The 69,414-nt window shown below is 41.7% G+C and overlaps 2 protein-coding genes across 2 annotated transcripts in view; both read left to right on the top strand.

Annotated features, from left to right (window-relative positions):
- The first annotated feature begins 10,971 nt into the window (after positions 1 to 10,971).
- LOC134283993 (CKLF-like MARVEL transmembrane domain-containing protein 4) lies at positions 10,972 to 63,674 on the top strand. The gene is made up of 4 exons (XM_062845173.1): positions 10,972 to 11,877; positions 49,509 to 49,676; positions 50,311 to 50,424; positions 62,706 to 63,674. Exons 1-4 carry the CDS (start codon positions 11,719 to 11,721, stop codon positions 62,784 to 62,786), a joined length of 522 nt encoding a protein of 173 aa, XP_062701157.1. The 5' UTR covers positions 10,972 to 11,718; the 3' UTR covers positions 62,787 to 63,674.
- Positions 63,675 to 67,006: 3,332 nt separating this feature from the next.
- LOC134285497 (uncharacterized) overlaps positions 67,007 to 69,414 on the top strand; it is a 3,350-nt gene continuing 942 nt past the window's right edge. The window contains exon 1 of the mRNA XM_062846335.1: positions 67,007 to 68,326. Within this exon, the coding sequence (XP_062702319.1) occupies positions 67,030 to 68,326 (1,297 nt within the window). The 5' untranslated portion in view covers positions 67,007 to 67,029. The remainder of the gene's footprint in view (positions 68,327 to 69,414) is intronic.

Here is a 69,414-nt window from a genome sequence, read left to right as displayed (position 1 = left end):
AATCCAATCCAAATCCAATCCAAATCCAATCCAATCCAAATCCAATCCAAATCCAATCCAAATCCAATCCAAATCCAATCCAAATCCAATCCAAATCCAATCCAAATCCAATCCAAATCCAATCCAAATCCAATCCATATCCAATCCAAATCCAATCCAAATCCAATCCAAATCCAATCCAAATCCAATCCAAATCCAATCCAAATCCAATCCAAATCCAATCCGAATCCAATCCAAATTCAATCCAAATCCAATCCAAATCCAATCCAAATCCAATCCAAATCCAATCCAAATCCAATCCAAATCCAATCCAAATCCAATCCAAATCCAATCCAAATCCAATCCAAATCAATCCAAATCCAATCCAAATCCAATCCAAATCCAATCCAAATCCAATCCAAATCCAATCCAAATCCAATCCAAATCCAATCCAAATCCAATCCAAATCCAATCCAAATCCAATCCAAATCCAATCCAAATCCAATCCAAATCCAATCCAAATCCAATCCAAATCCAATCCAAATCCAATCCAAATCCAATCCAAATCCAATCCAAATCCAATCCAAATCCAATCCAAATCCAATCCAAATCCAATCCAATCCAAATCCAGTCCAAATCCAATCCAAATCCAATCCAAATCCAATCCAAATCCAATCCAAATCCAATCCAAATCCAATCCAAATCCAATCCAAATCCAATCCAAATCCAATCCAAATCCAATCAAAATCCAATCCAAATCCAATCCAAATCCAATCCAAATCCAATCCAAATCCAATCCAAATCCAATCCAAATCCAATCCAAATCCAATCCAAATCCAATCCAAATCCAATCCAAATTCAATACAAATCCAATCCAAATCCAATCCAAATCCAATCCAAATCCAATCAAAATCCAATCCAAATCCAATCCAAATCCAATCCAAATCCAATCCAAATCCAATCCAAATCCAATCCAAATCCAATCCAAATCCAATCCAAATCCAATCTAAATCCAATCCAAATCCAATCCAAATCCAATCCAAATCCAATCCAAATCTAATCCAAATCCAATCCAAATCCAATCCAAATCCAAATCCAATCCAAATACAATCCAAATCCAATCCAAATCTGTCGGGAGGCAATGATTACGCCCTTTCCATTTGTACGACTAGACATCCGCACACATCTCGCTCAACTAGAGACAAAACACAATTATTATTACAACAAAGTTTGCCGCGTCTTGTAAACGTGTCCGCGCTACCGAATAAATCTTTCTTTGTTAAATCGTAGTTTTTCCTCGCGAGTTTCTAATTATTTATCCCAGATTCCGATTCCCTGCGTCCGCTGGGTTCTTGGCTAGTGTCCGCCGCGTGTCGTCGATACTCTGCTCGTCGTCGTGTTCCACCGGGAAGGACGTTCCGGAGTCAAAGACTCCAACAGGTTATGTGCCCCAGGGAGAAGCCCCAGCGTCGCGGGAAGATTTGAGGTTGTGTTATACCCTCTGCTGGAGAAAGAAGAAATCGTGGGAGAGTGCTCCGCTCGGTGTTAGAGCAACGGGAGCGAAGATTGATTAGTGTTAGTGACACTTCTCCGGGTGAAAAGGAGAACGAAAAAGCTACTGCTTGCTGCGAAGAGCGAGTGAAGAAACCGTTACGTTTTCCATGCTGTTCCGGGCAGTCGGCGCGACGCCCGAAGAAAAGTGAGTGAAGAAGAGCCGAGTCCCCCCGACTCGAAGTGTGTTTTGTTTACATTCGATCTCACATTGGAAACGTGAGCGGTTAGTGCTTGGGTAGTGCGCGAAAAGTGAACGATGGCTGACGCGAGATTTGCTGTGCCAAAGCTAAATGGACAAAACTGGCAGACGTGGAAAATACGTCTAGAAATGCTGCTCAGCCGTGAAGATCTTTGGCACATAGTGAATGATCCGGTCCCAACTGAAGAAGAAGACCGCGACGAAGATTGGTGTAGTGATGACAGGAAAGCAAAAGCGACAATCGTTTTGCTGCTGGAGGATAGCCAACTTCCGCTTGTTAAAAACAAGAGGTTCGCGCGTGACGTTGAGCACATAGTGGGTAAGGTGCGATGCAAAGAGATAAGAGATCGGATAAGCGTCGAAGCACACTCTGTGGAAACTATATGCAGAACGCACGAACCGTACATAGTGGATGAGTTGCGATGAGTGCGGAGATGCGATGGAGCTGCTTCGACGCATGTGAACGCAAGAGAACGCAAGAGAATGCTTGTCGGGTATGGATTTTATGATTGCGCTCATTGTGTATGTAAAGCAATGAGGATTTAATGTATTGGGAATGCTAGTAGGTAATATAAAATGCGTTAATATGTTGTTGTTTTTAAATATAACTCAATGCTTTTTCACATGACTTGCATTTTGATGAACCAGACGTAATAAAAATTTATCATACTGTCTATCGATCGCCATGTAAAATAACATATTTCATTGCATGTAAAATAGTATTCCATCAAATCGTTTAAGTTTTTTACAGCATATTTTTGTTATTATATGTGTATAAAAAAAAACATTTTATTTTCTATGTTCGGGATTTAAATGAAGTAATCAATGTTTGATATGGTCGTTTGTTCAGTGCATGCTATTCATGTGCAAGTTAGACAGTTTAAGGGTTTTATGGTATTCAACTCAATTGCTAAAAGGATTCTGATTGAAAGGTTCTGCTTTTTTCTTTGTCAGGCAAAACTAGAAAAGAGTGTGACATCGATTTCGATTGATACTCTTTTACCTAATATATGATGAATATTGTGTACTTGGGTGTCTACTCATAACTCAAAATAAAATTCCCTGAGTTTTCCAGGTTTTTCCAGATGAAATTTTGAAAGTTTATAATTTACTAAAAAAGGGCGACTTAGGATATCATCGCCAGGTTTTTTCTCTTCGTCATGAGGGATTTATGCCGGTCAAATTGCCGGAAACTTGATTATATTCAATTTGGTTGGGAAGGATTTGATGCCAACTCTGAGTTCAACAGGTTTCAAAAAACCCCCCATGGCGAAGAGAACAAAACTGCCGAAAATACGTAAGTTCCCCTACTGTTCAAAAATTCTTTCAATATTTCTGAGCATTATTCCTGGAATTTCTTCCAAAGTATCTTCCTGGCTTTCCGCAAGATTCTTTCACACGAGATATCTGTTTGAGTACGTCCCGATATTTCTTGGAAAGGTTTTCCGATATACTAGAGATTCTCGCAGGATTCTTCCTGAAGATCCATCCAAAACTATTCAAAGTTTCTTCAAGAATGTCGTAGCCATGCGGTTAGAGTCCGGGTGGATGAGGGTTCGATTCCCGCTCCGACCGATGAAAATTTTCACGAGAATAGCTTCTAATCCGTAGCCACTCCGTGTTAAGTTTCGTTCAATCGGTACAGCCGCCGGCTGAAGCCAGTGTCCATGCCTTTTTTAACGGTTTTCCGGGACAGCTATCCATAAACTATTGGATTTTTACCGATAGTTTTCCGATATTCCTCTTGTTTTCCTCGCGGAACTTCGTCCGCAGCTGCTTTCAAGATTCCATATGGTTTTCAGAATTCCTCCTTGGATGTCCTTAATATTTTTTCTCGGGATTACTATTATCTCGAACTTTTTTCGAGATGTCTCATTTTCTCTCAGGTTTTTCCTGAAGTTCCTGTCGAGATTTCTTCAATAACACTTTGCGGAGTTTCTCGCAAGATTTTATTTGAATTCCGAATATTTCTCCATGAATTTCCTATAAGGTATTTCGTAAGTTATCTCAGGAGACATTCTGAGGAAAACCCGTAGAAGAATCCCTGCAATTACTTTGGGAGAAATTCCTGAAGGAATATCCAGAATCTCGGGACAATTTCTGGTAAAGATTCCGGGAAGAATTTTGGGAATAATGCACAGAATATCTGTAAAAACTCTCAGGTGGATCACTATAAGAAATCCGGTACAACTACAAGAAACAGCCTGGCTCTGCAAGATATGCAAGAGAAGAATTCAATGAGAAATATCAGCAATAACTCCTGTAGAAATCCCAGAAGGCACTCTGGAAAAAAAATATTAGGGGAAAATCCAGGGTATTTTAATTAAGAAAAGCTCTGAGAGACATCTCATGACCAACATCGGAAGGAATCTTCTGAGAGAAGTTCCAGGAGATACTCCGAGAAAAATCTCAGGTAAAACTTCAAAATAAACATCGCAAAAACTTTTAACAAATTCCTGTAGGAGACCAGGAAGAACATCTCGAAGAAAGCCCAAAGCAATGGTTTGAAGATATCACAGGAAAAAATAAAAGAAATCTCTTGAGGAACTCTTGCACTAAATTCGTGAAAACTCTTTCAGAAATCCTTGGAGAAACTTTAGTAGGAACCCCAGGAATAACTTCTTTAGCAACTCTGAATAACGTTCTGTGAAGATCTTCTGGGGAAGTCCCAAGAGGAACACCGGAAGGAATCGGGTAAAATTTTCGTGAGGAGTGCCGAAAGAAATTCCACGATTTATCCCGAATTTTTGTTTCTTTTTGCCGAGATCAGCACAATAAAGTAATGTTTTAATGCCGAAAATCAGTATAACAGTCTCATATTGATTTAAATTGAAATCAACACTCAGATAGTTCAGTCCGGAAAGTAAAAATATGTGTATACATAAAGACATCCCTCACGCGGATATAATTACATTTTATACATTCTTTTATCAAATAATTAATTCAATAATCTCAATCTTGTACAGTTACACCAGATTTGTTTTTTGAACTGGTCGGTTTTTGCTATTGCAACAGGATCAAAACTGACTAAGTTATAGCAAAAAAAAACGGCCCGCGCAAAACAAAAAGCAGGTGCATTTTATCTTTCCGCTCTTACAGATGAAACGATCATTTCACTACCCACATCCAAAGAAGCGCTTCAACATACAAACGACTTCATCGATCAAATCACGCGAGTCGTTGATGCGCACGAAATAGGCGAAAAAGGATGTGAAAACAACATGCGCACCCTCATTGAAAACCTCATGCACTATGGCCTATCAAACTTCCCTCTTCTCATCTCATAACTTATCGCATCCGATCGCATCTCACCTTACCCACTATGGTCACAGCCTGATGTTTTCGAAGCGTTGAAGTGCTATCACGAGAAAACCAGTCGTTCGGTTCGGGTATCGCTATTGAAGCGATTGTGCGCGGTTAACTTAGGGGAAAACGGTGATCTAGAACAGCACCTCAGCGAAATGGAGGAGCTGTTTGACCGACTGGATGCCGCCGGCACGCGTTTGGATGCCGACACGAAAATTTGTATGCTTTTACGCAGCCTTCCCCCGTCATTCGATGGGATTGTTTCGGTGCTCGACAGCAGGGCGGACGACGAAATCTCGATGGACATCGTCAAAGCGCGTTTGATGGACGAGTTTCAGCGTCGCCGGGAGCGAGATGGACCTGCGTCTAAACCAGAAAAGGCGATGCGCTTCCAGATGAGTACCACGAAAAGCAAACAAGGTAAGGAATCCCGAACATGCCATTATTGTAAGCAGCCCGGCCACCTTCGGCGCAACTGCCGGAAGTACCTTGCATCCCAGAGGGCCGAAGCAACGAAGAAAGAGAACGTGAAAGCTAAATCGGCTCACACCGAGGCGAAAAGCGTCGCGTTCACCGCCGGTAGTGGATTTTCGTCGTGGATAATCGACAGCGGAGCCAGCGCTCATATGACCTCCAACGAGTCGTTCTTTTCCTCGTTGGAGAAGTACGAAGGTGGATGGATTACCCTCGCCGATGGAGACCGCACCCAGATATACGGCCATGGAAGTGGTGTGCTGTATGGTGTCGACGACGAGGAGAACGCCGTGAAGATAGAAATGAGCGACGTACAGTTCGTGCCGGGACTTGCATCGAGCTTGATTTCCGTGAGCCAACTGATACGGAAAGGCTTGAGTGTGACCTTTGGTGAGGATGATTGCAAGATATCCAACCGGAACGGAGATGTGGTGGCAACAGGTAAACGAAGCAGCGGATTGTACCATCTGCGCCAGGGAGCGACTTCGTTGGCCGCTACTGTTGGTCAGCATTCGGAGCATTGCCGACATCAGTGGCACCGTCGCCTAGGCCACCGTGATTGGACGGCAGTGGATCGCCTGGTGAAAGACGAAATGGCGACTGGAATCAAGGTAAGCAAATGTAACTTGCAAATCGTTTGTGAATCCTGTGCCGAGGGGAAGTCGGCCCGCTCTCCATTTCCGCCGGTTGAAGAGCGAAAGTCTGACCGAGTGCTCGATATCATTCACACCGACTTGTGTGGGCCTATGAAGGAAACGACTCCGAGCGGCAACCGGTATGTAATGCATCTGATTGATGATCACAGCCGGTTCGCTGTAACGTATTTGCTTAAGAGCAAATCAGAGGCTGCGGGAAATATCAAAGATTTTGTGCGGTGGGTGGAAAATAAATTCGGGCGCAAGCCCCGCGTAATCCGCTCTGACGGCGGAGGAGAGTTCGATAACTCTGAATTGCGAAGCTTTTACAAAAAGGAGGGGATCGTGCCGCAATACACCACACCATATTCGCCGCAATCTAACGGAGTCGCAGAGCGGAAAAACCGCTCAATTACCGAGATGGCAACTTGTATGTTGCTAGACGCCGGTCTGGAGAAGCGTTTTTGGGGTGAGGCCGTGCTGACGGCCACTTACCTCCAGAACCGTCTACCATCAAGATCCGTCCAGCGCACCTCGTACGAGCTGTGGTGGGGACGGAAGCCGGACCTCAGCCACGTGAGAGTGTTCGGAAGCGAAGCCTTCGTGCATGTGCCATCGGTAAAGCGGTCGAAAATGGAGAGCAAAGCCCGGAAGTTGACTCTGGTTGGGTACTCGATGGAGCACAAGGCGTACCGATTCGTCGATCGTGCTACCAACCAGATCACAGTGAGCCGAGATGCACGATTCATCGAGCTGGGAAACGGATCGTCGTCGGTGGAGTTCCCGGTAGTTCCTGAGGAGGAAGAACGTGCCGCTGTTGAAAAAGTGAAGATCCTGCCGTTGAAGAAGGATGGTGAAGAATCAGTGGGTGTGAATACACCGAAAAGTGCGCGGGAAGATCCGCTTAGTGATCAACAACATGAACATGAACTCAATGACGATGACAGTGACCGAAGTATGTATGAATCAATGAGTGATAATGAAGAGCCCAGGGCTCGTGAAGTGCGGCGACCTGTGAGGAAGAACCGGGGTGTTGTGCCTCAATATTTGAACGAATACGTGCTGGACATCGCAGCGGGAAGTGCGGAATGCGTGGAAGAAGAACCCAACAGTGTCGAAGAAGCCAAACAGAAGAAAGTGTGGCGGGATGCGATGGCCGATGAACTTGAGTCGCACCGCCGGAACAATACCTGGGAACTGGTACCCCAGCCGAAAGGCCGGAAAGTGATTGGTTCAAAATGGGTGTTTAAGGTGAAGAAGAACGAGTTGGGACAAGTGGTGAAGTGTAAAGCCCGCATAGTGGCGCAAGGCTTTGCGCAAAAGTACGGAGTTGACTTTGATCAAGTGTACGCCCCTGTAACACAACACGCGACATTCCGCACGTTCCTCGCTGTGGCCGCGAAGAAAGGACTCGCCGTTAAACATCTTGATGTTAAGACGGCCTATTTAAACGCCGAGCTGGAAGAAGAAGTGCTAATGAAGCAGCCACCGGGCTACACAGTTCCGGGTCAGGAGGAGCTTGTGTGTCGGCTGCGGCGCAGCATTTATGGCCTGCGACAGTCGGCAAGGTGTTGGAACTTGAAGCTGAAGGAAGTTCTTGGCCGGCTTGGTTTCCAACAGTCAACGGCAGACCAGTGTCTGTTCATCAGAAAGGTACGTGGTAAAACTGTTTTTCTATTATTGTGTATTCAGTTCAAAGATGGATTATCCCGACTGTTTGTGAAACTGTTCCGAACAGTCGTCGAATATCGAGGGGATGCTCGATGTATTCTACAGAAACAATTAATCAGCAAATTTGTTCAAGCACATCATTATTTCAAACGTATATGTCTTCAGAATACCAAACATTAGCAATTATCCTGGAAATAATATAAATTTCATTTATTAAACATCACTTTAAAACATTTAAAACATTTATTGCGAAAAAAATATTTTCATGAATTTGTTGAGCGATAAACATTGCATCTGAACACCCCCCGACTTCCGCGCCAAAAAGCTGGCGGATTGGCTGCCGGCAACAGCTGATCAGAGCGACCGGTTAGCTGTCCTTGTTCCACCAATTGAATGTTTTTGAAAACGCGTTTGCGCGCGAAATCTTTCTCGCTCATTTCTGCTGTCAAATCCGTCACCGACTGTTTCACCGACCGTTTGAAACGGCAACTGTTTCGAACGGTCGTGAACAGTTTGGAACTGGACGGTCAATAGTATATGTTGACGACATGCTCGTCGCTTCGGCTGATGAAGGAGAGATCAAGCGGGTGATTGATGCTCTCACCGGAGAGTTCCAGCTGACTTGCTTGGGAGACGTGAGTCACTTCCTAGGCATGGAGGTGAAGCGCGAAGAAGGAGCTTTCAAGCTTCGGTTGCTGGCTTACATTGATCAGCTGATCGACAGATTCGGGATGAGCCAGGCCAAAGCAGCGAAAAGTCCTATGGATCCAGAGTACGCCAAAACCGTGGATGCCAGCAATGAACTCGAGAATCCGACGCAGTATCGAAGCCTGGTGGGTGGCCTTCTCTATCTTTCGGTATGTGCTCGACCGGATGTCGCTGCCAGCGCAGCAATACTTGGTCGGAAATTCGCAAAGCCCACAGAACGTGACTGGATCGCTGCCAAACGTGTATTGCGGTATCTCCGCGGTACGAAAGATTACTACCTACACCTGAGAGCGGGTTCTGGTAGTGTATTGACGGGATACAGCGACTCAGACTGGGCTGACGATGTTGAAACCCGCCGATCAACGTCGGGATTTGTCTTCAAATACGGCGACGGAGCGATAGTTTGGGCTAGCAGACGTCAGACGTGCGTGACACTCAGCTCGATGGAGGCCGAGTATGTTGCGCTTTGCGAGGCCAGCCAAGACGTCATTTGGCTGAGACACCTCCTGAAGGATTTGGACGAGGAACAGCTGAAGCCGATGATTCTGAGAGAGGACAACCAGAGTTGTATTACGTTCGTGAAGACAGGTAGATCAAGTCGTAGGTTGAAACACATCGACACGAAGGAGCGATTCGTGGAGGAGCTCTGCAGGACTGGACAGTTATCCCTGGAGTACTGCCCGACCGACGTTATGGCTGCTGATGTCCTAACCAAGCCGTTGGGACCGATCAAACTCGAGCGATTCCGGGAAATGCTCGGGGTTACAATGTAAAGATGCTGCACATTGAGGAGGAGTGTCGGGAGGCAATGATTACGCCCTTTCCATTTGTACGACTAGACATCCGCACACCCCTCGCTCAACTAGAGACAAAACACAATTATTATTACAACAAAGTTTGCCGCGTCTTGTAAACGTGTCCGCGCTACCGAATAAATCTTTCCTTGTTAAATCGTAGTTTTTCCTCGCGAGTTTCTAATTATTTATCCCAGATTCCGATTCCCTGGGTCCGCTGGGTTCTTGGCTAGTGTCCGCCGCGTGTCGTCGATACTCTGCTCGTCGTCGTGTTCCACCGGGAAGGACGTTCCGGAGTCAAAGACTCCAACAAAATCCAATCCAAATCCAAATCCAAATCCAATCCAAATCCAAATCCAATCCAAATCCAAATACAAACCCAAATCCAATCCAAATCCAATCCAAATCCAATCCAAATCCAATCCAAATCCAATCCAAATCCAATCCAAATCCAATCCAAATCCAATCCAAATCCAATCCAAATCCAGTCCAAATCCAATCCAAATCCAATCCAAATCCAATCCAAATCCAATCCAAATCCAAATCCAAATCCAAATCCAATCCAAATCCAAATCCAAATCCAAATCCAAATCCAATCCAAATCCAAATCCAAACCCAAATCCAACCCAAATCCAATCCAAATCCAATCCAAATCCAATCCAAATCCAATCCAAATCCAATCCAAATCCAATCCAAATCCAATCCAAATCCAATCCAAATCCAATCCAAATCCAATCCAAATCCAATCCAAATCCAAATCCTATCCAAATACAATCCAAATCCAATCCAAATCCAATCCAAATCCAATCCAAATCCAATCCAAATCCAATCCAAATCCAATCCAAATCCAAATCCAAATCCAATCCAAATCCAATCCAAATCCATATCCAATCCAAATCCAAACCCAAATCCAATCCAAATCCAATCCAAATCCAATCAAAATCCAATCCAAATCCAATCCAAATCCAGTCCAAATCCAATCCAAATCCAATCCAAATCCAATCCAAATCCAATCTAAATCCAATCCAAATACAATCCAAATCCAATCCAAATCCAATCCAAATCCAATCCAATCCAAATCCAGTTTAAATCCAATCCAAATCCAACCCAAATTCAACCCGATTCCAATCCAAATCAAATCCTAATCTAATACAAATCCAATCCAAATCCAAACAGAATCTAAATCTCATCCAAATCCAAATCCAATCCCAATCCCAATCCAATCCAATCCAAATCCAATTCAAATCCAATCCCAATCCAATCCAAATCCAATCCATATCCAATCAAAATCCAATCCAAATCTAATCCCAATCCAATCCAAATCCAATCCAAAGCCAATTAAAAATTCAATCCAAATCCAACCACAATGACCGAATGGACGACGAAGTAAATAATTGCAACTTGTTCCGATTTGAACAGTCCCAGTTCAGGCATTCACAGACAACCAAAGCAAGATACAAGAACTACGCTTAATGAATCACAGGTCTTCCCTGCGTGGTGAATGAAAGAGCTTCAAATGAATGGCACACTCTCACAGAGAGAGAATCAACACTCTGAATGAACCCTACCTCAGAGATGGGCCCGGGTACGCAGAAACATGGATTGTGGGCCTCGTCAAACTGCGCGTGCGGTCACCAAGTCAGTATGGAGTGAACGGTCCCAGCGCACAGTCGTACAAGTCGCCGCCAGGTTGTACACGTGAGAGGACGGAACAAGCAGTTTCCAGAGGGAACACACTGCAACCAACGCGCGCCGCCACATCAGGAGAAAACGAAAGAACGAGACAGAAGATAAACAGGTCTTCTACGCTACAATCAAGTCACCGCCGCAGCAGTAGGGCAGGGCAGTGCAGTGTGCAACCACAACACACCTGTTTGTTATTTTGTGGAAGGTGGTGGTATTTTAGTGGAAGCAGAAAAGCGTGCCAGGTGAAAATGCATATTTAATCGAAGCAATTAAAAACCATCGAGTTCGCATTTTAATACGCAGTTAAAGGGGTCTGTGATAACGGAATTCTTGCAGTGAAGTACAAAGGGAGCGTGACAAAATTCTTCACGATAGCAGGGTGCGTACACACGGTTAAGAAAACTGCGCTTCAAAAATAGATCGCTCAGCAGGCTGGCGGAAGATCTCCGAAGAGTAGAGACGCGTACAAAACGGTATAGGTGTGCGCATTTGGGCAGTGTTTAGGTGGTGCACGGTGGAACAGGCAGCGAGAGAGATCGCAAGATTCCCGTTTTGTTTTGAGTGTGGTGTGCGGTGCAAAAGTGTCACACTCTAGGCACCGTAGGAGCGGCGAAGTGTATTTAGGTTTGAAGTCTCGGGAAGAGAAAGTTTCCAATAAGTGTATTGAAGCAGCCGCTGCCGCCACCGCAACCGCGTAGAATCGTAGCCAGCCATGATGACCGAAACGGTGGTAACGGTGGATCAGTCACAGGCAGCGCCGCCTAATGCGGCCCAGCACGGGCAAGCCAAACCGGATAACAGCCTGAACTGGATAAAGTTCAACTTTCAGTACTTCCAGTCCATCCCGGGGATTTTGAAACTGGTGCAGCTGGTGAGTTTCCTAATGTTTCACGTTCGATATCGTTATCTAATTTGGAATTTATCAGCTGACGAACAGAAAAAAAGAGCATCATCTCTGCAAACAACGGTACAAATTCAGACGCCCAGTAGATAAGATTAGCAGGCGGGTATCGCGCTATGATTGAAAGCAAGAGCCGATGACAAGCGCTGATTAATCGAAGCCGAAAGTTTTCATGGCAACCGGCAACCGTGCAGGTGACAAAAATCAACAAAAGTGACACTTTCGTCACAGACAAACAGACGTAACACCTTGAACGATTTTCATGGAAATACATCGCCCAGTTCACACTAGTGGAAAAGTTTCACATATCACTGTGTTGTGCAATATCGTCAACAGAAAGCGCTAGTGTGAAATGTCAAACGTATAGAAAAACGATGCGCGCGCCTCTGGTTGTGAAAGCCACAACTATGAAAATTTAAAATGATCGTTAAAAGCGTTGTCGATGGAAATTTCGCAAGTGTTACGTCTGTTTGTCTGTGCTTTCGTCGTCAGATCGCTCAATGGAGTCCCAAAGAGGCCGTTAGTTTTTGTGTTAGTTAAAAATGTTATCTTCGTTTTTCCAGTTAGGAAATATTTTGACGATGGATGACATCCTTCGACAACTACAAAATTCAAAATCAAGCAAGTAACGAAAAGTGGTAAGGTTTTGACAAGTAATAAGCTGACCATCAATATCAATGCTAATAAAAACAACTTTGATTTTAATACACAAGATATTGAAAAAATGATAAATGCCACCTTTGACTGCATAGAAAGCAATTCAAATGTTATATCGTTTGAGTTTAAACATCTACAAAAACGTGTCTTGCCGAGTGGAATGAGTACGTACACATATGTATATTCAAAGCTGCATCATGCCTGTCAGTGATCGGCTTGCTAAGATCGATTGCCGAGTGCAACAATTTATCTCGGCGGGGTTTACCAAAGGTGTGAAACAACATTAGAATAACCAGCCACAGAAATCCAATGTCGCGACTGTTCGTGTGACTAACATCTAGTTTGCCTCGCCCTTACAGAGTCAGTAGCGGTACTATAAGTGTCAAATAAATTTTGTTTACCAAAACAAAAGGTCCTCTACAAGATGGGCACTTAAACATAATCAATTATTACAACTAAAGTTATTAAAATAATTAAATAGGAAAACTGAGTACAGCGCCATTGGCGTTCTAGTGTATTTCTATTGAAACAACGAACCACGCATATATTTACAACAGCCATTATTGCTGCATACACCGCACCGCCGGTTTGTCACCGCAAGCAAAATCTCGAACGTAAGGCGTATGCAATCCCACACCCATAAAATTCTAGCGACTATATTTGAGAGCGAGAAACGTCCAGAACAAACGACACATATGTCGGCACCAACATTTCAAAAGGGCGTAACTGCATTTACAACCAATGCCTTCTCACAAAGCTGTGGAGCGTATCCCATCCCTCTCGAGCAATCCACTAGCACAAACAGAAAGATAAAATCCTCCTCTTTCGATTAATGGATGTGAATTGCGTGAGATGAATGAAATACGACCCACAGCTCTGTGAGAAGGCATTGGTTGCAAAAGCAGTTACGCCCTTTTGAAATGTTGGTGCCGATGTGTGCATTCCAAGTTCCCTCCAAATGAATGACGAACCAAAAGTCGTGTTTGGCGCTGAGAATAGTGCTCGCGTGGTGCTGAAAACCATAACCGAATGCTTTGACCAGAACTCGACGGCTGCGATTGTAACACCTCGTCAGCTGAATAACCTTGAAGTAGGCGTTGGCTAAAATTGAACTCAGAACCGAAATATCCTACCTATCTCGCAATTTAGTACTTAATGTACCTAGGGTCTGGGACCATTTAGGCAGGAGCACTTCAGCAGCTGTTCAGCAGTCTCTCTCTATACTGCTCGCTAACCGAGGGCAACGAGTCTGCCTTTCTGTTGATGTACAAAGCAGTCAATTAGAATTAGAAGTTTTGCAACCGCCGTGCTGTAAACATATCACGTCTTTGTAGTCTTTGTAATGTAGTACATATTTAAGTTTAAATAAAGACTACATTTTAATGTGTTCTTGTTTACTCCGGGGAGTTTAAATACACAAAGATGTGTCACGGCCACCCCAAAATCCAGGATGTAACATGTTGCTATTACTCAGTCAATTTCAAACCGCTTGCACGGAGACGAATTTCGTTCGTTCGAAACAAAAATATTCATGTTTATTCGGTAAACTGTTAAAATGTTTAAAACTAAAATTTTAATTTTCAAAACTAACTCAATTACACATTTATTTCGACAATACCCATTGAGGAGTCCCCTGTTCCGCCATCGAGAACATAAACAAAACTCACAAGTTCCAGCTGCAACATCAAACAAGATTTTCACCTGCAAAAAAGGCAAGGTTCACCGAAAGTCTCCACGAAATCCCGTTGTTTTCGGGAGCGTATGTTATCTAATAGTTGATGTTGGCGTTGAAACAACCGGGAGGTGGATTTTTTCCTGCGATGGAAATGACTTTATAAGTATAATAGGAAAACAAATATTTCCGTAGGGCCGACCTGCCCTAAAAAACAAAAATATTTACATTATTTCTAACATAATCTGTCAGAAGATGCATTTTTGTTTCAAACATGTATTGCATTTGCTTCAAATGTGACGTTCAATTTGCTCCAAACAGTTTTATTTTTGTGACCTGAACAAATTGTCAATTTATTTGAATTAACCTCAAATATTTTTGATTTAAACATAGTTTTTTCTGCGTGTGACTTCGCATGGCTAGATACTGTGCGTATCTGATCGTATCTCAAAAATCAAGCCAATCGGTTTAAACTTGACTGAGTTATAGCAGCAAGTGCCCAAAATAGGTGTTCCTGCCCAAATGGTCCCTGACCCTATGTAATGTGCACTTGAACTCTAAAGGCCCATGAACAACGTTTGCGTTGACAGAGTTTTGACGGACAACCCACGAGAAAACTATCAGACTAACGTAAACGCAGTAAATGCTAGGAGTGCCAAAGTCTAAAATTGATAAAAGTACTTCTCGAGAGCTCGTAGAGCAAAACTAGTTAAAGCACTAGAAAAAGCAAATGTGCAAATGTATCAAGTAACCATAAACCCGCTCAGATTAACTTAACTATTGTTGGCTCTATGCAAATATTTGAAGTGATTTTCTTATCAGGCTCAATGGCTTGGACTGGCTGTGTTTAAAAAAGTCATGAAACGAGTCGCGTGTTGTCCTGTACCAATTTAAATCATTTTTTTTCACCTTATCACACCTCCTAGAGGAATCAAAATATTTCAGGCCAAACATTTCAATAGGTCCTATCTGCATTTGAGAGGCTCTCTTTGTTTACTTTCTCTTTCAATTATTGCAATGTAATGGTACACTTTTCAACAATTTTTGCAGTACAAAACAAAAGACGATTGTTTTGACCATCGTTCAATGCAAGGAGGCAATCAAAATACAAATAAACAGCTGAGATATTAACGAAAGAGAGGGAAACCAAAGAGAGCCTCTCTTCTGCAGATTGGACCTTTAGACATGTTTGGCCAGATTTTGGACACAGCAACGAGCCAATATTTTTTGGACACTTACGGCAAAAACAAATGGAAGTGTCCAAAATACGTTGATTCCCCTATATCTCTAACAAAAAGAAAAATCAATTTAAAAATTCTTTCTCGACGTTTTTTTGACATTTCATATGTAGGCGAGATACAGTAAAATATCAGTTCAATCGGAACATTGATTACGGAGAATGAGATGTGTGAATTGAGCGACTTTGCTTAAAAATAGAACAAAAATCGATTTCAAATCATTAAACTTGTATGGAAAGTCGAAAAAAATTCCGCTCTACTGTATTTTTTTTTCCTTCGCGTTTTCGAACTCAGGGCATGATTCTACACCAAAAACGATCATCAGCTTACCGAGTTCAAAAATGCTGTAAACTAGTGTTATTGAATGCTTACAGCGCCACCTAGTGGCAAAATTCGGAAACTTAAAATTTCTGCATACATTTGGCCAAGTTTTCCCATACAAACTTCAAGCGTTTTGAGCGCCCCCTTAGGCTCAACCGATTTTGCTCAAATTTTGAACGTAGCTTCTGGGAGTCCATAACTTACTGACTTAGGAGGTAAGACTTTGCATTTACCGAAATTTTTGTTTTTCATATAAGTGTGGCCTTGACCGATTGGATCCTTGAATAAACCAGTGTTTTCGATTCCCCGAAAAGACGCAAATCCACCATTCTGAAGCAAAATCATCTAAGTCGTATCCCAACTAAGGTACAAGAAAGGCACCATCATCGCATGGTGGATTCATTAGTGCTGCTTCGCATTTCAGGTGGGTGAACAGCTCTGCCACGATTCCAAATGTTCTGGCGACAATGTCCACGTCATCCGCAAAGTACACAAATTGACCGGATTTTGTGAAAATCGTTCCCCGGCTGTTGAGCCCGGCTCGTCGCATCACATCCTCCAGAGCGATGTTGAAAAGTAGGCATGAGAGTCCGGCACCATGTCGCAGTCCTCGGTGAGATTCGAATGAACTGGATAGTTCATCCGAAACCCTTACGCTGTTTTGCGTCCATCGTTGCTTTAATCAGTCTAGTCAGCTTCCCAGGAAAGCCGTTTTCGTTCATGATTCTCTATAGCTCAGCGCGGTCGATACTATCGTATGCCGCTTTAAAGTCGATGAACAGGTGATACGTTGGGACCTTGTATTCACGACATTTCTGGAGGATTTGCCGTACGGTGAAGATCTGGTCCGTTGTTGACCGGCCGTCGATGAAGCTTGATAACTTCCCACGAACTCATTCGTTTTAGGTGACAGACGACGGAAGATGATCTGGAATAGCACTTTGTAGGCAGCATTCAAAATGGAGATCGCTCTGAAGTTCACACATTCTAAATGGTCACCTTTCTTGTGAATGGGGCAGATTACCCCTTCCTTCCACTCCTTCGGTAGCTGTTCGGTTTCCCAGATCCTGACTATCAGCCAATGCAGACAGATGGCCAACTTTTCTGGGCCCATGTTGATGAGTTCAGCTGCGATAACATCCTTACCAGTTGCTTTGTTGATTTTGAACTGGTGAATGGCATCCTTAACTTCCCTCAACGTTGGAGTTGACTCATCGCCGAGCTCTGCTGCATTGGCGTAATCGTTTCCTCCGTTGTCGTTGTCTCCTGTGCCTACGTCCTCCACATCATTCAGGTGCTTATCGAAGTGCTGCTTCCATCTTTCGATCACCTCACGCCGTTCGTCAAAACGCCTCCGTCCTTATCCCTGGATATTTCGGCTCGCGGCACGAATCCGTTGCGGGATGAGTTGAACTTCTGGTAGAACTTCCGTGTTTCTTGGGAACGGCACAACAGTTCCATTTTCTCGCACTCCGCTTCTTCCAGGCGACGCTTTTTCTAACGAAAGAGGCGGGTCTGCTGTTTCCGCTTCTGTTTGTAACAATCCACGTTCTGTCGGTTTCCTTGCTGCAGCATTGCCGCCCTTGCTGCGTTCTTCTCCTCCAAAATTGCTCTACACTCCTTGTCGAACTTTTCCCCGTACCTCGTGCTTTCGGCGGCGTCGTTGATGGTTGCTTTTACTGTATTGCAGCAGTCCTCTAGAGATGCCATATCGAGATCGCCTCTTTTGGCAATGCTGCCTCAAGATTCTGCGCGTATGCTGAGACGACATCCAGTTGCTTCAGTCGCCCAAGGTTGTACCGTGGAGGTCGCCGGTACCGTACATTATTGATGACGGAAAGTTTTGGGCACAGTTTGACCATCCACCAGATATTGGCCAGAGACAATGTTAGCGCCACAATAGGTTCTGACGTCGATAATGTCGGAGAATGCCGTCCGTCAATCAGAACGTGGTCGATTTGCGATTCCGTCTGCTGTGGTGATCTGATGTGTTGGAAAAAGGTGCTACGTATGGCCATGTTTTTGGAGGCGGCGAAATCAGTGAGTCGTAGGCCGTTTTCGTTCGTCAGCTGGTGGGCGCTGAACTTTCCAATCGTTGGCCTGCATTCCTCCTTCTGGCCTATCTGAGCGTTAAGGTCTCCTATGATGATCTTGACGTCTGGGTTGAGCAGCGATCGTACTCGCGTTCAAGCTGCGCGTAAAATGCGCCTTTGTCATCATCAGTGCTTCCGGAGTGAGGGCTATGCAGTGTGCACGTTTATTATGCTGATGTTGAAGAATTGGCCCTTGATCTTCAACATGCACGCACATTCTTTCGTCGATCGACTATCAACCGATCACGTGCCTCTGCATGTCGCCCATCATAATAAGAGCTGTTCCTAGCACACGTGTGTTGCCGTGACTCTGGTAGATGGTATGATTACCTCTAAACGTTCTCACCATGGATCCTGCAGCGCTACGATGCCGAATGAAGTTGAGAGGTTTGCAGTTCCACGTACCGAGTTTCCAATCTCAAGTCCTTTTTGTTCGCTGGGGTCGTTGCTGTTGGTCTCGGTTCGTATTATTCTGTTGCCGAGATTCCGTTACATTGTTTTTTTTTGGCTGGCTTATAGGGCCTGACCTCAACCTCATACCTTCCGGAGGACCATAGTGCACAGTTGAGCCTAGAGTCCTTCTCTGGCACTCGGACGTTGATCAGCCACTCTTAAAATGGGGATCAGACGCTGTTGTGAGCCGCTTCTCCTGGAGAAAAGACGCCCCTTCTCTTTCAGCATACGACCAAAGTTCCCACTGGGGTTGGTTACCCGATCATCCCTAAGGTTGCACGCATTCCGGCCATTTGAAGGTAGGGGTACCTAGGAGTTGCTGGGCAGAGATCAAACTTTCTTTAAAAGGCCGATATAGTGCCTATACTTAGGAGGGCCCAACACCAAGTTCGATCATATGTATTTAGGAATCTTGATGAAATGATCGGAATATCTTTACTGAACAGTTTGGTGACAATCTGAATTTTTGTGAAAATCTGTTTTTAGAATAGTTAATATTTAGTGTAAAGAAGCAAACAAGAAAAGCATTGCTACAGAAACGTCAACAAGCCGGACTTTTCCCAGCCAAGTTCTTATCGTCGTGTCATCAATCGCACGGCACCCACAGAAGACACAATCAATTATGGCACCTGCAATCTTCAATCGGCAAAAGTATTCACCTAGATATGTGTTATAAAATGAGAGCGATAAAGCGCATGCAAACAAACAGCATTGCTGTATGGCTAGCTAGGTAGCTAGTCTATCAACATTCCAGTGCTCGCTCAATGAATGTGCGAAGCACGTAGGAACCTATCTATCCCCCTGTTTTGCACCGAAATTCACTTTCCATGTGGCACAGCTGAGTCTTCACCTCTCCCGCCACCGCATGTGCTCGATCACGCTACGGAGGATCCGTTTGATAATTTCCGGTGATCATAAGAGCATACCTAGAGCGCGCGCGTGTTTTCAACTACCGCTCGATCGCGAATTAGTTTGTTTACATTTTTTCCAGCTGTTTTACTATGCGCACGAACTCTGCGTAGTTATGATGAATAATGACTGACGCTACGGGTCAATCAGCAGTATACATCCCTCTGTTTCTACCGTATAGGGGGGAATCGGTTGAATATATGTGGATTTTAGATGACGCGTGCTACCACGATCTCCGCTATACACAGTCGTACCTAGGAGTGAACACCTCTGTCGTATAGGGATTACGCAAGCGCCTCAATGAGAGATCTCCAGCGCCATCGAAGTGTGCCATGAATGGTATTGTGTATTATTCAGGCCCCTGACACGGCCTATATCAATGCATTGGAAACATGGTAGACAGGATGTCCTGGGCGCTAATAAATAGCGCCCACTGTCAAATGCCAAAACATCAACAATTTTTTGTTTTACGTTTATTTTGGTTTGTTGATCAGTTTTTGGAATCATTTTTTCCACCTGTTATGATTACAAAACACTTCAAACTCGCTTTATTATTAATGTACGGTAAGAGGAGCATGCGATTAGTTGAATAAAGCAACCCAACAAACACGCATTGTCAATGTGATTTCGTGTGTGGCTCACAACATCAAACAAAAGCTGCGTTTGTTGATTACACGCTCATTTCAATTTTGTACGAATCAAGGTACAAATATGAGTAAAAGGCAGTTAGATGTTGGCTACGATATATTTCATTGATGCCAGGGGCCTGGTATTATTATTGTAAGCATTTTATTGCGGTAGTTTACCTTTTAAGTACCGCTCTCGGCTACTGAGCCTGACTTATACTTACAGACAGCTTTTTCGGCTTATGGATTTCCGAGAAGGATCAAACTGATGATTCCGTAACTTGGCAAGTTTTGAGGACTCGGTAAAACCAACAAATTCCAACTTTTGGTTTGACAAATGACGAAGTTATCTGTTGTTCAACCCTCGTTATTCTGTTCATTGATGTCGCTGAGTACCTCCAAGTGTGTTCAAGGGAGTGGTTCAAGATATTTCGTCATCACTCTGTCGGAGCGGAGGTCGTCCCACGCAGAATACCCCAAGCGATGATGACAACCATCATGCATCGGTGGGACACGCTAATTGATGACACAAGGTTTGATCGATTCACGCGCGCGCTCCGTATGAATAATGCGACTACACGATACGGCCATTTTTGGAACTCGGTGGATTACTCACCGTCATCGCCGCCGGTGGTAACCCACGCCACGGCAGGGCGGGAGAAGAAATGCTACAACGACAAAACCGCCTTCGACGGAAACCGATATAAAGTGTTATCTTATCTCACTGCCTTTGCCAGTAATTCGGTCAGTTTAGAAAAAAAAGTGGTGCCTAGTCAGCAACGGCTAAAATCCCCACAGCGACCTTTATCTGAGTTACTCACTAAACGTAGCCTTTGAATGTATTAGCAACATATATTGGCTGGGTTCGCCGAAGCAATACCCTGGAGCTTTGGAAAGGTTCGGCCAAAACCACTTTCACTTTGGCCCTCTGCGTATGGGAGCAGTGAAGGACCGGTTTGTCGCCCATCGGCTACCTTGATGGTCATCTTTATCTCTCCGATAGGTCATTGAACTGATAAACTAGGTTGGTTTTTATTATATTAGGGATTCTAGACCGATGTCATGTTTTCTTTGCTCTTAATATACACTAGGTAACAACATTTTTGAACTCGGTAAGCTGACGATCATTTTTAGTGTAGAATCATGCCCTGAGTTCGAAAACATGAAGGAAAATAAATACAGTAGAGCGGAAATTTTTCGACTTTCCACACAAGGCTGACGAATTGAAATGTTTGTTCTATTTCCGTAACCAATGCTCCGATTGAGCTGAAATTTCAATTGTAACTTGCTCACATCTAATGTTTCATGGGATGGGAGCCTAAGCTTCAACTGTTGATGCAATCAGAGACTACTCAGACTTAGACGAGAGCGATCCTATATATGAAGGGTTATCCAAAACGCTCTGGAGAATTCTCAGAGCGCATTCTAATAAGGCTAGTAAGCCTAAGATGCCCTTAACAGGAGGAAAATGACAAGATAATATAACAATATGGTTTATGTAATGTAAAACAATACAACATAACAAAAGAGTACCATTCCAAAACCATTTGATTAAATGTGTTGCCAGTAGTTAAATTACAATTAAAAACAATATATTTACGGTTTGAAACCATACCTGTACCATAGAATGCACGGAATATTAAAACCCACGTATCAGTATTTAGAACAATTAATTTACAATAATGGTTTTGCAAAAAAAAAAATATATGGAGAAAAATATTTTTGTATTGTTACGGAAGCTCGAACAAAAATACGTCAAAATCGTGTGTAAAGCATTTAAATATACCTCAACGCCATCAACGGAGACTGCCCCACATATAAAGTCGATTTGACCCCACGATGGCAGTGTTCATCGTTAAAATACACTAGCCCACAAAGCGACAAGAGCGCCAAACGGCCAAAAACGGCGAGCACTGGAAACAAAAATGACAACACAACAATGTAAGTGATGGGACGCTGGTGCCACGCAACGGGAGCATAACGACATACTCTGAAATGACCGTTACAAAGTTTTACACACGGCAGAAATCAAAGATAGACGTCTGTTCTCTGTGGTATAACTCTTATTTACAATTCACTGTATGGTGTCTACATTACATTCTATTGTTTTTGTATTTTTATTTTTACAGAGGTGTCCATTGTAAACAAATGCTTCTAAATAGTACTGTTACAATACAACGTTCGGGTTTCTACTGTATTTTTTATTCGAGCTGTACATACTTTTTGAGTTCTATTTTGGTCCCATATCAACTTTGCAAAATTTCAGATCGATCGAGAGCTCCCGCCATTCTTAGTTTTTCATACGATTCACTATGGAGAAAATTTACTTCTTCAAAGAAAAATCTTTTGGGGTCATCGCTCTTCATCCCTAAAAATAAGTCGATGCAACATTTCTATAGAAAACTTCACGAGGAAACAGACCTCCGAAGACCGCAGTTGTTTTCACACGTTGTGTTAGTTTTTTAGTGTTAGTTCCGAACTCCAGGTTGTCAACAATTCTGTGAATTGTAAATGTCTTTCGAGAAGTTGATTTCGAAATGTTTATTTTAAATGTTCACCATTTCTCAAGGGGATGGCTGCAAAACGGTGAGACGAGAAGGCGAGCGTTCAACATAGCTCTGGTCCTCACAAGTTCCTACCTCATGCTTCCACGGGTCAAGCTATGACAAAAACCTCCAGGTAAGAGTTGTGTGCTTAGCTGGTAGTGCAGCCTGGGCACTGTTGTCCTTCTGACTGTAGTGAATACGAGGCGAAGAGTAAATGAGTAAAATTGAATCACTTTTACGGAGTTTACATTGAGTGTGTATTGATGACAGATGCTGAAATGAAGGCGAAGAAAGAAAAAGAAGCGAACGGCTCGACAGAAATTTTGATTCAGTGATATGACTAGTGTTGCGAAGAACGGTCGACGTTGAATTTGAATTTTAATTAGAGTACTGTTTTTGTAAATATAAAATAATAATATTCGAATACGACACTGACGTCAGCTAGATTGAGGAGGTACATCTCAAGGGTCTGTTCACCGAGGAGGTGCGGCTCAAACAGCGTCTGTTCTGGTATCCAGCGGCTGAGTATGAAATGCTCCTCCACCGGAAGCTATACCTAAGATGGCAGCCCCTCCACGATGGATAGGGGACCATAAGCCAACAACCAACTGTTCCCAAAACCCAAAAACCGTTACAGAAACCGAAAATGAAAGATTACTAACTGATTCAACAGTAACGATTTTTAACTAAAAACAACGGACAAGAATTGGAACTTGGAATGTATTAACTCGAGCCCAGCAGGGTAAACTGGCTCAACTAGCCAATGAGGCATGCCGTATGAAGCTTGAGAAAATCAAATCGACCACATCTGCAACAGCCGAAAATGGAGACGGAACCTTCTTGATATGCGAAACAAATGTAGCGCCGACTTTGAGTCCGACCATCATCTCCTAATCGACGAGAACCAACTGCGCTTTGCTAGGATCCATCGACAGGAGGAGAAATCGGGTGGAAAAACAACGGAACTCGCGAAATCACGTTATAAAAATACGGACACTTTATTTATTGAACAGTTAAAACAAACGCATTATAAAACTAGCCCGTTCGATAGTCTAGATAGAAACTGAAGTACATGTCGAGAACTGTCAATCAGCAGTATACGCAAAGAAGATGATGCGTACGGCAGATACGCATACTCGGGGTAGGACTGCAGAACAGCGCAAGGTACAGTGAAGAGGTACATAATGCACCATTCTACAGAGAATCCGTGCTGCGGATATTCCAGAAGGTCGAAGCGTGAAGATCATTGGAGGGCCATCAAGAACGCCTTCATCGCCACCGGCGAGAATAATTTGGGTGAGATACGTACCCGGAGAAAGCAGTGGATTACAGATGATACCTGGAGGAAGATAGAGGAGCGAAGGAACGCCAAAGCCGCGATAGAGCGAGCGAAAACACGAGGAGCCAAAGCCGTAGCCCGTCAGCGCTATTTGGCTCTTGAGAAGGAAGTGAAACGCTCACGTAGACGGAACAAAAGAGCGTGGGCGGACTCCCTGTCGACGAAGGTGAGAAAGCCGCAAACACCGGCGACATCTGTCTCCTCTACGATGTTTCACGTCGCCTTAGTGGGACCAAGATGAATGCTACCATGCCTGTGAGAGACACGTCTGGACAGTTACTGAACGACCCGGCTGACCAGTTGAAACGCAGGTTCGAGCACTTTGGGAACCTTTTTCAAGTGTCGGCCACGCCATCAATACCTCAGCATAATCCGCCAAGGGTTCGAAGCATTACCCGTGTCAACACCGAAGCTTCATCAGTGCAGGTGATTATAAACAGACATCCGTAGCATGAAATCGAACAGGGCCCCAGGGGTCGATCGCATATCAGCAAAGATGCTCAAAGCTGACTCCATAGTATCCGCAAAACTACTGCATCAATTATTCTGCATCATATGGGAAACCGCGACATTTCCGGCCGACTGGATGCAAGGCGTCTTAGTGAAGGTACCCAAGAAGGGTGTTCTGACTGTTTGCGATAATTGGCGGGGCATCATGTAACTGTGTATCGTTCTCAAAGTCCTCTGTAAAGTGATCCTTAACCGGATACAGGAGAAGATCGCCGCAACTCTGCGACGGCAGCAAGCAGGATTTCGTGCCGGACGATCCTGTGTGGACCATATCGTCACGCTCCGTATTATTCTGGAGCAAATCAATGAATTCCAAAAGTCCCAAGGTTCCCAAGGTGTTCATTGATTACGAAAAAGCTTTCGGCCGTCTCAATCACGGAAACATGTGGGAAGCCCTCAGGCGCAAGGGTCTCCCTGAGAAAATCATCGGCCTCATTGAAGCACAGTACAGAGCATTTTCGTGCAGAGTACTGCACAACGGTATTTTATCCAATCCCATCTGGGTCGTTGCTGGAGTGAGACAAGAATGTATACTATTGTAATCGACGAGATCCTGGTAGGTGCGATTGACCGTGAACCAAATCGTGGATTGCTGTGGCAGCCTATAACCATGGAGCACCCAAATGACTACGAACTGGCTGATGACGTTGATCTCCTAGCTCAACGGCGCTCTGATATGCAGAGCAAGCTCGATGATCTTACCAATCGCTCCTCAGCGGCAGGTCTTACCATCAACGTCAACGAGACCAAATCTTTGGATGTAAACAAGGCCAACCCTTCCAGTTTTATGGTAGCTGGGCAATCAGTGGATAATGTTGAAAGCTTCCAATGTCTTGGTAGCAAAATGGCGGCCGATGGCGGCACCAAGATCGACATAGGTGCACGGATCAAGAAGGCGATGCCTGTTTTTGCGAGTTTACGAAATGTTTGAAAAAAAAATCAGATTAGTCGACGCACAAAAATCCGCATTTTCAACTGCAACGTGGAATCTGTGCTGCTATACGCCAGTGAAACCTGGTGTGTATCAGTGGAGAACACGCAACGGCTGCAAGGCGACAGAAATTTGACCTGGCCACAGGTCAAGGCGATGACTGGCAATCGCCCGGGATGGAGATCTTTCCCGAGCAGAGGGGAATATCAAACTAATAACTATCAAATCATATAATCTGTTTTTATATCTTGTTTTGTTATTTTTAACTTATCAAGGCATTAGTTTTTCATAACATGTTATGTTTGACAATCTTATTTTGTTATGATCAAGCTTTTGATATACATTCATAAAATAATATTGTAATCATATGATTTGTTATGGAACAAATTTAGTTATTTAGTATCATAGTATTGAGAGTATAGAAATATTTAATAAACAATAGCACAACAATAACAAGTTTTGAAATTAAAACTACAGCACATTGTTTACAGCATACTGTGTGCATGATCTGATTAGTACCTCTATTCGGGACTGAACGAGCTTTTCAGTTTATTGTTTTATAAACACTTCGATAATTATGACCTGTTTTATGTTCCTTTTCTAGTAATTAGTTACGTATATTCGTAACTATTGCTGAGAAATTCAATAGTGAGTTTGTAGTTCATCACAAATACTTAGACTCATATTTATTTTTTATTTCGTTTTTTATTTATTTTTAATATTTTGTAATTGTAGGGCAAATTGCCATGCACACCTTAAAAACTTGCCAATTTTGTTCCACACTCTATATGCTTTTGTTATGAGGTGTAGCAATTGGTGAGATTTTAAAGTGTGCAACAGTTGTTCATTTACTATATTTGTAATTGTGATTTTATTACAACGGTAGCCTGCTAGCACAGACAATCAGACGTTATACTAATAATTCCAAACGTACACCAATTTAACGGTCTCTTTAGAAATTTGTTAGTTGACCAACTCCCCCTCCCAATGCATTCGTATCGTTTTTGAGGGTAAGGCACAGTCAACAAGGCATGCTTTGTAAATCTTGTATTATTAGATATTTTTTGCAATTTCTCATCGTAATAGGCTGTTTTACCTCACGCAAATCTGACAGGAAAAGGCCTACTTTCCTACACTAAATTATCAGTGCTGTAATGGTTCATTACAGCACTGATTTGCGTTGCGTAATGAACCATTACAGTACTGTTTTCAGTTTTGATCAACTTCTTGATGCTTTCTGGACGCAGGTTTGAAAAATTGTGACAACTGAACAGTATAACCTGCTATGATCAGACTTTCTTAAACATGGCTATGAACATCAGTGTGCAGTTTGATGTAAAAGTTTTGTTGAAAACTATCCTCAAGTGGTAATTTATGAAATTGCAAAAAACGTTGTACGCATCTCGGTGCAGAACTCGATTTTTACAGCACTCGTCGTACTTATCCAACTCGGCAAGCCTCGTTGGATAAGTGTACAACTCGTGCTGTAAAAATCTTCATTCTGCACCTTGTTGCGTAAACTACTATTTTCATCTTGTATTTTTCGTTGTGTAATTTTCAATTGATGTTATATCATAACTAGCAATGATTTTTAATGTGATCTAATCGCTTGTTTTGTTATTCATATAAGGCCTTGTACCATTTGGGCAGGTGTACCTATTTTGGGCACTTGATGCTATAACTAAGTCAATTTCAAACCAATTGATTTGAATTTTTGTATAGGGTTAGATACTGTACGTAACTCATCATGTGCCAATCTATCTATATAGATTCCACAGTCGATGGAAATAATGCAGGTAAATGCACCATGATGAAATTTTAACGTGGCTCAAATTGCTCTAAAAATGGTCAAAATGTTGATGATTTCAATCGCGAATTTCCATATTTATTCACTACCAAGTTTTGAGCATTTGCACTGCAAAAGCATGTCAGTTCTTCGCAATATGTGGTACCGTAAACCGGGGTCAAATTGGTCTCTGGGTCGAAATTGATCAGACGTTTTTCAGTTGGATTAACCATACTTTGAAAAGTAACCTTTCAAGTATCGTGCTGTTGAAATCTGATACTAAATGATATTCGTAAGGAAATTATTAAAAGTGGGCATTTTCTAACAAAAGACCGTCTGATCAGTTTCGACCTGGATATCAATTTGACCCCGGTTTACGGTACGCGAAAAAAATAACTCTACACAAACCTACCTCCCGCTTGACACCCACCTCAATTTTTGTGTTGTCTTTCGACCGATGCAGTTGATTTGACATCGTGTATAACGTATTCCGACAGTAATTCAACTCATATTGTCGTAACACTTGGTGGGATTGTAGTTAGTTCTTTATCGACATAAAGGAGACCACTTTTATGATAGGGTGTTAAAAATCAATTTTGTTCAAAACTCTTTTTTTCAAAAAGTGTAACTTTTGAACCAATCGGATGATTTTTGGTTTCTGTTTTGCGTTTAAAAGATATTGATATTGTAGTTTTCAGGATTCCACCTGGAAATCATCAAGAGAATCTTCAAAGCATTCTTCCAGAAATTCCTATAGCGATTTCTGAAGTTTTATTTTCAGAATTCAGGTTTCCTCTAGCAGTTCCTCTAGGATTTTTTTTCAGGAGTTCTGGCATTCCTCTAATAAATCCTCTAGGGATGCTACCAAAAAACTTCTCCAGGGATTCCTTCAGGAATTTCACCCTTTTTCCCACCAAGGATTTCTCCAAGGATCACTACAGTGAATCATCCAGGAATTCATCTAAAGATTGCATCAGAAAATCCTCTAGGGCATAGGTTCCCCGATTTTCAGATGCGCGACCCCCTTTGGCCAGCAAACGTACCACCACAGAAATTCTCTCATATGTTGTCTGTTACAGTAAAATATTCAACTGTCCCTCGCGACCCCCTGGATGAAGGCCAGCGACCCCCCCTGGGGGGTCGCGTCCCACAGTTTGCGAAACCATGCTCTAGGGATCACTCCAGAGAATCCTCTAGGAATTCCTCCTAGGTTTTCTTCAGGAATTACTCTAAATATTCCTTCAGGCCTTCAGGTATTTCTTCATGGATTCCTCCAGGATTTTTTTTTTCATAGATTTCACCAGGAATGCCATCAGGGATTCCTCCAAAAAAAATCAGAGATTTCTCCAGAAATTTCTCTAGGGGTTCCAACGGGAGTTTATTCAGGAACTTATCTAGAGACTCTTTCAGAGATTGCCCTAGGGATTGCTCCATAAAATCCTTCAGGGAATCTCGCAAGGAAACCTCCAAAATTCATCCAGGATTTATTAAGGAATTAATCTGGAGATTTCTCCAGGAATTTGCCGAGGTCTTCTTCCACAAAATACTCCATGAATTTCTATATAGTTTTTCTGGGAATACCGAAGAGATTTCTTCACAATTTCCCATTATATTCGTCCAGGAGTTCCTCCAAAGATTTGTCCCGCAATTTCTCACGATATTCCACCAAGAAATCCTTTTGAGATTCATTCAAGACTTCCTCCAGGATTTTCTGCAAAAGTTCCTGGAGTAATTCTTGGAAGAATCTCTGGAGGAATCCTTACAGTTCTTCCTGAAGGTTTATCTGGAGGAATATCTGATGGAATCTGTGGATGATTTCCTGGATAAATTCTCGGAGAAATTAATGGAGTGTTTGAAGAAATCCCAGAAAGAATTTCTGTAGTAATTTCTGGAAAAAAATCAACGCGAATCCCTGGAGTCATGACTGGAGAAATAAAAAGATGAATCCCCGGAGTAATTAATGGAGGAATTCGTAGATGAATCCTTAGAGAATCCCTGACCAAGACTCATAGGAATTCCTGAAGGAATATAAAAATATCGGAATTCCAAAGAGAATCTCTATAGGAATTCTTGAAAAAAAACATGGAGGTATTCCTAGAGGAATCCTTGGAGAACTTTCTGGAGTTTTTTTTTAGATTTTCTTCAGGATAGCTGCAGTTACTCTTGGAGGAATTCATGGAGAAGTCTCCGGAGAAATTCTTTAAAAAAAATTATACATACATGGAAGCATCCCTAGAGAAATATATGGAGGTATTCCTGGTGGAGTCCTGGAATGAGTTCTTGGATGATGCCTTGGAAAAAATCCCAGGAGATATTAGGGGGATACACTTAACAGCGTAAACTGATTAAACTAATTAAACATCGCGATCACCAAGGTAATTTTCGATTATTTTATTCGCAAAATCATGAAGCATTTCAAATAAGCAGAAAAGCATGGCTTACGCAGCAATTTAATCTGTTTAGTGAGTACCCCTATCAATTCTTGGAGCAATAAAAAGGGCAATACAAGGTTTGCCGGGTCAGCTAGTATATATATATAAATGTAGTGGCATACGTGGGACCGCGCATAACTTGCGAACGGAGGGCCCGATTTGGGTCGTCTTAGTTTTGTTCTGTTAGTTTTCACCCAAGGAAGGTTTATGAGGCATAAAACATGGACAAATTGAGAGTTTTTGAAAGTCGATCTTCCATACATTTTGACTGTGGACTCTTGGTCTTGGTTCGAAACTTGAAACGTCAAAAAACGAAGTAGGCAAGACAAAGTTTGCCGGGTACAGCTAGTTTGGTATAAAATTGATTTAGTTACAGCGGCAAGCGCTAAAAATGGGTACACCTACCCAAATGGTACAAAACCCTAGCATTATTATTTACTTTGTTATTAGTTTGATATCATAACTAATTTTGCTTTCGGATTGGTATCAATAACTTTAAAATAACAACATATGTTATTGCAATATTTCCTGAATTCATTGTTATTATGTTGTTATCGAACTTACAAAACATGCTATCAAATTGGTCTTTCAGGAACATTTTTTTGTTATGATTTTTGTTATTTTGCCGCTTATGGCAATCAAGTTTATAGCATAATTTGTTATGTTAATAACATAAAAATAACTTATTTCATTACTCAGTTATTTTGTCAAAATAACACATTTTCTTATGCTGTTGTTATTCCCTTCTGCTCGGGTTCAATTCGGCCCTCTGCACCACCGTGGGTGCCCAGGACTGAAAATGAAAAAAAAAAAGGGTTGGACTAAATTTTTGCCGGAAAACCTAACATAATGAAACTCTGCTGTGTATAATCACCCTCAAATGTATTGCAAATCTTTCTGTCTGTTTGGGAAAAATATGAGTAATTGTGTTTGAAACATCCTAGTTCCTAGTAACATCAAACATCCAATTACGATCTATGCCTTTCTTATAACCATTACAAAGTTCATTTGGGCTGTTCCAGATCATCCAAACTAAATCGAGAGCCAGATCTTCATATCTACACTTGTTACAGTAGTCATATTCGCTATTCGGAGTAACGTTGCGTTGCCCAATAAACTAAAATTACTGGACCTACTTGAGAAATGATTTGCACTGTTTGGTCCTTGACATCTACAACCGTTACATTGGTGATTTTCGCTAGTAACTGTAACGAAGTGTATCCAACTTCTATCAATGGCCCCTCTGAATTGTATGCATCATTCTAACCTACTGAAAGACTAATGATTATTATTATTTTATATTCTTGGAAGATGAACTGTTCTGGAGTGTAGTTTTTGATCCTACAATCCAAAACTTGGAACAACATGTATGGTAATTTACACGTTTTGTTGAAATCGCGAAGCTTTCAAGACTCATCAGATCACATGATTTGAATCGTTTTAATGGAAGATCCTCCAGTTAAGCACCTAATCTGTTGATCAATGGTTTTTATTTAGATATGTAATCTCAATATTGCCTTGATCTTAGACTATGAACGGAAGCTATCTGTACATAGTGAAGGTAACACGTAGGTGCTACATACTAGAGCACCTAGATGCGAGCGTACCGTAGCTGTTTGGACGGTTTAGTCTAAATTAGTGCTAAATTGCTGTTCTTGCCGTCCCGCCTTAGGTATACGTAGGTACGCTGCTAAGAAATCGATTTGAACGGCTAATTAACTCGCTTGGAAAGCGAAACTAAGTTTGCCATTTGTGTGGGCTTGAGATCTGCCTGTTTGTAGAGTGTTAGGCCGTTGAGAATGAGAATCGCTTTGAAGCCAAACTAGGCTGACCATACATGCAGTAACTGTCAGTGAGTGTTGTTGCCAGATGAACATAGAGATGATTTGGAACATATTTCTGTTTAAGAACTAAATATGACAGGCAAGAAGATACTCTATGCCCAAGGAAGTCTTCGAAATTTCTATCATGAAGAGATCCTAAACCGACCAGGAATCGAAGCTAAACACATGATCTTACTGCGAAGCGTTGGCTATGTTGGCCCTCATATTCGTCAGATCATAATTTATGAGAAACTAAACCACGGAAACACGTGCATCTAATTTGAATCTTTTATGATTATCGCTTCTCCGATGCGCAGCATGGAATGGCGATCCCTCTTCAACGTCGAAAAAAATCAGTTGTGTTCCTACACATTTACACAGACTACAGTTAAAAAAAACAAAGCGTGCGCAGAGCATTAATTCGGCTCGTAAAAAGCCTAAAAACTAACCGAAGAAAGCGGCAGCTCAGAAAGTGAAATCCCCAAACGAAACGACCTAGCGAAGTACGTCGAGAAAAAAAATCAAAAGGAAAATCATGAAGCAGAAGAAATTATGCTCTCCTTCCCTACCAACCAATCATGTAATAAGCGTGGCTGGCGGTAGCATAGCATAGCGTTGTTATGCTATAACTTCCGCACGAGATTTTTAAAACAAAACATTTCCGCCCGCGGCGCGGTGTTGATGCAAAACACATCTTGTGGTGGAATCATGATCATCATTAACCATCAACACCAACATCGTCGATCGAGTATCGAAGATTGGTGCGGTTTGGAGATTTGGAATAATCTGCAATGCAACCCCTCTCGCCAGACAGCTCCACGGCAATCATTTGAAATTCATTCACTTTTTTGCTGAGCGAAACAGAGCAAAAACGATGATTGCTCTCCGCTTCGTGGGAAATGAAGTTCATTCATTGGTACAACGAATAGTTTGTTGTTGACGTAGGACTACGTCTAATAGATAACAATGAAACAATCTAGATTTACAGCACAGTATTCGGTAGGGAAATACTTGCCTAACTAGCTTCGCCAGAAAACCATGTTCTTTTATTATCTACCAAAGCTCATTTTTTTTCTATACTGAATTGGCTTTCAAGGGCAAAACAAAACATACTGTTACCCATCTTTGTTTCGGTAGCGCAACTACCGAACTGATGATGTTTACCTTTTCTTACATACCTATCAACATAATCTGTTGGGGGAATTATTTTATTTTTCCTACTTACAACCCACATCCGACAATTTTTTTAAGTGGGAATGGTAGAACTTTCAATTCCCTCGGTCGCACGTACATTAGTTTGGCATTTTGTTCCACCATTTCCGTGAAAAATGAGATCCGGCTTGTGCAAGTGAGGAGTTGAGGTTAGAATTGTAGGATATTCTAGGTTAGATTTGCTATCCACTTCGCCTGAACGATTTTCAGATCCAGAAATATCGTACTTCTAATTAGTTTTCACTGCCGTAAAAAATACTGTTATGCTCAGAATAAACAGTTATACCTTCGGATCACACTCATTTACTCGCAAATCTCAATCTGACTGTAAAAATAATGAATTTCTTTCCAATGTTTTGAAACCCCGAACGAATTGGCTTCTTTAACGGTGTTGGGATAATTCGATATTCTGAATCTGCATGTCAAACTGAGCCGAAATCCAAATTTTCATGAATTTTGGAGCCCGGGAACCTATTTAAAAATCAATTTGAAATTTGTATGGAAGCGATTTGTCGAATCACCCCTCGTCGCAGTTTGTACTGGGCGGAGCTGTCAAACGGTTGCCCAGCTGTCAAAAGGTGATTTCAGAAAATTTCTTTGAAATTGATTTTAGGTACCAAAATAAGGTTCTAAAATCTGAAAAAAATCATAGTGGCTCAGAAAAAGGTGCTCTTTCCTATAAAATCGATAAATCAATATATTTTTCAAAATTTAAAAACCCAATTTGACATTGCTTTCGGGAAGCATCATCACGACGACGACAACACTCCCAAGCGGTCGAATCGTCGTTTTGGGGGCGAATCGTACGCTGCCTTTAAAAACACAGCACAGATAATCTCATAATTATTGATGGGTCTTTACGAAAATCAGTCAGGTCCGGTACGTACAACCAGGGATTGCATGCTGCTCAGTGTGAGTGCAAGTGTGCGCGGTTATGAAAATGAGCTGCACTGTGCACATTTTCAGTGCGAAATGCCATTCCTGCGTACAACAGACCACCGATCAGACTCAGATAGTCCTTGTTGTTTGGCAGTTGATCTATCTCCTCCTTATGCTGGAAGTAGGCCGGATCCAAAGGGGTCTTCGATGGTTTTGCATTCCCCATTTTGGATTGTCGAATGAACTTCCGAATTTATGTCGCTCGATTCTCAGCAAGTGACGGATATCATCGAGATTTGGCACGGTAACCAATACGACGGTAAAATTTGCTTTCCGATTCTTCAAGATAGACTTAGACTTGCTTGAACTCCTCCTTGGTCTGTGTAACGATCAGCATATTATCGACATAAATAAGGATGTACGCAAAAATTGCCGTTCATCCTGCGCATTTAGCTTGGACTGCTCAACCTTCCCTTTCCAAACGCGAGTGGACTGCTTCAGTCTGTACAGCCTTTAAACGACACATGGTGCTATCGTCAGCAGAAGCGTATCCTTCACGCTGCCTTCCAGTTCTCCATTTAAATACGCAGTCTTGGCGTCGACGCGCTTGGCAATGTTTTGCTGGCGACCATCAGCATTGTTCGGGAGCTCACTTGCTTTACCACCGGAGTAAAAACTTCGTTGTATTTGGTGTTATACTTCTGAGTAAAGCACTTCGCTACGATTCTCGCCTTGTGCCGTAAAACGACTCCTTTTTCGCCGACCTTCATTTTGAACAGCCCTTTGCAAGCTATTCGGAAGCTTGTTTGGAGGACGTTGAATCAGCTCAGCTCCCATGTTGTCCATCAACGCTCGCCTTCAACCATGGCGGTCAACCAACTGTTCACGTTGGGACCTCACATCGTTTCAACCGGTGTCCTTGGATCTTCAGATCGTCTAGGCAAACACCTGCTTGCTTGCAGAATCCGATCCGACTTCAACTGCACCTTCGGCTTCGGAATCGTTTTCTTCATTATCTACGAGTTCTTGAACAGGGACTTCTCCAACCAGATTCCACCCCCTTTTGTGTAGTACCGTTCACCAAGCTTACGTAGATCTTCATTCGTTGCTGATTGTGGCCGGTCTACTGCAAAGGCTTCTTTGCTTGCTTCATGTATACTTCAGAGACAAGTTCAGAGATCAATACGACGTCATGGCTTTTGGAAATGGTTAGTATGCCTTGGTGTTCTCTTCGCAACCGACCAGGATTACTTCCTTTGACTTGGCGTCTCACATGTTCTTTTGCTTCGGGATATGGGCAATTGCCTTCGTACAGCTGCTCAATGCTTCTTCAGGCTTCAGATTATGTCCTTTGGTAGGGGAACGCTTGATGAAGTACGTCGCAGTCGCTACCGTCTTAGTCAGCTTGGGCTGCTTCGTTTCGTTCAGCATACAGCGGACTCGTTTGACCACGGTACGATTCACCCGTTTGACCAATGCGTTTTTCTGCGGCGTGTACTCTCGATCGAAGGCTTCTGCTGGATTCCGAGCTTCCTCAAGCGCTTCTATAACGATTTGTTAATGAATTTCTTACCATTGTCGCTGTGAATGGCTCGGTAGACGAAACTCTTTTAATTTAACGCAATTCACGCAGTTTCCCATGGACGAGTCCTTGAGGTGCCTTGAAGGCCAGGCTCTATTCTAAAACTTGTTGAGACTGTGCAGTTGTGCACGTTGTGGTGGCTCATATGCCTATGCCAGACATCCAGATTTTTGAGTGGGTATGCGAGTGACAGCACGCTGCAGTCTTCGTATTTCTGGAACATGAACAATCCGTTATTCACGTCATGACCTCCGGTCGTGACTATCTCTCCAGGTTTCATTGGTGAACTTCACTTCGTTGCCGCGTCGTACAATCTGACCTACCGATAGCAAATTATCGGACATCGTAGGGGTGAGCTTCATATTCAAGCATATGTACGTAACTGGTAGCCGCCATGACCATACCGCTCGCCACCCGATCATCGATCTTTCGCAAAATGATCTGAAGCGCCCGAATCAAAAATCTAGCTGTCGCTGATCACACTACTATTCGTAGCCAGAGCTGTACAGACACTTCCTGGCTATGCCCTTGTACTTACTGCATTGCTTACACTTCGGTCTGATCGAATTTTCAGCTGACCGATACTTGAAAGCTGACCTTTCCTCGGTCGCGCCTATCCTCTGCCTGGCGGGAACGGTTTTCATCCAACGAAAGCGGTTTTGTCCTCCAACGATTCGATCTCTTGAAGAAGCTTGGTTTTGATGCTGTCTCCGTTAAAGTCATACCAGAATTTTCCACCGCCATGATCATCAGTATGTACAGGTATGTACTCTTCTGGAAGCCCTGCAAGAAGTTAAGTGCCAACTCACTCTTCGAAGATATCAAATCCAACTCCACGTAGCTGGCGTGCGATGGAAGCTGTCCACGCTGTCACATGCCGCAAGGTCTGTTGTGATTAGCTTACGCAGCAGGCCGACCCGACGATCAGTAAGTGTCCTCGAACGTAGCGTCCACTTTCTTCCACGCTTCACGGGCTGTTCTTGTATCCTTTATACTGACCTTGTTTAGAGGATCCAGCAGCAAAACCCTTTTTGCGTGCTCTTTTCTATACTTCCGCTCGTCGATAGCTGCCTTCCGCATTCGGCACTGACTTGATCGCCTCCCACAAATCCTCCAGGTCTAGGAAAGTCTCCACAGTAATCTTCCAAGTTAGCCAGTTGTCCTGGTCAGTTAGCCACTCGAAAGACGGGAGACTGCTGACTGCTTGAGCCGGCTGCTGACCTTGGGGAACTGCTAGACGATCACCTGATCCATTTACGGTGGACATCTTCATTCTTCTTTAAAAAAAATCTTGAGGAGTGATCAACTTTTCTTGCTGGGCCCATAACCTTTTTTCTGAGAAAAATCGACTAAATGTATGCAAAAAAGACATGTTTTAGCTATTTCAAGTTACCTGGGAGATCCTGAAGATAATTAATGGTTGTGGAAAAAATCTAGTGATTTGGAAGAAAAACGCTTCTGTTCCAAAGATTCAAAAAATACTATTGATCCCAAATATTATAGGGGAAATTACCTATTCTCGGCCGTTTTGTTCTCTTCGGCTTTGGGGGTTTTTTGAAACCTATTGATCTCAGAGTTGGTCTCAAATCCTTCCCAACTAAGCTGAATTATATGGCCAAGTTTCAGGCAATTTGGCTGACAAAAACTCCCATGACGAAGAGAACAAACCTGCCGATAATACCCACTGTCACCCTATATGTGTTTGTCGTATTCATCTCCGGAAGAGATGAAATTTCTTCAGCAGCTCCAGCAGTTTCACCAGGAATTCCTTTAGAAGATCCTCCGGGAGCTCCGACAGGTTGCTCCGAAATATCATCTAACAGTTTCTCTGAGATTTTTTTCTAGTTGTTCCACCGGGATTTATTCTAGGAGTCCTCCGGGAATCCCTTAAGGATTTCTTCTGAGCGTTCCTCTAGGATTTCTTCCAGAAATTCCTCTAGAAGTTCCTCCAGGAATTTCTTTAAGAGTTTCCGCATTCCGTAAAAAGTTGTGGAATACCTAGGAATTCCTCTACGATATCCTCCGAGGAGTTCTTCTAGAGGGTACTCTGGAGATACCGAGAGTTTCCGAAAATTCTTTTAGGAATTCTTCCGGGAATTCTTCTAGTGTTTCCCCTGGGAATTCCTCTAAGGGTTCCTCTAAGAAATCCACTAAAATTTCCTCTAGAAATATCCCCAGGGAAAAGTTTATCCAGAAATTAATTTAGGAGATTCTTCAGGAATTCCTCTTGAAGTTTCTATGAACATTTCTCTAGGAGCTCCATCGGAAATTCATCTAGAAGTTCCTCTACGAGTTCTTCAGAAGTTCTTCTAGAAGTTGAATTTATTTTGTCAATTCTTCTAAAAGTTTTCTCGAAAATTCCCTTAAGAGTTCCCGGGAGTTTATCTTGGAGTTCTACCAAAATTTCATCTAGGGGTCCCCGGTAATTCCTCGAGCAGTTTCCCTGAGAATTTCTCTAGGAGTTCTTCCGGGAATTTCTCTAGTAATTTATCCACGCATTCCTCTAAGAGTTTCCCCAAGAATTTCTCTATGACATTCTCCTGAAGTTCCTTTAGGAGTACATCCGGGAATTTCTGTAGGCTCCATGGAATTTCTCTATGAATTACTCCGAGAATTCCTCAACGAATTTTCGGGAATTCCTTTAGGAGTATCCTTAGGAATTTCTCTTAGAGCTCCACCGGGAATTCCTCTAGGAGTACCCCCGAGAATTTATCTAGGAGTTCCCTCGGGAATTCATCTAGGAATTCTTCGGAAATCCTCTTCAAGTGCCTCCAAACATTTCTTTAGGAATTTCAACGGAATTTTCTCTGGGTGTTCCAACTGGGTGTTACTCTTGGAGTTCAACTGGGAATTTCTCTATGTGTTCCAGCGGGAATTCTTGAAAGATGTCCACCGGTAATTCCACTAGGTATTCCACCGGGAGCTTCTCTTGAAGTTCCTTCAGGAGTTCTTCCAGAAGTTCCTTCGGGATCTATTCCATGGTTTCCTTCGAGTATTTTTATAGAGTTCCTCCAGGAATTTTCAAGATTATTCTCTGATAAGTCTTCCGGCAGTTCCTCTCAATTTTGTATCGAAAGTTTCTCCGAGAAATTCTCCGGTAATACCTAAGGAATTTCTTCCAAAGGTTCCTTTAGTTCCTTCAGAATTTGTCCTTAATTTTTTTTTTCCAGAAATTCTTTCAAATAATTTATCATCCTAGTTAACTATTTTCTCCGGGAGCCAATTTGATAGTTCCTCCATAAATTGTCTCAAAACTTCTTCCTCTGGAAATGCTTCCGGAAATTTCTCTGAACATTTTTTTTGTAAGTTTCTCTGGGAATTCTTCTAAAACTTACTCCGGGTATTCTTCCACAAATTCCTTCAGTAATCGTTCCTTGCAGTTGCTTAGTGAATTAGGGAATACCAGGAGTTTCTACGAGAGTTCTTCTAAGACCTCCATGAGGAACTTCAGAAGCTTCGTTAGAAATTCTTTTAGGAGTTTCCCCGAGAATCCATCCAGAAGTTTCGATTGGATATATTCAAAGATTTTTTTCGCGACTGTTTTTTTTTTCTATGATTTCCTACGGCGCGTTCAGCAGTGGCCAACCGGAAATTTCTCCAGCAGTTGCTCCGGGAATTACTTCATAAGTTTCTCAGAAAGCTGCTCCAGGAGTTCCTTCAGAAGTTCCCCCAGAACGTTTTCTAAACCTTCACATTTTTTACCAGTTATTCTCTCAAGGAGTCTAAAATTTCTTCGGAAATTGCGTTAGGGATCATCCATAAATGACGCAGCTTTATTTAGTCGATTTTTTACTCTCCCTTCCCCCTCGTAGCATATTTCTCCATACCTAATATATAACTCGTCACACAATCCCTAACTTCCCCCTCCCCGCTCAAATGCAACGCCATTTATGGACGCTCCCTTAAAAGTTTCTGTGGAAATCCCGCAAGCAGTTCGGCAAAACTTTTTCAGGAGTTAATCTGGGATTTTTTATTGAGAATTCAAAAGTTTTTGGAGTAGACTTGGGAATTTCACCGCTAGTTTCTATCAAAATTCTTCCAGTTGTTCTAGTTTCTTAACTAGACCTAACTTATAATGTTCTCTGTTGAAAATCTTTCAAAAGGGCTGTTCGGTCCGAGATTGTGAACCACTGGTTCTGATCTCTTTAGATCAGTTTCCCCATCGAAGTCGGACGAGATATCGTTGTACGAAACCCCAAATTAGTTAGCCCACCAACCATAACTTGTGGAACACGCGTCTTGTTTTCGGTCCGGTCGAGAATAAAGTTCAAGTTTACGTCGTAGTCCGAGTAGTGCAGTGATTTTTTACGAGAAAGGTCGATGATCGAAGGCAGAGGTCCAGGACCTCTGAAGTGACCCGCGTCTGGACGGACATTTAATCTACAGGCCACTAATTAGTCCGTGCCAGAACAAAGGTTTCCCTCAGAAGTTCACCAGAAAACTCCAAGAGTCCTTACGAAAATGTTTCAATCAATTTCAATACATGGGGGGCTAGGAGGGGTTTTCCTTAAGGTTCCTGGGGTATGGTTCTGTAAAGAACTAATTTAAAGATGTTCTAGGACATCCAACAACTTAGGGTATCAAAGGACTTTCGCGAGTAAGTTTCTTAAGCTCTACAAGCGTAATCGATGGATTGTTGTTACATCACTGATACGGTGCACCATCCTACAGGTCCTTGGAGCATAGTTCTGTAGTGATGTAGTTTTCAAAGATATTCTAGGACCTCCAAGAACTTCCGCGGGTACAGGCCTGAAAATCTCCAATTAGTGGTTAGTGGTCCTATATAGTGGTTAAGGCTATGGATCGCCATTCCGGAGACGGCGGGTTCGATTCCCGTTCCGGTCGGAAAAAAATTTCTCTACTCCCTGGGCATAGCGTATTATTGAACTTGCCACACAATGTACAAATTCATGCAATGGCAGGCAAAGAAAGCCCTTCAATTAATTATTGTGGAAGTGCTCAAAAGAACACTAAGTTGAAGAGAGGCAGGCCAAGTTCCAGTGTGAACGTCGAGCCATAAAGAAGAAGAAGAAGAAGAAGAGGAGGAAGAAGAAGGCCTGAAAATCTACGAGCGTAATCAATTAATTGCCATACTAGTGATGCGGTGTAACAAACATCATACAGATCCATGGAGCATGGTTCTGTAGAAAACTACTTTCCAAAAATGTTATTGATCATCCAATAACTTACGCGAGTAAGGAAATTTGAGATCTACAAACGTAATAAATGATTTTTTGATACATTACTGATACGGTATAAAATCGTTCAGGTCCATGGAGCATAGTTCTGAAGAGATGTTATTTTCAAGGACGATCTAATGCATTCAAGAACTTCCACGAGTAAAGGCCTTAAGATCTTCAAGCAAAATCAATGGGTTATTGCTACATTACTAGTGCCGTGTAACATCCTATAGGTCCATAAAATATGGTTCTGTAGAGAACTACTTTCCAAAAGAAATCTGGATCATCAAAGAACTTCGGCAAGTAAAGGCCTTAAGGTCTACAAGTATAATAATGGAATGTTGTTACATTACTGATACGGTGTAACGGAGCTTGGCTATGTAAACGTATTCTAGGCCATGAAAGAACTTCCGCAAGTAAAGACCTGAAGATCTTCTAGCATAATCAATTAATTGTTGTCACATTACTGATACTGTGTAACATCATACTGAATTATGGAACACGGTTCTATAGAGATGTTATTTTCAAAGATTTCAAGGTAATCCAAGAACTTCCACGAATAAAGGGCCTTAAGATCAACGAGCATAATCAATGGATTATTCTTACATTACTGATGCGTTGCAACATCCTACAAGTTCATGGAACATGGTTCTGTAGAGAACTGCTTTCCAAAGATGGTCTATGTCATCAAAGAATACCCACGAGTAAAGAGTTTAGCGTAATCGATAGATTTTATTACATTACTGATACGGTGTAACACCCTACAGGTCCATAGAACGTAGTTCTGCAGAGAAGTTCATTTCAAAGATGATCTAGTGCATACAAGAACTTTCGCGAGTAAAGGCTAGAAGATCTACAAGCGAAATCAATGGGTTATTGCTACATTACTGATGCCGTGTAACATCCTATAGGTCCATGAAGCATGGTTCTGTAGAGAACTATTTTCCAACAAAAAAAAATCTAGATCATCCAAGAACTTCCGCAAGTAAAGGCCTTAAGGTCTACAAGTGTAATAATGAAATGTTGTTACATTACTGATGCGGTGTAACATGCTACAGGTCCTTGGCGCATAGTTCTGTAAACGTGTTCTAGGTCATCCAAGAACTTCCGGAAGTAAAGGCCTGAAACTACTAGCGCACTCAATCAATTGTTGTTACATTACTTATACGGTGTATCATCATACAGCTTTATAGATAAGTTATTTTCAAAGATTTTCTAGGTAATCCAATCTCCGCGAGTAAAGGCCTTATGATCAATGAGCATAATTAATGGAATGTTGTTACATTACTGATGCGGTGCAGTATCCTGCAGATCCATGGAAGACAGCTCTGTAGAGTCTTGATTTCCAAGGATGTTCTATGTTATCCAAGTACTCTCGCGAAGATAGACCTTAAGATCTGATGGATTGTTATTGTATTACTGAAACAATGCAACACTCTACAGGGCCATGAAAAATATTTTTTTTTGGAAAGTGATATCAAAAGATATTCTATGTCGTCAAAGAACTCTCGCGAAAAGGAAGATAGTTCCCTAGAGTACTAATTATTCCAAAGATACTATAGGTCCTCCAAATACTCTTGCGGATATTGCGGCCTTAAGATCTATAAGCGTGCATTACTGATGCGGTGCGTCATCCAACAGGCCTATGAAAGATAGTTTTATAGAATAGTGATTTACAAGGATGTTTTAGGTCATCGAAGTACTCTATTACCGGTAGAGCTACTTTATAAATTGTAGAAGGAATATCCAAATTCATTACGGAAGGAATTTCCAAAAGAAATTTCCGTAGATAAGTATTTCTCAAAGGAATTTCCCTAAAAAATATCCCCAAATAGTGCATAAAACTTTCAGAGGATTCTCCAAAGGAATTCTCAATTAAATTGACAAAGAAATAAAATAAGGAGATCAATAGCAAGGAGCTTGCTGAATTTCGTAAGAATATCTGAAAAAATGCCCATGTTTTTTTTTTATTTATGTGTATTTTAACTTAAATGCTAATTCTACACTCGCGAATGTTTTGGTTAATGTCGCTAAAATTCTTAAATAAAAATCCGAACGAATGTTTAAAAGATTTGCCGAAGATATTTGTTCAGTAATTTTCTTGCAAGTAATATTCAAACAATAACCTAAAAGATTCTCAAAAGAATCTTTAAGAAATTTCAAAATAGAATAAAAACAGTTTATAAATATACCGAGCACATTCTTAAAGAAATTGCTGAAGTAATTTCAAAGTAAATATTAAAGAAACTGGATTCGAACTAAATGTTCACTGAAGCTTTAGAGTGATAGAAGGAACAAATTCAGAAGGTACACAGCTAATGGCGTTCGGTATTTTTACCGAAATCTCAACCGCTGAGTGTTCGGTAATGGATTTTTAACGAAATTCTGTAAAAAATTAACAAATTTCGGTAAAATGTTATCGTTTATCTGTCAAACTCTAACGAACTTCGGTAAAAGTTACTACCTTTACTGAGTTCTTCCTGTAAAACCAACTTAACGGTTGAGATTTCGGTAAAACATTACCGAAGTCGATGATTTTGTTTAACTGTGTAGCATCCGAGTGTTTTCTTATTTTTGAGTTTTTCCATATAAAGTTGTACACCCTAATGATTGATATGCGCTGGACTGGACCGGATGGCTCCTGCTCATTCCGACAGTAAGAACGATCTCCTTTACATACGTATTCCAAGGGTAGCATTGCAATAACTGAAATTATTGCTTTTTGATTTATGTGAATTATCTATGACAACATCATATACATCTATTGAATTATAATAGCAAGTTAAGTGCCATGGCCACCAGTGGTGAAAAATTGATTGAAGATGAGCTTCAAAGTGAGTCACTGGAAAATGTGCGTACCCCATCTCCATCGATTTTGGACTCCCCATCCCAAGTACAAAAAGACAGCCCTGTTATATTGGGCTCAGAAGACGATGATGATGATAACGTGAATGTTACCATAAGGCCAGTGCAGCCGTTCATAAGTGATGATCAGAATATGAGTGTTACGGGGGGTGATACAAATGAAGATGATAAGGGGCCGAAGAAACGTCATGGTTTGTGTGGTGCAGCGCGCAGGCGCCTTCAAAAGCTGTTAAAGAGTGGGGTGGACTTTGTTGAAGCCCGGGAGCAGGCAAAGGCCCCCTTACCCAACACTCCAAAGCGGCAGAGAAGGGACGATCTCGACCGCACGAATAGCAGTGATGAGAAGCCTGCATCAAAAAAGACTCGAGAAGTTCGAGTCTCCCACCAAGGTAAAGCGAGTAGCAGGGATGATCAAGCCCCACCGCGCCAGGTAAATTTTAATATCGCCATACAATCAAACGTAACTGCTGTTAGGAACGTAGGGGACGACAGGGATTCCATTAACCCAGTACGCCCATATGGTCCAAAAGCAATGCGTGGACGGGAACGAGATGCCCTTCCAGCGCCATCGTACACTGAAATTGCTAGCAGGGTAAGATTGGGAATTTTGCCAACGAATTATCCTGCTGTCGAACTCTCAACCGACCAACAAGAAGTGGTTCAGGAAGCTCTTCTGTTGAAGGTTGTGCAGCAGCGACGGGAACAGTTTAAACCGAAATTTGCTTGTTGTCGGTTCCGTCCTGGGTATTTAGTGCTCACATGTCAGGACAAGGACACAGCAGAATGGGTCAAGGACAAGTTTAACTCGCTAACTCTATGGGAAGGAGCTGATCTTGTAGTAGTGGACGAAGATAAAATCCCACGTCCCGACGAGCTGATCGCTTTCTTCGCATGGAGTGGCAAATATAGCAACGATATGATTCTTTCCCTCATTGAAAGCCAAAACGATAATATCATTACGGACGCGTGGAGAATTCTCCGCCGGCATATAAAAGGCGATCAAGTCGAACTCGTTCTTACAGTCGACGATGCTTCTTTGCGTAAACTCAGGGAAAGACAGTTTGTATTAAACTACAGGTATGGGCAGATTCTCATAAAAAAGAAACGCTCTGGCCAACTAAATACTGCTGAGCAAACCCCCTCAAATGCTCTGGAAGATGTGGCCATGGACTCTATTCGAGACCAACAAGACCTAGCTATGCCAGGGACAAGTGGGGTTGGCAGGGGGCCCTGTATGTTATCCAAAACTGAACTTCCTGCTAGAAAAGCCAGTCCGGAGATTAGTGTCCATCAAGCTGGTGGAGGTTCTAGGTATGTTGGTTCAAACGTCCAAGGGCAATCATCTGCCTATGGATACGGAAAACCACCGCGCAATATGCAAAATACAAACGCCGGTAAGTCGTCGGTTCAATGCCGTCTTCAGCAGAGGGAATAATGTGCCCATGTAAGAAGGTAAGTAAGCCGTAAAATTAAAAAAAAAATAAATAAAATAAAAATAATTACTGTAAAAATGAGTTATATAAAGATTATTCAGGCAAATCTTCATCATGCGAAGGGTGCATCTGCAGTCCTTAGTAGAAGATTTACCAAAGACAACATAGACTTGGGCTTGATCCAGGAGCCCTGGGTCCGGAATGGTAGGGTATTAGGTTGCTCTTCATCAAATTGTAAACTCGTGTACGATGAGAGTCAGTCCAAGCCAAGGACTGCAATTGTAGTAAATAGGAGGACAAAATTCGTCCCAATTACTGAATTCATTATGAAAGACATTGTTGCGATCAAAATGGAGGTGCCAACAACCCGGGGAAAAACTGAGGTATGTATTGCTTCTGCATATTTCCCAGGGGACGTTGAAGACGTTCCTCCATCTTCGGTCGTGAATTTCATCAATTACTGTAAAAAAATAAATGCCCAATTTATAATAGGGTGCGACGCAAATGCCCATCATACAATATGGAGCAGCTCTGATATTAATAAAAGAGGAGAAGATCTCCTGAATTACATATCGTCTAATAGTATTGACATATGTAATAGAGGAGATTCTCCAACTTTTATAAATGCCATCCGGCAAGAGGTTTTGGATCTTACAATTTGTAGCGACCTCTTGTCGGACAAGATTGTGAACTGGCATGTTTCCGATGAAGAATCATTGTCAGATCATAAACATATCCGGTTTGACTATAAAGCTGGACTACAAGTATCGGAGACCTTCAGAAATCCAAGAAAAACAAACTGGGATCTCTATCGTTTCCATTTGTTGAATGAAATTTCATATAACGGAGAGCAAATTACTTCGGTTTCACAGTTGGAAGGTGTCTCTGATGAAATTGGAAACAAATTGGTCTCTTCGTATCATGCCAGCTGTCCTGTTCAACATAGGTCATCAAACAGGGATGTATCATGGTGGAACAACAGGTTGGCGGAATTGAGAAAGAAATCTAGACGTTTGTTTAACAGGGCGAAAGTTACTTCTGACTGGGATCCATATAAAAAGGCCCTATCAGAATATAACAAAGAATTAAGGCAAGCCAAACGAAAGGATTGGAAGAGGGTATGTGAAGAGATAAACAACGCCCCTACAGCTGCAAGGCTACACAAAGTCCTTTCTAAGGACCATTCAAATGGTCTTGGCAGCCTTAAAAAAGAAGATGGAAGCTTTACCGTCGATTCTTCGGAAACGTTGGAAGTAATGATAAGAACTCACTTTCCAGGGTCGATTCCTTATTTGAATGATGAGCAGGACTCAGACGAGGCAAGACATGTATGGTCGACAAATGCCTATCAAAAAGCTTGTAAAATCTTCACGTCATCTAGGGTCGAATGGGCATTGAGTTCTTTTCAACCTTTCAAATCAGCTGGGAAAGATGAAATCTTCCCAGCGCTACTTCAACAAGGTAAAGAAGTGCTTTGTTCGCTTATAACTGAAATGTTCAAGGCTAGCGTCACTCTGGGCTACATACCTAAAGCATGGAGGAAGGTTCGAGTTGTGTTTATTCCGAAAGCTGGCAAAAGGGATAAAACAACTCCAAAAGCTTTCAGACCGATAAGCCTTTCCTCAGTTCTATTGAAAACAATGGAAAAGGTATTGGATGACTTTATCAAGTCAACCAGCTTAGTAGAGATAGGGTAAAAGGGTATAATGCGCCCCACCGGGGCAAAACGCCCCTCTTCATTTTCTAGCGATTCAAGCGCTTTTCGCATGCGTGATCGATTAGAAATCTCAAATATTGAAGAATTATTGCCATCAAGCTGGTCCGTTAGTGGATTGGTACAGAAAAGCAATAAAAATATCAAAAAGTCTGAAATCGAGGCTTTCGGCGTAATATTTTACCTTTTGTAAGCTGACTTCACTGTAAACGAAGCTAGTTCTGTTCGCTTGTGATACTTTGCAACTTTTATGCAGTTAAACACTTGTTAAAAGACCCTCCTAGGATAAGCATGTGGTGGAATTATCCCCTAGGACAGTTTTATCACGGGGCTGGACGTTTTTCTTTTGATGGGGCGTATTGCCCCGTTTGTTTTGAAAAGGCAAATTTTGGAACGTTTTCGAAAAACGTTTCAAAGCTTCCATGGCCACCTCTCCAAAGGCAAAGTTCACATGCAACACTTCACTAACTTTAGTAACAACGGTTTGCAGTGAACAATACATGGAATAAGGCGCCAGTTTTAGATATATTGCCGTTTCTGCTTAGGGGGGGCATATTATACCTGTTTACCCTACCTCTTAGCAAATTTCAATTTGCGTATCAAGCTGGTAAATCTACAATAACAGCGCTTCAGTTGCTAGTAAATAAAATTGAGAAATCGCTTCAAGCCAAGGAAATTGCCGTGGCTGCCTTTCTCGATATCGAAGGAGCATTTGATAATGCATCCTACAGCTCAATGCGTTCAGCATTGGAAGCTAGAGGCTTGCATAAATGCATAATAGAATGGATAATGGCTATGCTGAAAGATCGGGAGATTTCTGCTGATCTTGGAGGTGCGCAACTATCTGTTAGATCTATGAAGGGCTGTCCTCAAGGCGGAGTATTATCGCCCTTGCTGTGGTCTTTGGTAGTAGACGAACTCCTTAAAAAGCTAGCTGATCAAGGTTTTGAGATCATTGGATATGCAGATGATGTGACCATTATTGTACGTGGGAAATTCGATGCCACGATCTCTAATCGGCTACAATTTGCGCTCAATATTACGCTAGAATGGTGTAGGAAAGAGGGCTTAAACGTAAACCCCTCAAAAACCACTATAGTTCCTTTCACTAGAAGGAAGAAATTAAGTCTTATGCAGCCTTATTTAGACGGAGTTCAAATTCACTTCTCAGAAGAAGTCAAACATCTTGGCGTTACTTTGGACAAGAAACTGAACTGGAATTCTCATCTGAACAAGGTTATTACAAAGGGTACAAATGCTCTTTGGGTCTGCAGTAAAGCCCTAGGTAAAACCTGGGGACTTCGACCAAATATGGTATACTGGATTTATTCAGCAATAGTCCGGCCGAAAATAACATATGCTTCACTTGTCTGGTGGCCCAAAACAAATGAGGTAACCGCTCAAAGGAAATTAAGCAAGCTTCAAAGGCTTGCTTGCATATCAATAACAGGGGCAATGAAAAGTACACCATCAGCTGCTTTAGATGCCCTTCTCAATCTACTACCATTGCATCAATTTGTGCAAATGCAAGCGGCAAAAAGTGCCCTGCAATTTATTAGTTTCAACAAAACAATGGACGGGGATCTTGTGGGTCATCTGAAGATCATTAGAGACTTCGATCTGAACTCAAGTATAAAAACAGTGGAAGATTGGATGATTACGAAGACCAACTATGATGTTCCCTTTAAAGTGGTGAAACCCAGCCGCTATGTTTGGGATTCTGGTGGGCCAAGTTTACGTCCAGGTTCTATTGTATTTTATACTGACGGTTCCAAAATGGGTGAAAATACAGGGGCTGGAATTGTAGGCCCTGGCATCAATAAAGCTATACCAATGGAATACAGTCCCACTGTGTTTCAAGCAGAAATTCAAGCAATTTTGGAGTGTGCTTATACATGCCTCAAGAGAAACTACAGGTTTGCCAAAATCTGTATCTTCTCAGATAGTCAAGCTGCTCTAAATGCGCTAAAGGCATTCACGTGCCAATCTAAGCTGGTGTGGGAATGCATTCTTTCTCTGAAGCAATTGGCCATTAGGAACGAGGTTATACTATATTGGGTTCCTGGTCATTGTGGAATTCAAGGAAATGAAAAAGCCGACAAATTAGCAAGACACGGTGCAGCATCGTGTTTTGTTGGTCCTAAACCATTTTGTGGAGTTCCGGAGTGTACTCTTAGAATGAAACTTAAAACCTGGGAAATGTCTATGGTAGAATCTAATTGGAATGCCACGGATACTTGTAGACAAGCTAAAAGATTTATAAGACCCAGTGCAGCAAAAGCCAAGGCCATATTAAATCTGAACAAAAAATATCTTAGGGTAATAACCGGTCTGATGACTGGGCACTGCCCAAGCAGATATCACTTAAATAAGATTGGTAAAATTCAATCTTCTGAATGTCGTTTTTGTCAAACGGAAAACGAAACTGCTGAACACATTCTATGCAAATGTGGAGTACTATATAATTTAAGGTCGTCAATATTAGGGAAAGGGTTATTAGAGCCCTTGGAAATTTGGCAATTTAATCCGAACAGGGTAATCGACTTCATAAAACGAGTTGAGCCTAGTTGGGATCAAGTGCTACATCAACCAATGTCCATCGCATCTCAATTGTGACAGGATATTTGATAAGCACTAAAGCAAACATGGGTCATGCCACAATATTCCTACATAATGGAAGCAGTGGCTCAAAGGCTCTACAGATAAGGGATAAGGGATCTATGACAACCCATAACCGTCACCAGTCGCAATTGATATGCCCCTCCATGCGGGTAAGCGCCGATAGTATCTTATATTCATTTCGTTGCAAATTTGTACTCTGTAGGCACTGTACTCCGTATACGTGGAAGGTACGTCAACGCATAAATGATGATTAGGATTCGATGAGTCGACATGCAAAGGTTGTGCAATTTCAGTGACCATTTGTTCAACCCACTCTCTCATTCAGTCGATCCATGACTGGAGGGCCCATCGTAGGGTGGATTACCAATATGCAAACAATCATCATCGCATCTCGAAGCAGCATATTTTCATAAGAAGGTATTTACAAGATGGGCTACAAAGTTTATCTTGCCGAGAGTGGCTTGATGAGAGCACATTTTCTCAACCGTTAGATACGTGTGCGTCGTGCACTGCAGAGTGGGAGCCAGTTATGTTGCACCAAACCGTGTCCACTGGGGATTGGTGTCACTCTCCTATACCAAAGTGGGTTCGAAGGTCTCTTGTTTTCCGTGGGAAGCAAACAGTTAAATGCATTTGCAGGTATACGTTGGTACCTACTTGAAACCCGCGTGGTCAAGCTTGTTTCCAGTATTTGCCTTGGACATATCTGTTTACTGTGTTTCTTATGTTGAATCTAATTTGGATAAACATTTTCCCTCCGTTCTCTCTCTTGTTGCAGGTATTCGGTATCATTTGCATGGCCTGTGCGTCACCTGCCCTGGTCGGAGGCACCCATTGGTTCCTGTTTGTCGTGGTCACATCATTTATTGCCACCGTACTGTGGAGCTTTGTGTACCTGCTCGGTATCCGGGAGGTACTGAACCTGCCCATCAACTGGATTCTGACGGTAAGTAGCTTGTTCAGGTCACAGAAAACGGACTTTTAAGACTGCAATTTCGATGAAAATGGTGAATATGCAACTTGTTTATATTCATCACTTGTTGTTGATACCACACCACTTGTTCTCTGTGTTGATACTTCAATTACGCCAGGTAGCGCTAGCGTTCTAAAGATTTTAAAAAGGTGTTTTGGCCCTTCAAAACAAAACGAGCTATAACTTGAACGTCCGTTCTCTGTGATCCACTTTTGAAAACAATCATAAATGGAAATAGATCCCACCCACGAAAAAAAAAACCGATACCCGATCGTTTGTAATAACGACAAGACCCCTCGAAACTTACGCCGTCTGCACCGTTCACACGTAGGTATGTAGGAAGCAGCTACCCGAGTGTGTAATCGATTCCTCTCTTAGTCCGGGCCGGATTCGGCTCAGGACGGAGCTGTTGCGTCTCGTCGTTGTTGATCGGTCGCCGCCGCCGGTCGATCGGCTCCAGTTAGTCAATGGAGCGTGAAGCCCCTTTGTGGGAGTTGAACCGCGATGACCGAATTTTGTTTGTCTGGTTTGATGTTCGGAGGCGGTGGGATCGATTTTATGACAACCAGACCGATTTTGGGATTAATTTCTCTGCTTTTCATTTTAGGAGTTGATAAATACGGGCTTTGCAACGTTGCTGTACCTCATTGCATTCATTGTGCAGCTGGCGACGTGGTCCAATCTGTACGGGTACTTTAGGAGCGCGAACATCGCGGCGGGGGTGAGTAAATGAAAATTTTAATGTTTGTTTTTTTTTTTTTCTACTTTTTTGCATGAGTAACTCTCGCTGAAACCAGGCTGCAGTTTTTGCTTTAAATCTGTGAATATAGTTTGTTACATTCAAAATCTATACGCTTAGCCGGGCGGATGTAACATGAATGAAAACTGGAAGCAGCACTTCGTCAAACACTTGAATTGCACTCAAAGCGAATAGCCACAAGCTTCTATCAAAACTTACAACAATATTATATTTGGAGTTAATGGTCAACAGCAGCCGGCCATGGGTGTTAAGCACACCAGGAAACAAACAACATAACATCGCAGCCGTTGAATTGAATTGCACTCTAGACGGTCAATACACATGGACAGTTAAGTGATAATCGTATCACCGTCACTCTGCTGCAATTGGTATTCGTCAAGGGATCCCTCATCGAGTCCTCGACATTCCTACTGACAGCTACCCATCGTAGTTGTGCAACTGATTGGTTCTACTACTGTATCGGAAGCTTGCGCCTATCTAAAAGACCAGATGGAAAATACGACAACCTTCACAATCAAATTCAAAACTACATTCGAGCACTCCCAAAACCCCGAATATGTCTTGCGGACCTTAATGGTCACCATCCGATTTGGGGTTCCCCCCGATCGGATTCACGTGGAACCAACTTGATTGATGTCTTCGAAGCAAAAGCTATGTTTGTCCTCAACAATGAAGTCCCTGCAAAAGCGCCAGCTATGACCTCCATGGAAGCGACCACATCCCACGAACAACTGGGGGACCATATGACACGCGAATCCTTAGTTGCGAATTCGTTCTCCAGAAAGCAAGTGATTTCGGCTTCGACTATCAACGACGCCACCAAGCACTCCATCCCACGAACAAGCTCCAATCCTGGACATAAAGCTATACGGTGGTGGTCTGTATAACCAAAACAGCTGTCATGGTAAGATGGAAGACTTTGACGCCTCCCATTGGATGATCATTTTGGGGGTGATCCAAATTATTTGGATCATCTGCAAAAGGATTCGGCGATGCATTTGTACAGGACACTAAACAACGATTGCAAACAAATTATCTTCGAAGCCAAAAACGCAACTTGGAAACTTCCTCGAAAGCATGAATGCATCACAAGCCTCAAAAGACCTCTGGAATCGCATCAATGCCTTAGATGGTAAACGGAAATTTACTCCACTTACACTACATGTGCAGGATTCTGTTGTAATCGATCCAAGCGATGTTGCCATCGAGTTTGGCAAATACATCTCTAGCCTTTCCGCCATCGATGGATATAAAACTAGTTTCAAGACCGCCGTCAACCCATCCCAAGTAACAATTCCATCGCTGATTGGTTTTGTTTGATTTTATTAATGTTTTATTACAGCAATAATTAAAACTCACAGTCTTATGACTGCTTTTGAGCGATTCCAAGCAACAGCATCAAAATTAAGGAAAATATTTAATTCATGATTTTCTATTGAACTGAAACTTTGCACAGTTTTTCAGTTCCATCTAAATCGCCATTTTTCGATATCAAATTTTTATTTAGAGCCACGACTAACTTTTCAAAAGGGTGTATGTGAAAATGGTTCAAAAATATTCAAAAATATGCACAGCAAAAACGGATTGTTCGATTGTTATGAATTTTTCAGCAAAGTTAGATAGCTAAATGGTGATTTCTAAGAAAATATACACTGTGAAAAAAAATCTATTTTATCATTGAAAAACATCATTTTTGTCACAAAAACTCAAATATCTCAAAACCCTATCTTTTTACCAACTTGAATTTTTTAGGGAAAACGGTCCATTGTATTAGCAATCTACCATAAAAATTTGGTGATGGTAAACTAATAAACAAAAAAGTTATAACATTTCAAAAATTTCACAATTTTTACATTTAGTAAAAAAAATTTTTCTGTGTAAATTATTTCGGCCGGGAATCGCGATTTGATGCTGATTTTATTGTTCAGCAAAGTTAGATAACTAAATAGCGATTCCTAAGAAAATATACACTGTGAAAAAAATCTTTTTTAACCCTTTATAAGGCAGCGGCAACTATATTGCCACCTTCTACAAATATTTTTTTCTGTTCGTTTAGAAAAATTTAAAAACTTCTGTTTTCACTGATGGACACATTAGGCCTTTGTGAACACTCATGATTTTTTTGAGCCATAACAAATATGAATGGGCTTTTTTAGAACAAAATGTCTCTCCAAAAACTGCCATTTTTGAGTGCATGAAGGTTTATAAGCTCGAAATTTTGTTATGGTGAGCGAATTGAAAATCAAATGATGGGAAATGAAAGGCCTATGTTCCTTTTACTTGTGGATAAAATTTCAACTTGATTGCTTCATTACTTTTAGAAACCCAGCCTTTTGAAAAAATGTACTATAATAAATGGGCATGTACTAAAATTGCCATATCGTCCAGAATAATTGACCAATCGAGTTCAAATCCACACAGATAACTCATGAATATTAGGGCAATAACCTGTCAAAAAATCAGCATGATTGATAAACGCATCACAAAATAACAACATTTTAAACTTTGTTGACCAAAATTTGAAATTTAGACCATTTTTTTTCATACAAAATCGACCATCGAATTTTTTGAAAATAAAAATGTTTTTGTTCATTACACCACATGTGCTTTATATTCCAATGTAGAACGAGTGGATTCCCTGCCAAGTTCTCTCGGCCTTATAAAGGGTTTACATAAAAAAATATCATTTTTGTCACAAAAACTCAAATATCTCAAAACCCTATCTTTTTACCAACGTAATTTTTTTAGAGAAAACGGTCCATTGTATTAGCAATCTACCATGAAAATAAACAAAAAAGTTATGACAATTCAAACATTTCACAATTTTCACATTTAGTAATAATTTTTTTTAGTGTAAATTATTTCGGCCGGAAATTGAAGTTTGATGCTGATTTTATTGTTAATGGCCTTGCGTGAGTAAAACAAGTTGTTTTTATTATATATTATATATACATATAATATAATATACTATGTACCGTAATGTTCCGATTTTATCACGCCCTCCGCGCATTAGTCGTTTATTCATTAATTTGCTGTTACATTTGAGGACAAGTGTTTTCCCTCTTCTTCAAGATTAATGTTGAAAGCGTGTTTTGCAACGTTAAAAATATTGAAATGGGTATAGATGTTGAAGAATATTACAGGGCATTTTTGAAAAGGGGCGTAATTAAATTGTTTAAACAGATGTCGCTGATGGCAATTTCTCAGTTGTTGTCGTTTTCGAACTTCCTGCGCCCTGCTTTACCGATGATATACAGATGGCTCGTTTGTCAAATTCTAGACGGCAGGACGTGCAAATGCGTAATTTTGTACACAATGTGGACATTTGGGCATAACCAGTCTCTTTCAGTTTATCTATGGTGCTTTCGGTGAGATTTCGTAACTCTTTTGAACATTTTTTTTCATCAAACGGTCTACAAGAGAGCGTTGAGTTGAAGACCTTTGAGAAAGCGACTGTTCATCTTGTTCGTTAGATTATAATAAACAAAATCACTTATTAATTTTAACTTACTTGTTTGGTGTTGGTGGCTGAAGAAAAAAAATACTATACAATTTTTAATATTCATAGCGGTAGTATTTTTTTGTTTTTTTTCGTGAGCATTGTCAGGTATGTATACAGACAAACAAACGTAACACTGGCGAAATTTTCATTGACCACGCCTTCAACGATCATTTTGAATCTTGGTTGTGGCTTTCATAACAAGAAGAGCGCCCATCGTTTTTCTTTGCGTTTGACGTTTCACACTAGCGCCTTCTGATGACGATATTGCACAACGCAGTGTTTCGTGAAACATTTCCACCAGGTGGTGATAGTGTGAACTGGGCGATGAATTTTCACTAAAATTGTTCTAGGCGTTTCGTCTGTTTGTCTGTGGTATGTACCTCTTATGCATTTGTTGTTGTTGAAGTTACTCGCATTCTTCCGATCATAAAGTCTGTTCTCTACACACTTAATTTTGATTACCGAGTTCGGTAATTTTTTGACGAGATTAAAACTGCTGAGCACCGAACTCGTTCAGCAAAAATGCATTGTTTACCTTTTCCATACGATTTTGACAGTTGTTTTACTGAGCCTCAGTAAAATCGATTACCGAAACTACCGAGATCGTACTGCTGTTATAATCTCGTCAAAAAAGTACCGAACAGGCAATTCAGAAATAAGTGTGTAAGAGGGATTTTTTTTGCGGATAAACTAGACGTATACGCGTATAAAAAAACTTTTATTATACAGCTTTTGTCTTAAAAATAAATTCAACTCCATTTTTCTTATAATCAACAGCTTTTCAACACTATCAAGGGATTTTTTCACCAGTCACGTACAATAAAAAGTATGACAATCTCAATATTTTTGATCACAAAACTGGATCGCGTCTAAGTTTCAAATAGATACTATAGCAATTACGAATAATCAAACTAAAGTATCATGAAAACAACTTGTTTAATTCAGGCGGTAGCCCTTACAATAAAATCAGCATCAAAATATAATTCTCGAAATAATTTACACAGAAAATTTTTTTTTTTTGTTACTAAATGTAAAAATTGTGAAATGTTTGAAATGTCATAACTTTTTTGTTTATCAGTTTACCATCACCAAAATTTTATGGTAGATAGCTGATATAATGGGCCATTTCCCCTAAAAAATTGAAGTTGGTAATAAGATAGGGTTTTGAGATATTTGAGTTTTTGTGACAAATATCATATTTTTTCAAAGTAGAAAAAGAAATTTTTTACAGTGTATATTTTCTAAGGAATCATCATTTAGTTATCTAACTTTGCTGAAAAATTTATAACAATCGAACAATCCGTTTTTGCTGTACAGCTTTTAGAATATTTTAGAACTATTTTCGCATACACCCTTTTGAAAAGTTAGTCGTGAGTGAATATGAAGGTTTAATATCAAAAAATGGCGATTTATATGAAATTGAAAAACTGTGCAAAGTTTCAGATATTTTTGAAATGGTCGCTCAGGATCGACTGACATGACTCCGTGGAATTCCTCTTTTATGAAAACCATTGATAAAATGTTTTATAGTATACTTGAAGATATCCATAAAGACAGATTTCAAGAGTAAACAAAACTTTCCGATTTGTAAACCTTCTGGCAATCATCATTACCACAATAAAACTGTTAAAACTTTCAACAGATGGCGATCCGTTCGATTAGTAACGACATCTGTTGGTGGAAAAGCAGAACGACATTTCTAGGTTTATTAATCATAAAAGTAAACTTGCTTTCGTTTTATTTTCGCCGATTATGGTTGTCGCCATATTGAAGAATTAGCTAACGTTAATGAAAAATAGTTAATTTTACTCAAATTAGCAATGAATTGATAGTTTACCACCGTTTCCATAACATGCTCACATAAATAAACTCTCTCTGCTGAGTTTTCTTGTGATTTGAGATAGTTTTACTAAATTAACAAATTGATTTATTTCATTCCAAGATGATAATATTCACTATGTTTGAAGCGCATTCATTTTATGATTCTGCCACCCCAATATTCACGGTAAAATTGAATGCGCATAAGCCTACCAACACAATAACAACTAAAATATTACTTTGAAATGACCGCTTCTATACTTACGAATGATGTATCGTCCTGAACTTTACATGCCATCGAAGAAGCTTCTCTGCATTTTGAGCTGTCATAGTTTTTGTTAAAAAAAAGAAAAACAACACTCGAGAATGGGATTTTTTTCTACTAGGTTTTAAAACGGTTTTATTGCTACTCTTAATGCGGTTTCCAAAACCTCTCCGAGAGTGGTCCACTTAGCCGGAAGATGCTCTTAAAGAGGTTATCAAGAGGTTTTGATGTATAAATCAGTTTTATTGCGAGTTTAATAAAATTGGTCATGAAGATCTCTTGTAGAGCCGAACAAAACTTACAATGTTACTTGGGTTGTGTACGCCCCCTTACCAGTGTAGACCTGAGTTCTGAACTACAAGTTAGTTTTGCTGACCTGGGGTATCCCTATAGTGTCTCTAATTGACATTTGAGATTTCAACGTGAAACGCTCCCAGCAGATTATGCAATGATATTATTTATGGCGAAAACACATGAAGTTATTCTTGTAGATTTGAAGGACTTCATTATAGGGCAGTTTACACGACCCTGAATGTCCCAAGGGTTTGTAATAGTATTTAGTAGACTTCAGATTGGCTCAGTAAGCGTGGTTGATTATGCAACGTTACTCAGTATAACAGATATGGCTACTGCTACGAGTGTAGATCTGGAGTTCTGAACTCCAAGGTAGTTTGGCTGACCTGGAATATCCCTTAGTGTCTATTAAAAAGACACTACACCGTCTTCAACCAGAGATTGCACAGACTGAATGATAACTAACATCAGATAACACACGCAACACCCAGTGGTTCAGTGGTGAATTTTCCGTTTGACGAAAAGTTTTCACCGGCTAGAGTGGGAATTGAACCCACTCTCCGAGGCTTACGAAACGGCTAGACGACTGACGCCCCTAACCGCACGACACATTAATGATTTCAAGAGCTCCACGAATCCCAGTAGATTATGCAATGCTATTATTTATGGTGGAAATACATAAAATTATTCTTGTAGATTTGAAGAATTGGACAATTGGACAGTTTGGAGCACCTAGAACATCCTAGAATATAAAACACCTTTTGATCTTCTTGACGATGGAACGTCAGCCCGTCATACAATCCCATGTGCTTCCTCGTAGACCTTCACCATCCTTTCACGCTTCCAGCTGTTCCTTGAACCCGCATCCACCAGCATCACCGGCACTGCGGGTTTAACTAGCGTGGAGTTGGATAACCATTTTGTTTCAAAGTTTACAAGAGGAAAATACTCCTTGATCTACTTCGACCAGAATAGGTCCAAAAGATGCCGGACTTGGTCCCAGTTTGTACTTTCCCAGCCACCCAGTGATCGTATAAGATGTTGAAAAAGATGTTACAGTGGAGGCGATATGCGTACATTTATATGCTCCTAAATGGAGTCATGTGCGCATATGGCCTCCACGTTATCATCTTATGCAAGATCTTCTACGATTACTGGTTGTCCGAGTAGAGCTCGCTTGCCCACTGGAAGCTGTGCTGGCTGTACCACCCCAGAAGAGCTAAGCAGCAAGAAATTATTGGGTGCAATGGCCTCACCATCCTCATATTACAGCGGCACGTCGGTTAACGGACGGAGTTAACTATGCACTCCACTTCAGTGCAGCCTGGCTGTAAACCTTCGAATGGCCAGGCCATCTTGTACGTCTCCATTCATAGACTTCCTACCACTTCAAGGTGTACGGCTCGTACTGTAAGGTACGTCACAAGCATCACCCATCTCTTCACCTCGTACCACCGAATTTGTATCTAGAATGGCCCGCAGTAATCCACGTCGATGTAGGTACGTGAACGCGCGGACGTAAGGAGTTACACGGGCTTCTGGCAGTGGAGTCATCTTGAGATATTGTATGCTAGCTTTGTAGACAGTGTTCCAAGCACACTGTTTTGCAACCTGTCGAACAATGATGTGAAGACTAGAAATGTAAAATCTCTTGCGTATTTTATTAAGTACGGTATGGCCTAGCCAATTCCGTGTGCGAATCACTGATGGTACGTTGAGACGAGCAATCCGGTAAAGAGATGCTTTTTCGACAGAATCACAGGAAATTTGACAGCATACGGAGCATGTGGAGCACTTATCAACCATCCATCCAATCGTATAGCCAGCTTCGTCAATGGAGCTAGAGAGTGATGGCCCAATTAATTTTTTTTAGTCAAAAACATAGAAGAGATTCTTGAAACCACCATAAAACTAAAATAAATGATATTAGGTTTTATGGTGGTATTGAAAACTAATACAAGACTAATTGGCCATGGGTCTCTAGCTGCTGATTGATACGAAATATCATACGAAAGTTCGTCAGAGTATACTTCCGCTTGAACCCAACGCCATAGCGTAAACTCTGCTTCCTGAATCTCTTGGCTAGACAATATCGCAGACGCAGCAACGGCAATGAAACGACGCACACGGACAACAGTTCTAATCAAACGTTGAAGACCGGAAAACCTCTTGAAGTCAACGAGTGGTTCCTCTTCCGCTCAATAGTGCGCGTGGACTGGTCGTTGTTCTTCCGCCGTATCTGCATTCGGGAGCTCTGGCCATTCCTACTCTTCTTTGCAGAGGAACTCTGGTCCACAGAACCATCGGCTGTCCTCGCGTATGTCTGGTCCGTTTCCCTATTTTGTCGCTTCGTCAGCGACGTTGAGGGGCGATGCAATTCATCTCCATTCTTCCAGTTTGGTCTCGTCCAAGATCTCGCTTATCCGAAACACAACAAACTGCGTGTAATTTCGTTGATTTGATTGGATCCATGACAGAACGGTCCTTGACTCGCTCCAAATAATCTGTAATCTGGCACTGCTGGATGGACGTCTTCAGTCGTGTACCGATGACCGCCGCCTGGAGCACCAAACGTGGTATTGGCAACGGCTTCGGAATCCCCTTTCCTGATGTCCAATCCGGAAGTTAACGACACAACAGTAGGCTGTCTCACTGGCATGGCACACATGAAACTGTAGACTTTTAAAACTATCGGCGCTGAATCCATCTACGCCCTGGAGTTTGTCGGGAATTTGATCATCCCAACCTATTTTGGTCCGCCAAATGTATTGCACTAAGCACTTTACGTGGATCACGAGCACTACGACAAGTCCCTCGTGCCACTGATCAACGATTGGATGTCGCTCCGAAAGTGAAAATGTACTCCTTCGGTGTCCAACTCATTCCCAGTACCCTTTTGGTCTTCGATCCTTAGCCGACTATGAGGCTACGAAGAGTTTAATCTTCTGGTCCGGATCCCGAACTCGTTGAACAACAAGCACTGTATTCGAAAGCTAATTAACATTCAATTTGGTCTTAGCGTGAACGGTCTTCACATCGCCAGCGGCAGTTCAACAGCTTCTTCCTCACAATCCAGACTGTCCAGATAGTCATCGATGTAATGACACTCTATGATGGCCACCGCAGCCTCTGGGAACTGTTCGCTCCACTCTTCAGTGTTCCTGTTCTTGATGTATTGGGCCGACGAAGGCGAGCAGGTCAACCCGCAAGTTGCCACTTCCATGATGTATTCCTCGTACGTTTCTCCAGGTTCATCTCGCCATGAAATCTCTGAGCTTGACGATCTTCTGGACGGATTTGGGTCTGGTGAAACATTTACCTAATGCTATGGCGATTTGTCGTTGCCGGAAACGAAACAGCAGTGTTGTGAACGACGAGTCAAGTCTGAACCCTTCACCAACATAGAGTTGAATGATATTCCTTCAATTTTAGACAACCCGTACCTTGCCTGGTTTGTTCGGATTTGTCACAACCCCTAAGGGCAAATACCACATCCGTCGAGGATCACTGTTATTTGCATCCTTCTCCTCGGTTAACTCGTGCGCGTATCCTTAGCGTTGGTAACCCTTGATTTGCTGCTTGACGTTGTTATACAGCTCGGGGTCCCTACCAAGTCACCGTTCCAAACATTTGAGACGCAGTTCTGTTATAGCCTGGCTGTCCGGGAACTCGACGTAGTCATTCCTCCATAGGAAACCAGTCACTTTCGATCGAGAAAAACTCTTTGACCGTTTCGTGAAGATCTTCGTCAGCTGATCGGGCGCAAATGTGTAGAAATCGATGGGGTGGCTCGCCAGATCTTTACACATTTCCGTAGACCGTCCATGCTAGCCTAGTTTTGGCGGGAACTGACTCACACTTCTGTGTGTCTCCAGTTCTGCACTCTGCGAAGAGTCCGCAGATCGTTCTTCACTTGATCGACCCACCTAGCTCGCTGTGCACCACGTCTTTTTGTACCGGCCGGATGACTCTCGAGAACCATTTTAGTCGGGTTGCTATCCGACATCCTGATCACGTGACCCGCGCACCGTAACCTCCCGATTTTCGAGGTGTGTACGATGGTTGTTGGGTCTCTTAGTCTCTTAGTCGCCGTAGATGGCACGCAGCACCTTCCGTTCGAAAACTCCAAGAGCGCGTTGATCCTCTGCGCGTAAAGTCCATGATTCGTGCCCATAGAAGACTACCGGTTTGATCAGCGTTTTGTAGATAGTTAACTTAGTGTAAAGACGAACTTTGTTCGATCCTAGAGTTCTGCGGAGTCCAAAGTAAGCTCGATTTCCTGCCACAATGCGTCTCTGAATTTCTCTTCTGGTGTCGTTGTCGGCGGTCACCAATAAGCCCAAGTACACGAATTCTTCAACCGTCTCGATTTCATCTCCGACGATAGAAATTCGGGGTGGCAGGCGCGGTGATTCTTCCTAGGAGCCCTTTACCATCATGTACTTTGTCTTCGACACATTAACCCTTATGTGGCCGGCAGGGTACCCGGGTACCCAGCACCCATTTAAAATACACGGTGTAGAAAAAAGCAAAAAGTTTGCCGGCCACATAACGGTTAATAACTGATCCGATTCGCATGGCTTCATTCTTTAGTTTGATGTACGTTTCCGCCATCATCGTCTTCAAATATCAATATGATCAGCAAAACCAAGCAGCTGAACGTATTTATCCCCGCTCTCCTTATTACACCCTCCAAAGCAATGTTGAACAGCAAGCACGAAAGACCTTGCCGTAATCCTCTGCGATATTCGAAGGGGCTCGAGAGTGTCCCTGATACTCGAACTACGCACATCACTCGGTCCATCGTGGCCTTGATCAATCGTTTCAGTTTATCCGTGTTTGTGCATAATCTGCCATAGCTGTTCTCGCTCAATTGCATCATACGCCAATTTGAAATCGATGAACAAGTGATGTGTGGGCACATTGTATTCGCGACATTTCTGCAACACCTGGCGGATGGCAAACATCTGGTCCGTTGTAGCGCGTTCGCCCATAAATCCAGCCTGTCATTGCCCCAAGAACTCTCCTGCAATCGGTGATAGACGGCGGCTTAAAATTTGAGAAAGTATCTTGTAGGCAGTGCTCAGTAGTTTGATCGCGGGATAGTTCCCGCAATTCAACTTGATGCCCTTTTTGGAGATGGGACACACGGTACCTTCCATCCATTTCTTCGGTAATACTACCTCCTCCCAAATCTTGGTAATGACCCAGTGTAGTGCTCTCGCCAGTGCTTCTCCACCGTATTTCAGTAACTCGCTTGGTAGTGTATCTGCTCCAGCAGCTTTGTTGTTTTTCAACTGGTCAACCTCCTCCTTCATCTCTTGGAGGTTAGGGGCTGGAAATTTTTCATTCTGTGCATGTACTCCTAGATCTGTTACCATGCCACCTTCAGTGCTTGCAACGTCGTCATTTAGGTGCTCATCGTAATACTGCCGCCTCCTCTCGACCACTTGCCCACGCTCGCTCGTGAGATGATTAGTGTGGTTGTTTCGGCACATGTCGACTTGTGGCACAAAGCCTCTGCGCGAGCGGTTCAGCTTCTCGTAAAACTTCCGTGTGTTCTTAGCACGGTAAAGCTCGTTGCTACATCGTGATTGAATCAAACCCATGAAAATGCACAATAAAACAATTGAGAGGTTTACTGAGAGTGGTCTTTGCATAGTTCAGTGATTCCAGTTACACTTGTAAACAGGCCACGTCCTTACAATCAGTTGGCGAAAAGAAAGGAATATTAATATGCAGCCCTTCGTGTTCAGAGACCGTGTTTACCTTTGCATCTCCACAACGGTAACAGGATGGATAGCTTGTTAGTACGGAAGGTTCGTTGGGTCAAAGGATTCCTATCATATTTAAGGGATCATTGATAAGACCATCAATTGATCGTCCTCCGCGACGAAAACTTGAGGCCTGGTTAAGACGATAATTGGGTTCTTTAGGGGTATCCGGATTGTTTCATAATTGGATTCTCCGCCCAAAAATTAGTCGAAATCCAAAATTTCATAATTTTTGGAGTTCGGGAACTATTTTTAAAATGCATTTAATGTTTGTATGGGGACATTTTTTTGTTCGGGTCGAACTGTCACTTTATCGATTGAACTGTCATTTTGTCCACGAAAATTAAAACTGTTTTGTTGATTTAACCATCAAAACAAAGCTGTTGGAATCCAATAAAATCACGTAGTACTCAGAAAAATTAGCTCTTTCGATTAGGCTATAGAAAATAGTAATATTTTATTCACTAAACAACCCAATTACTAATTGAATTTACTTTAAGAACTGTATCACAGGATAATTTACGGTGTCAGCCAAAGGTCGACATTCAATTCAACGTACATTATTAACACTCAACTCTTCCCATTCCAGGTGTTCGGTCTGTTCAACTTCCTGGCGTACACGGCGGGAACGTACTTCCTCTTCGTGGAACACAGATCCAGCGGAGTGTAACATGCAAACCGTGACGACGCCGCCACTTATCCCGCAAAGACGTGACTAAGAAGAAGAGCCACACCGAAAACAACATCAACAACAACAAAACCACACAACGCCATCGTGATCGTGGTGGATGGACATTGTGCTAACAAACATCTATACTTAGCTTTTAGATGGCAACAAAAAGGCCCTTCCGAGGAATGCTGGGCCGCGTTTAGATCGCAACACGAGCTTCCAGTGCACAGCTGCTAGTACTAACGGCTTCCATGGCTGGCTGGTGGCTTAAATTAACTGAAAATGCATCAAACAAAGTCATTTTAACGTAAACACACAAACACATCCAACAAAACTCAATCACAAAATACGGAGTAACACAACAAACAAATTAGTGCATTTTATTTCGTAGGCTTTGTACTGTATACTTGTTTTTTTTTGTTAAAACTTTTGTTTTGTAACAGTCTTTTTTTGTTATCGCTTCAGCATTCATTGCAGCAGTCGAACAGTTCAAAACCAAAAATGACGTAAACAGCCTTCAGCAAGCGTTCGTAAAGCCATTCACCAATTAGTAAAACGTTTAAAATTGTTACACAAAGTTAGTTGAACATCAAACTTTTTTTTTGCTTCGAAAAATCGTTAAGTTAAAAAGTGTGCAAAAAGTTAAGAAACGTAATTTAATCGAAAACAAATCGTTAGAAGAACTACCGTATATAGGAGGCTCTATGTCAGAAACTGTAACTTTTATGTCGTAAAGCAGTGGAAGGGATCAAATGAAGTCTAATGTAAGTTAACCTTAAACAAATGAACGTATTTAAACAACTGAAGAAAAAAAATCAAACATTAACTATTGATTACGAGACAAATATTTTATTATTTCGATGAATAAATGACTATTTATGTTAAGAACGATGGCTGCGGGCCAATTTGCTTGGATATTCGCCGAAAGTCCATACCAAACGTACATACTTGCTGTATCAATGACATTTTGTGTTTCTTATCAGCTGCTCGAGTTTCCCGATCGGAGTAATTTGGCAATCGATAATCGGTATCACGTTAAACGTATTAGTCGTATAAGGTTTTTACTGTTGTTATCGCTGAACGGTTGCAGCATTATTTTCTAGGAATTTCTTTAGTATATTCTACAACCGTGTCGCTAGAAATTTCAGGGAATTTCAAAAAATTCTTCCAGAAATAATACTAGAAATTCCTCCACTAATAAATTCTCGCAGCTGTTGGATATATCCTTTCCGGAATTACTTTAGGAGAGTTTCTTCAGAAATGTTTTTAAAGGTTATGATCCTCTTTGAGTTTATTAGGGGCTGTCCACAAACCACGTGGTCATGGGGGGGGGGGGGGGGGGGGGGTTTGTTAGGCCAATGATCATTTTGTATGGACAAATTAAAATTTTTGTATGGACAAATGACCAAATGACGGGGGGTTGAAAAGTCCCAAAAAAATGACCACGTGGTTTATGGACAGTCCCTTATGGAATTCCTCAAAGGCGAATTTTATACCGGGAGTTTCAAACATTTTTCTGAATTAGTTGTTGCGAATTGCATGAAAATAGTTAATTTTAGTAAATCCCCCTGTAGTTCCTCCAGGAATTTCTCAAGTAGATTTTTTAGGTTTTTTTCTGTGATTTTCTAATGAATTTCTGCAAAAAATATATAATTGTTTTTGAACTTATTGTTTTGCCAAAATTCCAGAACAAATCCTTGAAATATTGAAGGCGAGTCTATGAATTTGTTTAGTGATGAATCACTGAGGAAATCTTTTAAAAATTTGAAGAGGAAAATCTGGAAGAATCCCTGAACTTCAGAAGAAATCTCCAGTTTAATTTCTGTAAACATCCCTAGATAAATTCCTGGAGGAAGCTCCTGAGAGAAACTCTGTATGAATTTTAAAAGCAATACCTAATGCAAGAACTCTTGGAATAATTCCGGTATGACTTTCTGGATGGGTTCCTGAAGAAATCCCTGCCGGAACTTGCAATGAATCCAAAGAAGATATTGCGGAACAATCTCTGGAGGAGTTCGTGAAGAATTACCTGAACAAATTCCTGAAGGAATCGCTGGAAAGTTTTCTGAAAGATTTTTTGGAAGAATTTCTGAAGGAAACTTTGGAGATTTTTTTGAAGAAATTCCTATAATTCTATAGAGATTCGTTAGACAATATTGCAGATTTTTTTAACTTTTCAGGACGGGCGCCTGTTCGATCCCTGAAATTGTTTCTGAAAATTATTTTGAATGAATTTCTGACAGAATCTTTGTAAGTTTTCTAAAAATAATCCGTTTTGGGTTTTCTGAAAGATTCTCCGGAGGAAGAAATTTCATGGGAGAATTTCTGAGTATACCAAAAGAAGGTTTTCCGAAGGAATTTTTGAGGAGTTTCGGATTATCCTCTACAAGATTTTCTAAACGAAACTGCAGGAATTTCCGAAGAAATTCATGGAAGGGTTCCCGGATAAAAACTAACCATAGGGCATTTGGTGAAAACCATTCCTGTACCATACAGTGTACCAGCTACAATAACATGTATTGTAATGGAATGGTTCACCAAAAGCTGCGCACATTGTAGCTACTATACATTTACATCCGATCTTTATGTAACAATATATTATATTTACTGTTTTTCTTACGTTTGAACCATTTACTTTTCCGAAATATTATTTTTCCGTACATTTTTAATTATTTATTCAGTTTTAGATTTTTTCCGTGCTTTGTTTTGTTGATGTTCGTGACTTTTGTGATGCAAAGGAAAGGAAAGAGAAAAAAAATGAATAAGTTGAAACATCTATTTAAAGTCAATAAAATGTTTAACCGTAGTGTGGTCAGCAAAAAAACACCCGTAGAATGCCGGCAGGGTACTCGGGTACCCACGGAACTGAAATGATAATATCTCCGTCAATTTTCCACCGATTTTAATTTTTTCGGCTCATTCAACTCACAAACTCATTAACTATCGATATTTTATTTGGTTAGACCGGTCCGATCACCGTAGGTGCCGGGAAATCCGGATTTCCGGGTTTATGTTTTTATACAAAATAATGCTCGGGATTTTCGGTAGGTTCCTAAAATTGCTTCAGCATACAGTATCTGACCAGCCCGGGATCATAAAACGTGTTGACTTTGTAGCTGCAATTTCGGATCAGGCTTCCCGTGGGGCCATGGCTGGCAATGGCCTCAATACGGTATCCTAGACTCAACAATGTGGGGGTCAACATAGTATAGGGACCAGTTCCCGAAAATCCAAATTTTACGATACCTACAGTCATCAGATCGGCGCAACCACATATTTTACAAGTAGATAATGAGTTTCTGAGTTAAATGAGCCAAAAATTTTAAAAATCGATGAAAAATTGACGGAAATATGATTATTTCAGTTTCGTGGGTACCCGGGTACCCTGCCGGCATTCCACGCAATAAAAAAACAGAACCCCCCCCCCCCCTGCCCCCCTCACTTAGGAATTCGGTCAAACCCATTAGTAGATATATATTCACGAGTTCTAAGATCTAGCAGAGTTTCAACTTGCTACTCTCAATAATCATAAAAATATCGAGATTTGAAATTGAAAAAGGTACCCGGGTACCCTGCTGGACACATAACGGTTAAGGTGAATGTATAACGAAGCCACCCCTCGAATTTTCAAGAGCACAAATCTGAAGAACCAAATGTCTCACCACGCTGAAAACTTGATCGATTGGTCACCCGGTGGTGGTGACCAATCGATCAACTTTTCAGCACTATCCATCATTTGTTTCTTCAGATTTGTGCTCTTGAAAATTCGAGGGATAGCTTCGTTATATATTCACCTTAAATAAGTGGTAAACCAGTTGTCCTAAGGACGGCAGATCCAAGAGATATGGGAAGCTAGGTATGTAGAGTGCGATGAGAGGAATACGAATGTAGGTCAACCCGGAAAGACGCAGGTCAGATTACCGTAAATGCAATTAGAGACTACTCAGACTTAGACAAGTTTAGGTTAGTTTGGCTAGAAACAGAAGGAACATGACGAGAAAATATAACATTATATGGTTTATGTAATATAAAACAATACAACATAACACAAGAGAACCATTCCAAAACCATTTGATTAAATATATAGCCAGTAGTGAAATTACAATTAAAAACAATAAATTTACGGTACATTTTATTGTTTGAAACTATACATGTACCATGCAATGTACGGTATATTAAAACCCACGTATCAGTATCAGTATATTATTGTGGCGCCAACATCGACTCCGACCACTATCTGGTGATGGTCAAACTGCGCCCAAAACTCTCCGTCATCAACAATGTACGGTACCGGCGACCGCCACGGTACAACCTAGAGCGACTGAAGCAACCGGATGTCGCCTCAGCATACGCGCAGAATCTCGAAGCCGCGTTGCCAGACGAGGGCGAGCTCGATGAGGCCCCTCTAGAGGACTGCTGGAGTACAGTGAAAGCAGCCATCAACGACGCAGCCGAGAGCACCATCGGGTACGTGGAACGGAATCGACGGAACGAATGGTTCGACGAAGAGTGCAGAACGGTTTTGGAGGAGAAGAACGCAGCGAGGGCGGTAATGCTGCAGCAGGGGACTCGACAGAACGTGGAACGTTACAAACAGAAGCGGAAACAGCAGACCCGCCTCTTTCGGGAGAAAAAGCGCCGCCTGGAAGAAGCGGAGTGTGAAGAAATGGAACTGCTGTGCCGTTCCCAAGAAACACGGAAGTTCTATCAGAAGCTCAACGCATCCCGCAACGGCTTCGTGCCGCGAGCCGAAATATGCAGGGATAAAGACGGAGGCCTCTTGACGGACGGACGTGAGGTGATCGAAAGGTGGAAGCAGCACTTCGATCAGCACCTAAACGGCGTGGAGAACGTAGGCACGGGAGCCCACGGCAACGGAAGGAACGACGACGCCAGTGCAGCGGAGGACGGAAATGAACCAACTCCCACGCTGAGGGAAGTTAAGGATGCCATTCATCAGCTCAAAACCAACAAAGCAGCTGGTAAGGATGGTATCGCAGCTGAACTCATCAAGATGGGCCCAGAAAAGTTGGCCACCTGTCTGCATCGGCTGATAGTCAGGATCTGGGAAACCGAACAGCTACCGGAGGAGTGGAAGGAAGGGGTAATCTGCCCCATTCACAAGAAAGGCGACCATTTGGAATGTGAGAACTTCAGGGCGATCACTATTTTGAATGCTGCCTACAAAGTGCTATCCCAGATCATCTTCCGTCGTTTGTCACCTAAAACAAATGAGTTCGTGGGAAGTTATCAAGCCGGCTTCATCGACGGCCGGTCGACAACGGACCAGATCTTTACCGTACGGCAAATCCTCCAGAAATGCCGTGAATACCAGGTCCCAACGCACCACCTGTTCATCGATTTCAAAGCGGCATACGATAGTATCGACCGCGCAGAGCTATGGAGAATCATGGACGAAAACGGCTTTCCTGGGAAGCTGACTAGACTGATTAAAGCAACGATGGACGGTGTGCAAAACTGCGTAAGGGTTTCGGGTGAACTATCCAGTTCATTCGTATCTCGCCGGGGACTGCGACAAGGTGACGGCTAAAATATAAACGACTCATAAGAAAGTGATCATTCTTCATAAATAATTTCAAAAGTGCCAATGAAGAAACAGGGGTGTAAGCAGTCATAAATTACAAAAGTTCCATAAACAAATAAAAAAATGCATAAATAAATCAAAAGTTTCCATAAATAATTGATTTTTGTGCAATTAAAAAAGTCAAAAATGCAATGAATAAATCAACTGTTGCAATAAAAAAAGCCATTTTTCCCACCAAATAACTTCGAATTTTCCATAAATAAATCCGATTTTTCCATAATAAATTAGAAAATTCACAATAAAAAAATATCGAAGAAGCAATAAATAATTTAAAAAGTGCAATAAATGAAAAAATAAATTATCAATAAATGTCAAAAAACGAGCAATAAACGTAAATGCATTTTGAGCCAAAAAAATACATAGACCATGCGGCGAAGCTGAGGAACTGAGGCGACAGAAGGCCGCCGAAGTTTCCGATATCCGATGCACTGCAACTGCATCGTTTCGGTTCTAGGCAAACCACAGATCCAAGAATTTGCCCGGTATAATGCAAACATAGATGTTATCCCTTTTTTAGGTCCGACGAGCGATAGCGAGTTCGGACAGCAAGCGATTGCTCGGTAAATTGCAATCATAGTTAGGCAGGCTTTTCTGTCATTACAGTCATATAAGTGCGATTCAGCATTTCACTGCCTCATACTTTCCTGCATTTGTTTTTCATGGGTAATTTAGTCATTTTTTATTGCATTTTTTGAATTTTTTATTGCTTTTTCGATATTTTTTTATTGTGAATTTTCTAATTTATTATGGAAAAATCGGATTTATTTATGGAAAATTCGAAGTTATTTGGTGGGAAAAATGGCTTTTTTTATTGCAACAGTTGATTTATTCATTGCATTTTTGACTTTTTTAATTGCTCGAAAATCAATTATTTATGGAAACTTTTGATTTATTTATGCATTTTTTTATTTGTTTATGGAACTTTTGTAATTAATTACTGCTTACACCCCTGTTTCTTCACTGGGACTTTTCGAATTATTTATGGGAAATTTTGTATTTATTATGGAACGTTTAATTGTCTGC

The sequence above is a fragment of the Aedes albopictus genome, chromosome 1 (genome assembly GCF_035046485.1).
Source record: "Aedes albopictus strain Foshan chromosome 1, AalbF5, whole genome shotgun sequence".
Lineage (NCBI taxonomy): Eukaryota > Metazoa > Arthropoda > Insecta > Diptera > Culicidae > Aedes > Aedes albopictus.
This window is presented reverse-complemented; position numbering and strand designations above follow the sequence as displayed.

Bases quoted from the DNA above. Each gene is read 5' to 3' on its own strand.
- LOC134283993 (XM_062845173.1), top strand. From the start codon at position 11,719: ATGATGACCGAAACGGTGGTAACGGTGGATCAGTCACAGGCAGCGCCG. The intron at 11,878-49,508 runs GTGAGTTTCCTA...CTCTTGTTGCAG, and splicing joins TTTTGAAACTGGTGCAGCTG to GTATTCGGTATCATTTGCAT. The intron at 50,425-62,705 runs GTGAGTAAATGA...TTCCCATTCCAG, and splicing joins GCGCGAACATCGCGGCGGGG to GTGTTCGGTCTGTTCAACTT.